A 72,089-nucleotide genomic window follows, 5' to 3' on the forward strand; every position below is an offset into this window, starting at 1 on the left:
AAATTTAAGCTGTTGATAGAGAACTAATATAATCAAAAAAATTTAAGAGCAGGTTCACATTTAAGGTTTTTATTATCGGTATTAGAGTTTTAATGAGACGATAAGTTTGAATGTTACTATTTATATTTTGAGATATAATATAAACATGTGATTGTTGTTTTATCTCGAATATAAAAATGTTACATACTTTCTTTTTTATCTCAGAAAAACTTTTAAAATAGTCTCCAACTATATAAGCAATTTCAATTTTTTCACCAAATAATTTCAATAGACACTCGTAATAATATCACTAACCTAATGTCAAGAGGTTTGTTTGAGATAAAATAACCTGAAATAAATTATGAAACTTAATTTAAAATCAGTCAATTATAAAAAAAAATTAGAAAAAGAAAATCAATAAAAATCTATTGTTGAAAGATGAAATTAAAAAAAAAAAAAAACTGACCTAAAAAAGGCCAAGTGCTATTGGGTTTATTGCCTATTTGGAAGTATGGTTTTTGTTCCTTTTCAAAGTGTTTTTTTACTTGGAAATGCATCAAAATGATATTTTTTTTAATTTTTAAAAATTAATTTTGATATCAGCGCATCGAAATAATTTAAAAACACCAAAAAATATTAATTTGAAGCAAAGAAATAACATTTAAATTTTCTCAAAAGCATTTTTGAAACGCAAAAATAAAGAGGGTTAACTCTTGTGTCTAGTTTTAATAAAAGAGCCAAGGCCTGTGTTAAGGTTTTTTCGTTGTGTTGTCTACTTATATTTTTTTCCCAATAGAAGATGACGGGTTGTTCGTTCCTAGGCTTTTTTTAAAAAATGGATGATAGGTCACTTGTAGTGGCAGTCCACCTATTACCTACTAGATCCCAACCCAAAATCCGGTCATTGTTGTGGTGGTCAAGAAATCAAAGTGAGGTATTTTTTTGGCATTAAATTATATTTTTCAAGTTATTTTCAGATAAAAACACCTTTAAAATATCATAAAAATTGTAATAAAAAACCTACAAACCTACAAACACTTCAAAATCACAAAAAAAAAAAAGAATAAAAAAACTCTAAACCGATCCTAATCTACCTTTTCAAGCAATATAAAGGTTCAAAACCACTAGTATCGAACTCCTTTTATCTAATTAAATTTTTTGACATAAAAAACGTTAAGATCGATCTAAATGAGAATTCTCATGAATTTGAGATTAACTATGTCTTTTCTCTTTGCTTTACACTCCAATTCTCTATCCTTTAATTTATTATGTGTAGCATAATTTTATCTAATTAGTCTATGAACGGATTCAATTAAAATAAAGGTTTTTTTTTAAAGGTACTTCACTATTATTGACAATAAAACACCAATTCTTTTATATATAGTAAAATAGTAAATTAATAGAGATGACTGTTTCTCGCACTTTCCGTGGGGTTTTAAGTTTCTCAAAATTTAAAATGTTCTTTGAAGTTTAATAATTTATTTTACAAAACTTTTGATTTTTTATACATAATGGCCCCTTTTGGATAAAAAAGAAAAACAAAATTTAATCCACAATTACAACTATTGTATATATTTTAAGTGCAAATAATTTTCCGTATGAGAAAATGAGATCAAGAGTAGATCCTTTTTAGTCATAAATTCAAAAATTATTAAGGGAGAAAGAAAGAAATAAGTCCTGAACATCTTATGTATTTAACTATTTGCAACTGTTTGCCTGCAAGCTTATATTTTAAGGTAAAAAAAAGGACTTATAAGTGAATGTGCATGGAAATTGCCGCTATTGACCGGTGAAAAATTATCCTATCTCACAACTCAAACTCTTTTTTTTTCCAAGACAAATTTAGGCAGCACAAACAACATCAAAGAAAAAAAAAACTAATTAAAAAGAGCTAAATTAAAAATATTATTTTAAAAAAATTAAAATTTAATTTTAATTATTTTATATAAAAAAAGGGCTGAGAAATTTTTTTTACAAGGGCGGGGCCCTTGTTAGCCCTCCTTGCCTCCACCACTGAGCACAAACATTTTTTTATTGGTAAATGAGTTGCGTGAAAATGATTATTTCTCTGTATAATTTATAATGTGTTGTTTTTAATTAACATAAATATATTCTTGATTCTGAACGCCTTTGACCTGCACAAAAACATAGATTTCATTTTTTGATAAAAAATAAAATCTTTCTTTCTTAAAATTTCTTTATTGTTTGAGTGATTTTGAAACCGTCTACCTTGTCCGTACGAGAATAAATTCTTGGACATATGTGGGGGTGATTTTTGTTGCATAGAGAATTGTATGCCTCAACTTTGCCGGTGGAGAATTTTCATCGTGGATTATTCTTCGAAGTATCCTGACGACCATGCAAACTTCGTCCTTGAAGTGTCATCGACATAACGTTGATCATTCGGAGACTGATTCAAACGAAGGTAAATTAGGAGACTGATTCCATATAAGAACGAGGAATAGTCGTCAGATTGATTTGAATCTGTACTACATGCCATGGAGTAGTCTATTTTTGATGAAAGATGAGACTCCTTGTTTAAATCCAGATTAATATTTTAGGAAGGAAATGGACTTGCGCGAGCTGAACCTGCAGGAAAATTGCCAGCGTTGAGTTTTGGTGGAAGAGAAGATAACGTCGAACCTTTTTTTCCTGTATTTGTTTTTCTTTAATTAACGTATGTGAGTATCCAGGCTAGCTTACATGCACCTCGACTAATCTCACGAGCCCTAAAGTTAACAACTATGTAAGCTTCCAGTGGCCTTAAAATTTATGAGACTCGAACTAGTGATCTTTAAATAATAAACCTGGAATCTGACTAATTGAATTTCACTCTTCATGGGTGTTTTTAGTTTCATAGATGGAAGATGAGAGAGCAATGCAGACTATTCCTCCTCTTTTCTTCCCCATGCAAATTTGGCACTGCGACTCTACAAGTACTGATTTTGATAGAGAAACGACATCCATCTTACCTGTTATTTTTTACTAAAATCTTCTTGGGGAAATGAATGACTATATATCTTTCCACTAGTTCCAAACCCCACCTAATTAAGGTGTGAGAAAACAGTGAATTAGTAATTAAGTTGCTATATTCAATTGTTCTGCAAGTGTCTAGAAAAAAAGCCGTCAAATTTCCCTGGTGGATACCCTTAATTAATTAGAAGATATTAGTTTATTGGCTTGCCTTATGGTGGGATAAAAAATTTGAATGTGAAAAAAATATTTATTCTATAAAAAACTATTTGGTATTCTTATTAAACTCGATCTAGGAGATTAACAATTGGGTTTAACATTTTGTTTTTTTTTAAAAAATATTTTTTACTTAATAATATGATAACAAAAATAAAAACTCATAAAATTAAGTATCAATCAAATTCGATGATATTTATTTGAAATTATGATAACTTCATAGAAAGTAAACAAAAAAATAATAATGAAAACCAACTCAAAATCAACCAAATATTGAAGGATATATTAAAAAAAAAAGATTCAATCGTTAAAAAAAAAAGAAAGGCCCAACCCAGAGTGTCAACTTTGAAACCGCTCGATACATCTTCTTGTCTAGCATGGATTTAAAATTAACTGGAATAGAAGTTGCCCCGACATGACTTGGTTAACCTGACCGGTTCAAATACAATCCGGACAATCAGTAAAAGTGTGATTTGACTTTAAAAAAATCTCAAGATGATAATTTTTTTAATATTAAGATATTGACATATTAGATTAACCTGAGCTATACCATTTCACCCACAAAACCTATTGTTTAGATCATAGACTTTATTAAGTTTAACAACTTTATTTTTTTAATTAATTTTTATTTAATGATATAATAATAAAAATAAATATTTATAAAATTAAAAATTAATCAAATATTATAATATTTGTCTAATACTATGATAAATTGAAAAAAAATGTTACAACCAATGTAAAGTTAATTAATGACCAATTACACTCATTTCCTCGTAGACGGGGCATCATTTAGGCCCACTCTCGCTAAAGAAGCCAATGATAAACTTAGTAGTAGCTAACACTTATCAAAAGAAAACAAATATTCTTCCATCTTACACACACTAACTTGACCTCCAACCTTGTTTTTATAAAAGAAAAGAAAAGGAATATATATATATATATATATGATTACCTCGTAGACGGGGCATCATTGAGGCCCACTCTCGCTTTAGTAGAAGCTAATACTTATCATAAGCTAGCATCACCTCATTATACAAATTGAGAAAACAAATATTCTTCCATCTTACATACACTAACTTGACCTCCAACCTTGTTTTTATAAAAGAAAAGAAAAGGAAAAAAAAATGGGGTAGCTCCTTCACCGTGCATAAAAATAGTGAAGGAGATGGGTTTGCTGTATTTTTTTTATTAACATGAGTATTTGGATCAGCTTGCACGCAACTCGACTAATCTCATGGATTCTAAAGTTAACGATCATGTAAACCTCCAGTAACCCTGAGGTTTGTGAAACTTGAATCGATGATCTTTAGAGAACAAACTTAAAGTCTGACCAGTTGAATTACATTCCTCATAGTTTTTCATTTGTTTAATTAGAGTAGGTAATAGTTAAGAAATAACGTCTTCATAAATGTACCACTACTTTATGCTTTTATGTCGCTATGAAAATAATGTTGTTATTATAAGGTCTTCGTCAAATTTCCCTTAAATCGATCATATTATTTTATAATAATGTCGTACTACTTATCACTTTTATTTACGGACTTGTTCCCTTAATTTTTCACTATAAATACCTTGCTTCAAACTATATTGATCACCATCGATTTGCCTCCCTTTCTTGATTACCTCAACCTCCTGACATAGCTAAGATACCATGGCTCGCTTCCAAGTGATCGCCGTGGCAATTTTTATAACAATCATGCTCCTCCTGTCCATTGGGATGTCCACCGCAATACCGAAACCTATACAAGGTTTGTGACTGCGATGCACTGACTTGGGCACGGTTGTTTTTCTGCCAATAAAATTACTGAACAAGTTTTCTATTCTTATTTACATTTCAACAGAGATTCTTCTTTCTCCAGCATTTTATGTTGTTTTGATCAATATCATGGCATTTTGGTGCAGGAAGGAAGCTTTTCCAGTATAATTTTAACAATGGTACGTATGCGCCGATGGACAACCCCGGTACACCCGGTACACCAAGTGGATATCCTTAGTTAATTAGCAGATATAGCTGGTTAAGAAATAAGGTCTTCATCAATGGAGCTCTACTTTATGCTTTTATATTACTATGGAAATGTTGTTTTTATTACAAGGAGAGAAACGAATGCAGTAGCAGACAGTTTAGCGAGGCAGGCTGTTCATGAAACAAGGACTACGTCGCTTGTCTTGGATAGCTTTTTATTTTAGGAAAGCTCTGTTTTTGGATCTTTTCTCCTTTATAGTCTTCTGTAACCATTACCTTGTTGGTCTTGCTATGACTTTCAATCTTTAGTAAATTTGATGGATGATTATTCCTTTTTCTGCCCAAAGAAACTTTGACATAAAGCACTCACATATAAGCATGGCCAGAGCCAGAATTTTTTTTTCGCCGTGTGCTACTAAGCAAATACACATAATTTTCTTTTAAAGATCTGTCATTACCTCATATATATATATATATAAATTTATAAAGTTAACCATAAAGTTTCAATCCAAATATAACATAAAATATATATATAAAAAATTAATTCAAAGTACATAAAATTAAAAAACAAAAGAAGTAAAAATAAACTACACTATCAAAGTTGCACCCTTCAATGTTTTGTGGAATAAAATTCATTTATAATCAAATACAAATTGATATCTTCACCAAGCTCTCATTCAATGTAAATCATTATAGAATCTGCTAAGAACTCTTTTTCTATTTTATTGCGAAACACATTTATAACATGTTTTATAGCTGAAAATGCTTGCTCTACGGTGGTAGTGAAAACATACAAAGTAAAAGCAAATTGAAACAACATGTCAATCAAATGATAGTACTACGACTTATTTGTTTCCACTAATCCTCAACATAATTCGAAAATGGTAGACATGTTTTGAAAGTTTTTATGATGAATCACATCAATTTGATAATGTTGTAGCTGAGTTTTCAAACAATACATCTCTTATTCATTGAAATCTTCAGGATAAAATTTCTCAAACTTGCAAATAACATAAACTTTAAATGACTTAAAGTTGCCCTTAGGTTCTAAAATAAAGCTAAGTACAAAGAGTTTCACTGTCCCATCACTGAATCTATAATTTAACTCTTCAAACTAAAAATCTATTGCTGAGTTAAATATATCATAATGATAGTGTTGGTAAACTGTCATCGATTCATGTTGTTGACATGAACAACATGTATGATTTTTATATGAAGCATTAATATGTGGTATGTTAAATCTTATATTATTTGCAAACATATTGCACATGTACAAGGAGAAGATCAAATATGACATCTCTCAAAGTTCAAAGCAATGTTTTAGTAGTTGACAATTGCATTTAAGATGTCAAGAGATTTTTGTTGCAAAGCTCAACAAAATAAATCAGTAATCCCTATTATTTTATATATCGAATGTAAGATGAATATAAATTTAAAAGATCTCATCACATTCAAACAACCACTAACCTTTTCACTCATAGAGTTAGAAAATCCTTCTTGAGCTATACTTTCAAGCACGATAATAATTGCACCATACATATCTATTAAGCTACAAATAGAATTAAAATGACAGCTCCAATGAGTAGTTTCACTTCGATGTAAATTACCAATTTGATTAACTCTTCTTTTAATCTTGCATTGTCCATTAGCTACCATATATGCAATTTCTATAACCTAAGCAGAATGTAACTCGATATGACGTTTGAGAGAAATGCTAATAAGATTGATAATGATTGTCATTTTTTTAAAAAGTAATCAAATAAAAATCTCATTTCCAGCCGGTGCAACTAACGCCAGTTATAGTCAGTGGGCAAAGCAATGTACATACTATACATAAGGGCAATATCTAAGAAATAGAACTTGTATTCTGTTTCATGCACCACATATATTGCTAGCACCATCATACTTATGATCTCACATAATGAGGATATGCAAATTATATTAAGCGAGTATATCATAAAAAAAAAAAATTTAGTGTTGAAAAAGTAGTATTTGAAACATGTACAATCTTTAAAAAGCGCTTTTGTAAGAAACTTGAATCATTGCTTCCATGTCTAGTCTTTTGTTTAAAAAACCTTTTTTTTTTTTTGGAAGAGGTGTTCTTTATAACCAATTAATCCTCGTTAATTCCCTTATGAATCTTCATTAGACAAAGTAGCAAATTAATTTTTATTAAGGCTATGTTTGTTTCCTCGAAAGTGATTTTCAGGAAACCACTTTCCAAACTTTCCTGTATTTGTTTGCCATTAGGAAAGTTGGTCAATGGAAAACATTTTCCAGTCAAAGGAAAATTTAGCTTGGTTTCCAGGAAAGTGTTTTCCTGGAACATTTGGGTGGAAAACACTTTCTGAAAGTTGTGAAAAATTTAGAAATGTCATATTATTTGCTGATTATATTAAATTTGGTCCTCAAACTTTTGATTGCTATATATATTTTGTTTTGAATATTTATTTTTCAATTTCATCTCTTAAAATTTAATTTTTATATTAACTTTAGTCCTTATTTTTATAATTGTTATTTGTTTTTCCCTTATCATTTTTTTATTGAAATTTTTTATCTATCAAATTTGATCCTCATTCTTTTGATTGTTACTTATTTTATTTGAAATAATTTATGAAATGTTAATTATTATTATTTTAATTTCTTCATCTTTCATTTTTTTTAGATTTGATCTCTATTATTTTGATTATTATTTATTTTATTTGAGATAATTTATGAAATTATATATTTTTTTCAATTTCATTCTCATTCAACTTTTTAATTTGTAAGATTTATTCCTCATTATTTTAATAAACTTGAGAAAAATAAAACATTAATAAGTTATTTTCCAGCTCATTTTCCATGACATAACCAAACACTGGAAAGCGTTTTCCAACTTATTTTTCATTACACTACCAAACATCAGAAAATAATTCACTTTCTCGGAATTCACTTTCCTGAAATTCACTTTCCAAAAGGAAACTACTTTTGGGTTGACTCAGGACTCGGCTGATCCGGTGACTAGACCGGTCCGGGTTTCATAACTAACCGGCCGGTGCAACAACCTGGCAAAACATGATTGACCAGACGGGTCGACCCATGACCTGGATGACCCGGGCGAACCCGGACAAAACCCGATTTTTTTCTTCAAATGTGATTTCTGTCCTTAGGCCTCCCTTCTTATTCCTTCATCTTCTCTACAATGAGCTGCTGTTAGCAGCGGAGAGGAAGAGAGAGCGAGGAACACTGCTGTCTTTGGCTGTTGCTAATAGCTGGTCGAAGGAGAGAGAGCTGGGTAAGGCCATCTGTGAATCACTAGTCATTCTGGAATACATTGAAGAGACAAGGAAGCAAACTCCTTTGTTGCCTGAAGATCCTTACCAGAAAGCCAATGCTCGTTTTTGGGCCAAATCTAGTGATGACAAGGTAATTATGTGGGTGCTATGCCGCTTCCAAAACAATCAGTGTTTTTTATACGGACCAATTCCTCACTAGTTTTTAACTTTTTATTTGGTTTACTTGTGGTTGCAGGTCTTCCAATCAATTAGGTGGGGTGTGCTCTTGAAGGAGGGGAAAGAGCAAGAAGAAGGGGGCGCTGGCTTGTTTTCACATTTGGTAGAGATAGGGAAAATTTTAGGGTTTTATGTGTGCTTTTTTTTAAAAAAAATTTAAATAATATAATATTTTTTAATATGAGAAAACAAATTTTAACATTTTTTTATAAATTTTATTATTTATAAAACGTAAGTCTATATTTACATATTTTTTAAAAAAAAAACTTTATATCAAATATTAAAATTTTAAATATTTTTTTAATTTTTACGGGTTGACCCATAAAACCCGGGACCCGGCTCTTTGGCCAGGTCAACCCCCGGGTCAGGTTTAATAACTATGCTCATAAGGATGGTTCTAAGCAATATTTATGGGCCTTAATATTTTATACAAATCCAATAAGTATTATTTTGAGTGGAATACAACTCAAAATACTATATTAATTTATATGAGTGAAATGACTCTTTAGCCCCTTTTTTCCATAAAAGAACAAGATTCATGGGCTATAAATACCCGATGAATTCTCCAAGCTCTAGGTTCGTATTCTTCTCCATTCTCTTTTGCATACATATTTTCGAGGTCCATCGTTCTAAAATATCATTACATAGTCTCTCTGTCTCACTACAAATACGCCCACACGAGGGGGTGCTAGGCACATGGCCAGTTAAAGTTCTAGGCTTGCATCTTTTATAGGCTTAAGTAAACACCTAAGCTCAATATTTATGGGTCTTAATATTTTATACTAATCTAATAAGTATTATTTTGAGTGGAATATAACTCAAATACTATATTAATTTATACGAGTGAAATGACTCTTTAGCCCCTCCTTTCCATAAAAGAACAAGATTCATGGGCTATAAATACCCGATGAATTCTCCAAGCTCTAGGTTCGTATTCTTCTCCATTCTCTTTTGCATACATATTTTCAAGGTTCATCTTTCTAAAATATCATTACATACTCTCTCTCTCTCACTACAAAGATACTTAAACATTTAAGAGTCCTCTATTAACGGAAAGGAACTTTTTACAAGTATCAGCCATATTTGCTTACTAGTCACCAACAACCTGCTATCAGCCACTTTAGTTTACTAAGTACCACCTACTTGCTACCATTCATCTTTGCTTACCAGGCACCAACTACATGCTACCACTCACCTCGGCTTACCTGACACCAACTACAAATCACCTTGGCTTATCAGCTAAGAGCCATCTGGACTTCCCACATCTCATTTAGAGAGAATGATTCAAATTGTTAGAACTAAGTGATTAATTGGTTATTTAACATATAAGCCTGGTTTCTAAGCTACTTGAACTTTTTTAGGACATAATGATTGATATTGTTTGTGGAAAACATATTAAAAAGTCATCAGTTTATTTCTAAACTTTGTTTTTGACATCTCCAAGTTATTATATGGCGCATAACCATGACGCACTTGGGCTAGAGCGCGTGATGGATTTACCCATTACCGTCATCACGAGCACTTCTACCTAATTAGAATTTCAACAACTTATCAACCAAGTGCAAGTCTTTACTTAAGCCATGTTGGCAACCCAAAGGCAAAATTAGACATTGCCACCCCAATAAGTCTTGGCACTTATGGTGACACACTTGACCCTAATATCATCGTTCTTAGTCGCTCCCAGCATTTGTAGGCAATTACATTACCCAGAGGAGCCTGGACAAAATGATCTTTAGGAGAGTATTTTGCCTCTACACTCGCCAAATCCCTCCAGGGGTCGCTTGCACCATTGTAATACTCGTGTATATAGTCGGTACTCTAAACACGCTTCCTCTAACTACTATGGGATGGAATTTAGTGACCAATCTCGTTGTCCCACGCCAAACTCCCCAAGCTCCTTAAGGCTAACATATCATCTTAGGATACACTATCCTTGATAGAAAGTAAGTTTAATTTTAAAATAAAATAATTTTATCTCTAACATACATTTTCTATCTACATATCTCCAGTGGGGCTTTTAAAATCTCCCAGGATTGATGTTGGATCTCCTACCTCTCCAGTGCAGTCTCAGACTGACACGACTCTTTAGTGGAGCTTTTGGGCTTTAAGAAATATCTAGGGATTGATCTTGGATCTCCCGCCTCTCTAGTGTAGTCTCAAATTGGCTCAACTCTCTAGTGAGGCTCCTAAGCCTTATGAAATCTATAGGGATTGATCTTGGATCTCCTACTCTCCAGATATGATCCTAGATCTCTCTCTTTCCATTGTAGTTTTGAACTAACATAACCCTTCATACGGGCTCCTAGGTCTTATATTATCTCCAGTTATGATCTAGTATCTCTCACTCTCTAGTGTAGTCTCAGACTGACATGACTCGTCAATAGAGCTCCTATGCCTTACGCTATCTCCAATGATGATATTGAATCTTCTACTCTCATGTACAATCTCTCTTTAATAAGGGTCTTTCATGCCCCCATGTCATCATCAAGGAGGCTACAAGCCTTCCATTCTAAAAAAATAACCATTATTTAAGAGGGGGCTCTCACGCCCCATGTAATTGCCAAGAAGGCCACATGCCTTCCACTCTAAAAAAATGACCACTCTCTAGTATAGGGCTTTTATGCCCCAAGAAAATGTTATAGAGGTCTGTGGCCTCCCACACTCTACTGACCACTCTTTAATGAGTGGCTTTCACATCTCATGCCATTACTAAGGAGGTCATATACCTCCTACTCTCCACTGACCACTTTTAGTTGGGAGTTTTCATGCCTTATGCCATCGCTATGGAGGTCATATACCTCCTACACTTCAACATGAACACTTTTTAGTGGGAGGATCTAACATTCTAATGTCATTGCTATGGAGTTCACATACCCCCCCACTTGAATGTGAACACATATCTCTAACTTCTTAATGAGATTTTTCTCTAGTAGTGAGCTTTTAAGCCCCACACCATCACCAAAAAGGCCATAAGCCTCCAACTATAGTGTGATCTTTTTAATAGAGGCTTTCAAGCTCCATACCATTGACTAGAAAGCCACAAGCCTCCTTTTCTTCAGTATGATCTCAAATCAGTATGGGGTTGTTGGGCCTTACGCTATTATAGAGAACAACCCTCTAGGAATTACCCCTAGCCTCTTAGAAATTTTTTATGTACGAGCTTTACCTTTAGGGGTTTCCTCGGCCATTTAGAAATTTTTCAAAGTATAAGTTTCTTCTCCTAGGATTCCTCAACCTCTTACAATTTTTTTTAAGTATAGGATCACCCCTTCTTAACCCTTAGAATGTTTTCTAAGTATAATAAGCTCACTTTTCTTGAATTCCTCCAACTACCTAGAATTGTTTCTAAGTACAAGCTTCACCTCCAAAGGTTCCTTTGGCCATTTAAATTTTTTTATAAGTATAGGCTTCACCTCTAGGGGTTTCTTTAGCCACTTAGAAAAATTTTTAAGTATGAGTTTTTTCTCCCTAGGTTCCCCTAACCAGTTAGAAATTTTTCTAAGTACAAACTCACCCTTTTATAGGTTCCTTCAACCTCTTATAATATTTTCTAAGTATAGGCTCGCCCTTCATAGGTTCCTCTTAAACTATTAGGAGTTTTCTAAGTATAGGTGTCATAACCTATTTTTGGGTTATTCCCCAAAATTTACCCTTTCTACTTTTAAAATAAAAAAATAAAAAATAAAGTAATAATAGTAAGAAGATTGACAATTTGACAAAAACAGGAGGAGGAGGATATCAAATATATAGAAAAATCAAGCTGTAATTTTGGATAAAATTTGGAGCTTAATCGTACCCCATTGTACCCAAAACTAGAGAGACAATGTACATTCAAGGTCAAATTAAATGATTATTTGATAAATCTGCAAAAACAATAAGCCTAGTGATATAATTAGATTTTTAATAGGCCAATTTGATTTAATCATGAGCCAAATTAAAAGTTTAATTATGTTTAAAAATTAATCTAGGTAAAATTAAAGGATTTAATTAAATGCAAGGACTTGATTATACTTTAAATGGGTCAAATTAATTTTATTAGGGATTTAATTGGTGAAAAATTAAGTTTGGGAGCCCAATTTAAGCTTAATTAAGAAGAATGGAATTTTAGAGGACCAAACTTAATTTTTATAAAGTTAATTGGTTGAAATCAGGGGTAAAATCATAAAAAAAAAAATCAAAGTTTAGGGTCAATTAGGGGTTAAATTAAAGAAATTTACAGCCAAAGACCTTTTTGAAAACGACGCCGAACTCTGGGGACTAAATTGATTGAAATCAGAGGTGAAATCGAAGAGAGTTGAAAGTTTAATGGTCAATTTGCATAAATCCAAGACCAATGATTAAAATAAAAAAGACGATAAAATTCAGGGCCGATGTTATAGTTTGGCAGGGGCAAAATGACATAAAATTAAAAAGTTATAGGCCAATTATAGATGCAATTGAAATAATCTAAAGACAAAAGACTAAATTGAACTTTGGTCAAATCCCTAAATTAAAATCCTAAAAGCCAAAACGACACCATTTTATTTAAATAAAGTAGTGCATTTTGACCAAAACGACACCATTTTGACCAAACAGTACCAAAAAAGGAATAGACTAGACGACTTGTTGTCTGGGTCATATTCATCTTCTTCTTTTTTGCTTGAAAAAGTTGCTCGGGTGGCTATTTTTTAGGGCCATTTAATACTTTCTCTTCATCAAATTTAAAAAAACATACGCCGCCATAATTGCTAGACATTTGATTACACCTTAGCATGGTTATTTCCGGCTAATTGACACCACAGCCACCGCAGCGCCACTCCAAAGAGGCCCATTCATGCAGCTTTTAACTGTCAAAATTTGACAATTCATGATAGCCACTTTGAGCCAACAGTTAAGATCCTTCCTGGAAGAATCAAGGGCCCAGATTTGTCCCTAATAAAAATAAAATGTCCTTCTTCCACCCCTATAAATAAGAGTGGATTCCATGCCTTTTGCCTAATTTTTGTCGTGTGTTAGGGGGGCACCTTGTCTTTGATTTGGTTCCTCTTCTAATCATTGTCAGCTAATTCTTTTAGCTTGTTAGTTTTTTTTTTTTTGCTATGATGTATATGTTTTATCAAGGAGTCTATCCCCTGTTTTGTAAATCCTGTATATGAACTTGTTGGTTCTCCAGCCTTGATCTGCTATATATACTTACATTTTGAAGAAAAAAAAGTGGATTCCATGCATTGAAGAGGAAGAAATTTGAGGCCAAAGTTGAGGAAAAATCAACCTCTCTCCCCAGCTTTATCTGCCAGTGTCACCCCTTCCTTTGTGCCACGATTAATTGTCGAGCCTTCACCGTTTTCGCCACCACTAGCCATACATCAGACTTCCCTACACCACTAGGAACGCTGCCAACAACTTTTTTTCTCTGTCCAAGCAAGCCTTTCTCTTCTTTTTCTTCTCCAAACACCCCCTAAGCCATTAGCATGTAGAATAAATTCTGCATGCAAATGGAAAAATGCCATTAACAACAATAGGCTAGACCCATTTCAGCCTAGCGTAAAAAAAAACAAAAAGAGAAAAGGATGTTGGGTCGATAGCTTGCCCACCCGACTGAGTCGAGCTGGACCCATTCTAATCCAGCTCAGATGGTTGGGACGGGTTCAACCTAATTTATATTTAATAATAAAATAATATTACAATATTAAAAGATTAAAAAAAAGAAAAGAAAAGAAAAGAAATTATATTTTCCAAAGGGCATTTTAAACATATTTATGGTCCCTCGCATGTTTTTTCAACAATTTTGCATAATATCGGGCTGTAAAGTTATACTGTAAGATACAAACACAATATTAAAAGTACCCGGTTTTCTCTGAAACTTTTCTTTTAATTTGTTTTTGAAAAATCAAAAACATTTTAAATTAATTTTCTCTTTCCAAAAACATAAAAAATTATATTTTATCTTTGTGCGTACAACCAAATCTTAAAGGTTTTTCATTCATGTTTTCTAAAAGATAAAATCATATTTTTGTCATGTTTTAAAAAAACATACAAAAATGAATATTGTAACCAGTTTATGATTATCCATTAGAGTTTTGTCAAAATACAAAAAACTTCATAACAATTATTTTGTTATTCGAAATGCTAGTACTTAGCTATATCCAAGAAATAAATAAGTTTGACGCTTAGAATGGTTAGGATTTAACCCGATAAGGTAGAGACTTCATTACGAAAAGAGATTTACCTTGAACCTTAGACAAGTCCAAAGGACAGAAATGCAACTTACCTTACATAGGGTGCACTAGGGGTGATGCATCTTACTTTGCACAACTAGTCTCTTACCTGGACTCTCATAGACCATTAGGTTTCCTAGTGACCATAACACTAGGTGACAACTCCTAAACCTTATAATCATAATTTTATGATTAAATTCAAAACCTCTTTTCACCACACTTATGAGGCAGACCCGCCATTCTCGACACCGCACATTTCATGACAGGATGGTGACTTTACTAGGGAATGCCTTATCTAGTTGGACTAAGCTTTACTTGTTTAATTGTTTGCTTGTTTGTTTGTTTTTTTTTTCCATTTAATTTTAGCACATTTAACATACATTAGTACATCGGGTATGGATTAATACCTTCATGCATTTTAATTTTTGTCAATAAACCCAATTCTAGGTTAGGTGAGGAGTAACGATCTGCCTCATGACTTTCAGTCGGGGTTCATACTCGTGAAACATCTAACTATGAGCTGAGCGTTTATTTGATAATGACTGTCACATTGTGCCCCAACCATTTCTTGTAAACCTCTATATTGCCTTCATGAAAGGTAGTCATTAAGCAGATCATGAACCCTTTTAATACTGGGTAAAAAGCTTACCCCTCATGTAATGACCTAGAACCTTCTCTTAAGGTATAGACTCCCTAATAATTTATTTTTCATCAAGATAAACCTGGTCAAAAACCCTGAACTCTGCCGGATTTTCTGAGCTAAGACCATATATATATATATATATATATATATATATATTGAATATGGGTAAGAATCTAGGATGATATAATTGCCCAAGGATCAAGGTTGAGAGATTATCGTGAATAAATTCTATATGTAAGGGAGATAAAGACTTAGGAAAGATTCTAAGCTAAGCAAAGAGTTGGATTGAAAAATTTTAAGTCGAGTCGTTGAGTCGAATTTAATAATAATATCAAATATTTTTTTATGAACTAAATATTTTTTATTATAAAAATAATAATTTAAACTATAACATAGCATGAAGATGTAAACTAATTGTAATTCTAAAGGGGCGTGATAGAGAAATACGAAGGAGAGAGATAAATCCATTACGTAAGAGATGGAGTGGGGATAAAAAATTATAGCAGCAAGAGTTAAATATAAATTAGAGGTGAACGTCCTGATGAAAACAACAACAATTACAGAAAAAACTAAAACTTAAGGTAACAAGCACTAAAGAAGTAATACACACAACCATTCCTATACATTTGTAAAATCAGAGTACAACACAATAAAATAAAGATATAAAGATAGAAAAAAAAAATAAAGATAGAGAGATTAAACACAATAACTTATTTAATTCCCAAATACAACTTAAGACTTCTCACTCCACCATGTACTTATTTAATTCCACTCTCTTATGGACATTGACCTTTATCATATTTCTAATATCAAGCAAATCATAAACTTAATAAATAAAACTTTCTTTTTGCCTTTTTTTTTCCACACTTCATGGCTTATTTTTGTTTTCAACATTATTCCCCATTTCCCATAGGCTATATATAATAAAAATACGACTAATTATATTTTTATAATTTAATATTCATGCTTTTTTTAAAATATTATATTCTAGCAAATAGTCCCGTTGAGACTTTCTTTCTTTGTCATTTTTACTTAGAACCAATGGGGCATGTTTTTAGTGTAGTTTATAACAAGATGTTTTACCCTCTATTAAGATTAATTTTTTTATATAAAAAAATATTCAAGTGTTGTTAATATATTTTTAGTAAAAATAAATAAATCATGTGGAGGTTAACTTGATGTATCTTGATTGACTTGGTGAGTACAAATATAACCTAGATGACTAATGAAAACATAATTTGACTAAAATCATTGCAAGAAGAAAAGTTTGTTTAATTTTTTTTAAATGAGATAGCAACATATTAAATCGACTCAGGTCAACCTAGGATAGTATGCCAAATCTATTACTAGGACCATGAAACCGTAATAACCTTATAGAAAGCAAATTTAAACAAATTATGAAACTTAATTTTCAACCCACAATATTAAAGGATGAAATTGAAAAAAAATCAATTTAAAAAATGATTCATAAATCAAAACAAATTATAAAGTCTATTTTTCAATCAATCCAATGTTGATTAATAAAAAAAATCAATTACACAAAAGGACACGAAAAAGTAACTCAAGTCAACCTCAGTTAACTGGTCAAACCTGCGATTCAGGTCATAAGATTCGAATAACCTCATAAAAAACAAATCAAGAAGCTCAATTCTCAATCAACCCAATGTTGGAGGATAAAATTTTAAAAAGTAATCAATTAAAAAAATGATAACAAAAGAACCAATTCAACTTGGGTTAACCCGCCAAACTCGTAACCATTGTCATGAGACTGAGATAATCTCATTAATAGAAAACCAAAATAAATTATGAATAATCAATTCTCAATCAGTTCAATGTTCAATGGTGAAATTGGAAAAAAAAAACCCAATTAAAAGTAGGATAAAAAACTCGAGTTGAGTTAACTCGTGAAAAACAAACTCTATAAAAAGTAAATCAAAATAAATAATGCAACACAATACTCAGTAAACCCAATGTTGAAGGGGAAAAAAAAAAAACAAACCATTATTCCAGTAAATAGTTGTTTAAAAGGAGGGGTACAATGAAAACATCTCTTTTAGTTTTTGTTATGAAGCCTGATTCTCAATTAGTCTAATGTTGAATGATAAATTAAAAAATAAAAGTCAGTTAAAAGGATAAAAAAACTCGAGCTAACCAAGTTAACTCATCAAACTTGTGACCTGGGCATGAGACTGAGATAATCTAATGGAAAACAAATTAAAATAAATTATAAAGCCTAATACCTAATAAACTCAAAGTTGAAGGAAAAAATTAAAAAAAAATAAAAAAAGCAAACCATTGTTCCAATGAACAATGGTTTGTGAGGAGGATTACAGTGAAAACCTTCTCTTTATTAGTTTTTTCTAACACCAATGTTAAAAGAAAAAATTGAAAAAATAATAATTAAAAAACTAAAAGCAAACTACTATTCACGGTAGATTTCATGCATTTGGCTCCTCTAACTTGCAGTTTTATTTAATTAAATCTACAACTTTAGCTCTATCTACCAGCAATATTGTTTCTAATTAAGCTTTTACATTATCTGTTTTTTTTTTTTTAAATACCCATCCATTCTTTATTTTATGTTTTGAGGATTATTAATAAACTCAATATTACTAACTTAAAGTTTTCTCTTTGCACAGGACAACTAACTTACAAATGATCAACTATCGCTTTTGGATATTGTAAGGCTGTCAACTAATTTGTGAATCACCTGTGCACTTTTGGAGTTTTTGTTATCTTTTGTTGGCATCATTGGCCTTTATATGTATTAGCCACCTAATCACATGCACTTTTATGAACAGCCTTCCTTTGGACATGCTGAGAGTTAATCTTCCTCTATGCATTCTCAATGATAATTCAATCAACATCACTATTTTCTTATAATGTTTTCTTATAATTCAATCAACATGACTTATTTTCTTATAATCTTATGCTGAATAGTGGTCTGTGAGGAGAGGTATAGTAAAACCTCCTTATTTTTTAGTTTTTGTTAATACAATATTGAAGAATAAAATTTAAAAAAAAATTAAAAACAAACAAACTGTTGTTGTAATGAAAAGTGATCTATGAGGAAGGGTTCAATGATAATCCCTTTTCTTTTAGTTTTATTATTGAAAAAAAAACAACTCAAAAAAAGCAAATTATTTTTCAGTGAACAATAGTTTGTGAGAAAGGTTACAGTGAAAAGCCTCATCTTTTAGTTTTATTAATGATTTAATTTATAAATTATGATTATATTTTTTGTTGATTCATGATACATATAATTTTATATATATTTAATGTTCTTTAGTTTAATATCACAAAATGTTATTTGTTGTGTTATTAAAAAATATGATAAGATTCATACATGATTCATTGATAGCTATGCAAATACTTGGTGTGATTCTATAAACTTTAAGCATTTTTCTCTTGGTAAATTAATTTTACTTTTACCTTTTTTAGCTGTGCAATTATTTTAAAAGTTTGCATCATTAGAACATTTTAAACATCTTTAGAATATCTTTAATGAAATTTGCTTTTGCATACTTTTCTTATCTTTGTTCATTAGATAATTTATTTTATGATTTTTTCTTAATATTCATTTCATGCGATAATAATTGCAAACCATAGATTAATGTGATCCAAACTTAATTCAATTGTTAAACGAACCCTTACTCACAACTAATCCTTCCTCATAAACATCATTAACCTCATTAATATGCTTATCAATTTTTCATTAGACGATAAAGCAACTTAATTCCTCAACTAAATAATAAAATTTTCTAAGATGTTTATATGAGGCTAGTAAATAACACAATAACATAAAGGATTCATCCTTTTCTTCAATCATAACATCAATAGACTTTTTGCCATATGTAGCATGAAGGAACAACGCTTCAAATACAGCTTATTAGCGAAGAATTTTGTCATGTACAAAGGCTCCAACTTAAGCCATAAATCCATATCAATTTTCACTATATCTGTCTTTTTTTTTTTGTTATTAACATGGGTGTCTGGGCCAACTTGTGCGCATCTCGACTAATCCCGCAAGCCCTAAAGTTAACGACCATATAAACCTCTAGTGACCTTGATGTTTGTGAAACTCGTCTTTTGATCATCCATCAAAGTTGCCAACATCTTCTCCTTGCCTAAAAGTATTTTTTGCAATCTTTGTTGTATCAGAATGACTTGAATGTTTACTTATGATAATCCAAAAGACAATCAAATCTTTCAATCTCAAATTCCGTAGACATCTTGAAAACACTAACAAGTATAATTCAAAATGTTTGCCACCAGTTTGTTAGTGTAGACTGGGTTATGATTTGTTATGGGTTTTTCTAGGATATGAAAAGAATATTCTTGTAAAATATAAATCAAAAGGTAATAAAAATATTATTAATTATAGAGAGATAACAACACGTAAATTTATTTGACAATCCCTGCTCTATGGACAAATACAAATCAACTATTTCACTATAAATAGATGGAGTACAAAGTCAATGGAAGGAATACTTAAAACCCCAATGTCTAATTACACTAAAAAAGAATTTACAAAGCTAGCATCAAATTCTATGTTGTGGTGGCTTCCAAAACATAATAACCCTTGAGACGACTCTTCCTAGACAGGTTGAGAGGTTTTTATTGGATAAGAAATCGCTACCTAGTATTATGGTTACTAGTAACCCTAACTAATCTTTAGAGATTCTAGGCAAGGGATTGATTGCGTAAAGAAAATATATTAGCACCTAGAACGCTTTACCTGAGGTAAGTTGCATCGTTTTTCTTTGTTTGTGGTTGCTATGGTCTGATAGTGTTTCTATATCCAACAACCTACTATGGAGGATTTGCTACGATGAGAAAATCCTAGTTTTCTAGATCAAGAACTTGGTCTAAAAGATCCCGACTTAAAAAGATATCAGAATAAAGCAAGCTCATTCACAATTTATGTGCTGCGAATGAGCTAAAGTTAGAAATCCAAATAGATTTAATGATTATTGAATTTTAACTTTTCCCTTTGGTATTTCAAATGTCCATAACTTTTGTACCTTGGGACATAGGTTGAAATATCCCTAATTATTATTGAGACTTTTACGAACAAACTTGAATTTTGGATACCCTTCTGTCATCCTAAATAATATTTTAGATATAAAAAAACTTCTTTTAAGTTTTTTATCTTTATATAAAAAATGAATGAGTCATATTACTCCTAAATATTGGATATTAATCTCATACAAGGTTTTATACTTTTATTAAAAGTGAGTAATAGATTTTACCAAAAATAAATTTTTTATATTTTTTGAAATATGAGCCAAAATCCTTTGGAATTTTACAAACTGGTTGTAAAATCCATGTAATACTTTTTGTATTTTTAAACATGCAAATTATTTTTTGATTTTTTTTTTAATTTTAAGACATGCTCCAATAATTGTTTTTAAGGATTTTTGGTCATATGCAAGGAAACCTTTTATTTATTTATTTTTTAATATATTTATTTTATTTTTTAAGACTTTGTTTGGAAAAAAATCTTTTAAAAAAAAACATAAAACTACCAAAATAGACCTAAAAGTGTGTTTGTCAAACACGCCCTTAAGCAAAAAATTTCTTTATAAGAAAAGGTTGAAAACCAAACAAGGCCACACTGAACTTGACCCAATCAAGTTGACCTAAAATCTTTGGTTCAACCATAAACCAAACCAAAAACACTAGTTTAACCTGAAAAACAAGCCAAAACCAAAACCAAAACTTAAAACAGATCAAACATGCAAAAAAAAAAAAAAAAACATAAAAACATAATTTTTTTTTACCAAAGCAGATCAAATGTAGAAAACTCAAGAACACAAAAAACATTAAAAGCAAACCCGACCTTATGACTCTCAAATTTGACTAGATACAACGAAATCAAAGGCATATGCATGTTGTAAATCATTCATGGAATAATAATCAATCAGAAAAAAACATAGATTATCAACCAATAATCACTATTTTATCAGAATAAGCTTTGGTTTGAAAAAAGAAAACTTCTTATTATAATAACCAAACTATTGTTTTTTATTCAAATAAAATGCAGATTATCAATGCACAAGGTCCTAAGAAGTTGCAAGAATAAGGATTATGGTAAATGAAGGCCTAAAATATTCATGAAAGACAAAATTCTTCTCAAGAACACAAAAAACAAAAACCCAAAAACCTAGAAAATGCCTAGCTACTGCCCACCCTTAAAAAATGCATTTTTGACCTCTAAACCCACTGTTTTCGGTCCTAACTAACCATATACTAATACTAAGCATATCTGAATCAAAATAACTAACAAACAACATCACATCATCAAAATCATGCATGAGGTTCCACTTTTCAAAATCATCAAATTAAAACAGCAAGCATATTCAACAATTTAAGGTTCAAAACGAACATTTTAACATTCCATAGGACTCAACCAAAACTCAGGAGCCAAAAACATGCATTTAACAAACAAACAAAAAAACTACTGCCATATTCAGCAGATTCCAAACCTATTTAATTTCATAAAAAACAATCATCCAAACATTTTCTAAACATCGAGCAATATAAACAACCAACTCAAAGCAAGATTAAATAAGTAAAAAACAACATTTTTATACATTAATCAAAATAAAAACTTAAAAACATTATAGCACTAAAACAAGTTCAAAAACATCATTAAACATGTAAAAAGCTAGAAGTGTGCCTCATGGACATCACCTACCAAGTTATTAGAGGATTATACCTTCCCAAACCTCAGAATAGTTACTTCCTTTCTTAATTCAAAAATCTAATATTTTGCTTAATCTTTAACTTATTTTTTTAGCTCTTAGATGCTAAGTAATAAACTTGGTTACTAATGAACTCAAAGAATAAGCTTTTTTCTCCCATCTCCTTTTTTTATGGATTTTCATTGATCGAAATGAGAGGCTTTTGGGCAGGTTTTAATAGCTAGAAGCTTTGTAATTTGCTGGTTTTGCAATGGTGGCTTTCCAACAAACTTGGTTTTGGAGATTTTGGTGGTTTTGCTAAACTTGGAGGTCAAAGAGTTGGTTTTTAGCCTTCTGAATTTGAGAGAAAGGTGTTCAACCCTTGATAAAAATCCACTAAAAAGATTTGAGGTGTGAACATACAAAAAATCTAGTGGTTTTGCAAAATGAATGTCATAGTTTTGGCTGACTGAGTTGACCACTTTCGAGACCTCGTCGTAGCAAATCCGATGTCAACATTGTCGGAGACCATCTGAACTTGGTAAAGAGAAAGCATACCTTTCGTTTGGATCTAACTTTATTCAATTTGGAGGTTTGTAGCTTCACAGTCATTCGTTTAAAAATACTTACTCGATCAGTTAAAACTAATAAAAGAAGAAGATAAATAGTGAGTAGGCAACATGTCATTTTCTAACTTTTTCGAGACGATGCGTTTTGATTATATCTTTAATTACCCTCCAACTTTCAATCTTGTGTCATTTTGTCCTTTTCAAATTCAATTACCAACCCCAAAGTTTAGCGTTTTTTTTTCATTTTAGTCCTTAGTTTCTGATTTATACAAATTGATCCTCGATTGATCATGATCTTTTATTTTTTTCAATTTGCCCCCTGATTTTGTTGATTTCAGTCCTTGAAGTCGTGTGCCTTTTACAAATCGGTCCTTGATTTTGAATTTTTTTCAATCAAGCTCCTAATTGACCATCAACCTTAATATTCATGCAATTAAGCCCTTGATTTGACTAAATTAGCTTTTCAAAAATTAAATTTAAGCCTCATACTTCAATTTCTTCTAATTAAAATCTAAATCGAACTTAAAAATTGATTTTTTTTTATGCAAGTAAACCCTTAATAAATTTAATTAACCCTAAAAAATATTCTTTTGAGTCTTTAATCATTTAATTTTGAACTTTTCTTCCTAAATTAAATTTTTTCTTATCAGCAGAGCCTTCATTAGTCAAAGTTGGACTATTAATTTGCCAAATTTGTCCAAACTGGTCCTCGAGCTTCCTCATCATGTAGCTTAGTCCAAAACTCTCACTTGTCGATTTTGTATAATCCCATGTAGATATTTTTTTTGAGCTCTAAGATGTCAGGTCAAATTCTTCTGTATTTATTTATTTATTGTGTGTGTGGGGCTCGATAATAAATAACAACACAAATCATGGTGATGGTGATGGTGATGATGATGGTGATGAGAGATGAATAATTCTTCTTTTCAAAGCTCTCAATAATTACAAAGGCTAGTAAACACGCAAATAATTATGATTACGTAAAGAAAAACCACCTCTCTTATTTTTCATGTTTGAACTTGCATATTAAATTTAGTGTCTGTTTACTAAAAGGGGAGGGGATAAAAGATGAGAGATGAATAGCATCTTAATTTGATAGATGGATGGAGATCCAAAACAGAAAAGTAACCATTGTTAGATCTATCATTCTTCTTTTTATTCTATTTGTAACTTGATCCTTTTTACCCATTCCATGTTCTTTTTCAATTTATTTTGCTTTTATTTTTTTTAAATAGAAAAAAAAATAGATAATATGGAAAGATTGATGAGAAAAAAAGATATTTAGAGGGACAATTTAATTCATTTTGAAAAACTAAAGGGACTAATTTATAATTTACTCACAACTAAATAGTTAACAAAAAAACATAAAAACTAATCCTCCATCTCTTACACTACATTTACGTAAGTATCTTACACTTCATTTACATAAGTATATTTTGATTAAGAAATTCATGATCTTACTATCCTTTTTAAAAATATTCTCATCATCTCATGCTTTGACAAAAAAAAAAAAAAAAACTTCTTTGTATTCTTGTACTCTTAATTTTGTATTAGTTTGCCGTCTCTATTTTCATATATTTTATTTAGAGGTGATTATTTTCAGTTCGGTTTGGTTTTTATAAAAAAAATAACTAAATCGATTTAAAAAAAAACCAAAACCGGTTCAAACCGACCAGTTTCGGTTTGGTTTTTTGGACAAAAACCGGTTTGGCTCGGTTTTTTTTCCGGTTTTTTTGGGTTCGGTTCGGTTTTTTTTGTTTCAGGCTTATAAAATCGAAACCAAACCGATCAGCTTGGTTTTTTCAAAATTTTAATCGATTTAATCGATTTTTTTCACGATTCGGTTTTCTCGGTTATTTTTTTTCAGTTTTCTCGGTTTAATTGGTGTTTTGGTTTTTTTGCTCACCCCTAATACTGTCAATCCTCTATTTTAAAATCATCTTCATTTTATATTTATCTTATTATAAATTCATATTACTCTTGAATCATCATATTATATCCCAATATATCATGGATTTGAAAACACATATCAAGATATGCTTTTTTTAAAAATAAAAAATAAAAAACTTTCTGCCATGACAAGGAGGTTTATTCATATAACAAATGATCTCTGATTACATCACCCGTCAAAAAGTCAACGACTAATAGTAAATGATATCTAATTTGGTTATTGTAATTTAATCATGTAATAATAATAATTAAAAAAAAACATGAAAACCATTTGTCCACTCCACTCACCATGTACACTCCACAAGCCATTCACAAATTTCCACCCTTTTAATGCAAAACCGTTTGGACCAAACGCCGCACGTGGGAAACCGTAAAAGTAAAACCGTGCTTGCCAATAGCAAAATAACCTTAATAGCGTCACACTAACACTTGCTCTTTTTTTTTTGTTCTTCTTTTTTTTTGGGGGGTGGGGGGGTCTCTGTCTCGCTACATGTGTTGTCTTTGAGTCGTCCTTCCTTCCTCCCGTCCCACGTCCCTCTTTCATGATCTCACTGGACAGCAATCTCTACAATTCTTAAAAAGTTTAATAAATAAATAAAATTTCCGTTATTTTAGATCTTTGTAATTAACTGTCTATGGAAATGGCTTCAAGCGCACGAACTGTAGAGGAGATCTTCAAAGATTTCAGTGCTAGAAGAGCTGCTGTTGTGCGTGCTTTAACTCATGGTAATTAAAATTTAATTTAATTCTTAGTTCTTTCTTTTTTTTTGGTTAAAAATTTTGAATCTTTCATGCAAATATGATCATGGGTTTCTTTGTGTTTTCTTTTGTTGTTTTCAGATGTGGATGCTTTTTATGGACTCTGTGATCCAGGTAACGTGTAATGGGGGAGCTGTTTATTTGAATTATTGTGGATTTTTTTTTCTTTTTTCTGGGTTCTATTTTAGGGTGAAATTGGGAGAATTTGTTTGTTTCTTGAGAAACCATGAGGGGAAACAAAGGAAAGTGGAGTGATTTGAAGTTATGCATGTGATCTCTGCTGTTGTATCTTTTAGGATAACTGGTGATTTTTTAAAAAAATTTGTAGTAGTATATCAAAGTTTAGATCTTTCACAGTGGAAATTGAGTGCGTCGCTTTTTTGATTTCAATGTTCTGTTCACTCCGTAAGCAGAACATTGAAATTAAATACAGGAAGAAGAGAATTTGAAATGGCTAGAACTTGTAAATCGATCAGCTAATGTTTTTATTAATGAAGAAACAAGCAATGTAAGATCTGCATTGCAGTTACTCTGGTTTCTCAAGGCATCTCTGCCTTATGTTTTTGCGTTGTTTGCACTTAGTGATATAACTTTACTCTTATGTTTTTGGGTTAGACAAGGAGAATTTGTGTCTGTACGGACATCCAAGTGAGACATGGGAAGTAGCCCTGCCAGCAGAAGAAGTTCCACCAGAGCTCCCTGAACCTGCCCTTGGAATTAATTTTGCTAGAGATGGGATGAACAGAAAAGACTGGCTTTCTCTTGTTGCTGTGCACAGTGATTCATGGTTGCTTTCGGTGGCTTTCTATCTCGGTGCTCGTCTTAATCGGAATGAGAGGTAATTTACTGCACAATTGTGAGGACCATTTGGTATTCTTATTACATCATAATGTTCTTTTGTTAATCATTTCTCCAATTCTGATGGGATTAAAATGTTGATGAAATTTGGAAAGTTAACGTTGAGAAAAAATCCATCAGATTTGTTGGATGTCTAAAGACATGGTACCAATCAATGTCCTAATCATCTTTGTAATTGCCTTCCAGTTGGTGAATTTAGAATCGCTGTAGCATGATCGAAAAAAATATTAGATATATTGCATCTGCTTGATTATATCCTTATTTCTTAGCAGTTATTTGCTTCACAAAGGACAGTTTATTAATTTCTTATATTGATTTATTTATTTTTAAGCACCTTATTAAATCTTGTTACTAAGGATTCCAGAAATCTTAAAAAATTCTCGACAGAAAGTTATGTCACAGATGTGTTTTCAATTGAATACATGGCAGCATGCACTTGTAATCTATTCTGCTTGGCAAATTGTGATTCGCTTGAATTGGTCAGGACTGCATAGGCCACCACAGATAATATTAAAACTTTAGTAGCTCAACTATCAATTTTGGCATGTAATGTTTGTCTTGCAGACCTGAGACTTGATTATTAGCCATTTGCTTAGTGGGATGTTTTGAGGTTTATTTATTTTTTATTTTTATTATTTCAGTGTGATGTTATGTTTAGTTTGGCTTTTCTCCATAGAAACTGAAGTTCATTTTTATGGACAGGAAACGACTATTCAGCTTGATCAATGATCTGCCTACTGTCTTTGAAGTTGTAACAGAAAGGAAGCCTGTGAAAGAAAAGCCTAGTGTAGATAGTGGAAGCAAATCTCGAGGCAGCATAAAGGTGATTAATCGAAACTTGATTTGGATCATCTCAATTTTCTGATAATCTCAAACTTAATTGATAGCTTTTCATTCTTAATTTTCTTTCGTTGCAACCAAAATATAAATCTGGTGTAGAACTCTATCATGCTTCACCGTAGTGACTGAGGATGCCATAAATTTTGGTATTCTGTTGTTATGATGCTTTAGTGATGCATAGATGCATTGATTCAGTAACAAAAAGCAAGCCTAATTTCCAATTGTTTGACGCTTTTTAACTTGTCCTTAACTTTACTGGGTTCCTCCTCTCTGTAGAGATCAAGTGATGGACAAATGAAAAGCAACCCTAAGCTTATGGAAGATAGTTACGAGGATGAAGAAGACCACACTGAAACGCTATGTGGGAGCTGTGGTGGAAATTACAATGCTGACGAATTCTGGATTGGCTGCGATGTCTGCGAGAGGTGGTACCATGGAAAGTGCGTGAAGATAACACCCGCTAAGGCTGACAGTATTAAGCAATACAAGTGTCCATCTTGTATGAAGAGGAGCCGGTCATAGTCAGTGTCGTTGCAGTGGCAGACAAAGTAGTGTATTAACATCACCTCTTATGCAATGTGAAAGTTAAAAATGCTTGTTTATAACAGATGCCCCCAACGGTTTAGTTTGCCTTCTTCCCAACTGAACCATTTGCTTAAATAGCAGGTTATGTAATCTGATCTCTTATTTTATGTTAAATGCACGAATAACATTACACCAGAGATGACTTGCTTTGCAGGAGTCTACTTGTCTGCATGGTGATCTAAACTTATTATGCTATCCCAATGGGTGGCAACCATATTTCTATTATTAATTAGTTATGCTAATTGTAGCCAAGAACTCTTTGGCAGGGAGCTGCGGATCATATTGCTGCCCTCATCTGTCTTTGGCAGGGAGGTGCAGATCATATTGCTGCGAGCCTGAGACCAGCTCATGCAAGTGTGGTCGCTTGACATGCTCTGCTATTGGTCCCATGACGAGTTGAAACATCTTGAAAGGCCTTCTTCCATGGTCCTGCTCAGTAATAGGCTTGCTAGGATCCTAGAAGTCCTATATGGTACTGAACTGGGTCCAATCTGAACCTGAAAACAGTAGCCAGCCCAAGACACTGGATGATCTTTTTAGATTGACATGGCAAGACTGGATTACAAAGTCCATTTAACTTCGCCTTCACTGCCCAACGCCCCTTTTCCCAGTTGATAACTGAGGGTTAACTGAGGTCGGACAGCGCAGAAAAAACAACAGGGACAGACAGAACAGTTGCTTATCATGAGCTGTACAGTTTTGGACTTAAGGAACCAATACCCGTGAATTTCCTTAACACGGTTGACAGAGAAGTTAAGACAATCTTTTGAGTTTGAAGTTATCCAAACTCCTATTCATACAAGCTTGGTTTATCCCCGACAACTAGACATCATTTAGCATCTTCTTTAATCAAATTATATCTTAGTTCTCATCGACCCAATCATCTTCTTCCTGTCTACATCACAGTCTTTTTCTTGCTCTCTTGTTTTAATAACCCTCCTTACAAGCGAGAAGACGTAGTCCATGCATTATTGTTACTCATAAGCTGCCATTGACACTCTATAATCATCTGATTCCAACAATGGGTCGAAGTCGCTCCGACAGATCTAACAAAGACAGATTGCGTTGGACACAAGAACTACATGATCGGTTCGAAGAGGCTGTTAATCAACTTGGTGGTCCTGATAGTATGTTCTTGGATCAATCCGTTTACATGCACTAATGATATTTGATCTACCACTGTTCAACACCACGAACCTTCCTTTTGAAAGATTTTCATTGATCAAAGCTAAATAGAAGCCAACCATGCTAATTAAAGCTTGATCGAATTAATTAATTTCTTTTCATCAATACACTGCAACTCCAGTGATGATACTCTTGTTCATTGAGGTTTGTAAGTTGTCTAGTTATTCTTACGATCACTCATGTTCATACTTGGAATGATTTGCAGGAGCAACACCGAAAGGTATCTTGAGGGCTATGGGCATCCCTGGATTGACTATCTACCATGTCAAGAGCCATTTGCAGGTAATTATTTATTTTCCCCTGTAGCTTGCCCTCCTGCATGGAACTATACAACCCATTGAATTAACTTTCATGTCATCATGCTGGATTCTTACAATCGTCTCAGATTTTGGCTACAAGATGCATACCTGGACTCTTGTGTTTTCTTGTGACAGTTTAAAGATTCAATACTGATTAAAATACACTCATGATCATTAACACTTTGACCTAGTATTCTGTTGATTTAGCTCTCTGCAAAACATAAATATATTATTGAGTTTCGCTTTCCTCTAATTTTATATAATATATTTCTTCATTTTTCACAAACTGCAATCTGTGTCCAAGTGGTAGTACAACGTGTGATTAACATATCACAGGGCCCCTGTTAAACAGTTTATACTAATATTTTCTGATCCATCTTTATTGTTTTCAGAAATACAGAATCTCGAAGTTTATCCCAGAAACCAACAGTATGTGGAGTGCTTTCATTTTATTTTTATTGCCTATAAATTTGTAGTCCTTGTATACTGATCTTTTGTGTGTGTTAATTTCTTGGCATCTTCCAACAGGAGGCAAGTTTGAAAGGAGAAATATTTCAGAAATGTTACCGAATTTCAGTGCAACATCGTAAGTTAATTATTAATCAGTTGCACCTCCTTCAACTTGTTCATGAACTAATTGGATCTAAGTTTTGGTTGCATAATTTTTGCAGAGGTGCTCAACTAAATGAAGCGTTACTGATGCAAATGGAGGTCCATAGGCGACTGAGTGATCAACTTGTGGTAGCAACATAATTTTTCATGCAGATTTATCTACTAATGAACAAAACACGAAACTTTGTTTTGCTTTATTTATAAATAAACACCATGCATATGTTTGTTGATTTCCTATGTGGTTGGTTAATTTTTAAGGTTCAAAAGAGCTTGAAGCTTAAAATTGAAGCCCAAGGGAGATTCCTTGAGAGAATTGTGGAGGAAAATCAAAATGGAAATCCAAAACACACCAAGTCTTTCTCTCCGGTATCAATGCCATCTCTCTGCGATTCAGAATCAAATGCTAAGGAATTTGAAACTGATACGGAGGGTGAGAAAGTTGAAATACAGTCTGAAGAAGACTTTCAAGCTCTTAAGAGATTAAGGACCGAACACCATGTTTTGCCTTCACGGTATCAACTGGAACCTCTCAATCCAGATCCTTACAATCAAAACATGGTTCTTCAAAGAGATGCAAAATTTTCACATCCATCTCATGACGTCAACTTCCCATGGGACATTTTGGCCACCTGTTCATCACCTCTAGAGCCTAGTTTTTTCTAGGTTAAATATCACAACATGTAATATTATTATGGTTGCATGGAATACAAGTAGTGGAAGCACCATTGGTCACTGGAAATATTTAGATAATTTCACGGTTATTCAGAGAATTTGGGTGGATGACTTTGAGGACCATGAAGGCAACCAAAACATTTCTGGTGAAGGTATCTGTGTAGAAATAGCATCATATATAGCATTAAGTTGATTTAATCCTGTGTGATTATGAAGGGTGATCTAGCTTGGCTATTTTTGTTTACTGTGTACAAATCAGAACATAGCATTTAGTGGATGCCTGGTTGATTATGGAACGCAATCATTCTTTGCTCCATTTTTTTGTCTTGGTTTGTTGAGAGATTACATTTGCTTAGCACTCTGTGTTCTTACGTTATATTCATAGGCACGAATCCAAGTTGCAAGAAAATTTACCTCTTGTGTTGGTGAAATATGAACTGCTAATTTTCCCCTGGATTGTTTGGATTTTATCACTAGACGAAAGACTGGCTGTTGCCAATAATCCAGTAATCCCATTCATATATTGTTGTCAAGAAAAAAGATGGGAAATTAAATGCACCGAATTGGGCTTTAATACCTAGGCTGCTAAATAGACAATTTGGGCTAGAATGAATTTATAACCCGTAGTTGAGTTTATATATATATATATATATATATATAAGTTGGAATAAAAAATGGACTATTTAGAGAAACTTTGGTATTATGATAATTTTTTTTTCAGTCATTGAAAAAATCATTTGGTTAACTAAATAATTTTTATTTTTTATTTTTGCACTAAATCCTATATGTAATTGTATTTTAAATTTTAGTTTTGTAAAAACTAAAATAATCCGTTTTTTATTTATAAAGATTTTTTATTTATTTATTTTACATGTAAAAATCCATCTCATAACAATTTTAACAAAATATATATTTTTTAAAATTTTTTTTCTTAAAACCAGAAGCAAAAATGTTTTTTAACTTAATTTAAAAAAATATAATTATAAAAATACTACAATACCAAACACACGCTTAACATAACATGAAATATCTCCTCTCGTGCAATCATGATTGCTATTGAATCTCAAGCTCTATAATTATAGGTTAGGTTATGGATCTAGTCAACAATGTGTATAGTCAATTCATCAATATATTGGTTAGATTATTGACTGGACAATTGGATATGAAGGTAAGATTTCTTATTGACAAATATCTAAACTGTAAGAAGAAAAGATTAAAAATTAAAAAAAATAATAATAATAAAAAAAAGAAACGGGAGTGATGGCTCCATGATTGTCTTCTTTTGATGAATTGATGGATGTACGGTCATGCCTACTTTTTCTAAATTACAAATTCGACATCAAAATAATTAAATCAAGACTTTGAAAGTTGCACCTTAAACAAAGGTTGTTTAGGTAAGATTTAAAACATAAAAAAAAATTTCCAAATTACACCTACAATCAATTAAATGCTAAACAATTCTTCTTATATATATATTTTTTTTAAAAGAGCAATCTCTTGAAACCCAAATCCATGCTCAAGCTAGGGTCAAGTGAACTTCTTGAAGCAATTTCAGTATTTGTTACTGTATTTTTATTTAGAAATATATTAAAATAATATATATATTTTTATTTTTAAAATTTATTTTTGATGTCAATATATTTAAACGATATAAAAACATTAAAAAATAAAAAAAATTAATAAGTTAATAAGTTATTTTTCATCTCATTTTCCATGACATAACTAAACACTGGAAAATGTTTTTCAATTTATTTTTCATTACACTACCAAATATTAAAAAATAATTCACTTTTCTGGAATTCACTTTAAGAAAAAAAACTATTTTCTAGCAAACAAACAGGTTTAAACAAAAAAATTTAAAATTTTTAAAAACAACGTTTAAACCACACGAAAATAAACAATTTCTGAATTCTTTGCCTGCCGATGGCACTGTAGTGTCAAAAAGTTGGGAAATCAAGATTTTCGAGCAATTATTTACCTATTTACCTTCAAACTTCAAATAAACGTGTGCCTATTCATTTGTTACGACTTACATAATGCAGCTTTCGAGCAATTATTTACCTATTGACTACAATAATTAATTAATCTCATACAAATGTGAGCTACAAAACATTGAATCAAGCAAATCAATTATACTTTCTCCACTAAACAATGATGGTATCAACTACAAAATATTATTTAATTTTTTTTATTGTATGGTGCATATTTGATTTTGAAAAGTAAGTCAGATGGCTTGGTATTACAGCAGTATTGACGCACCGATTGTTACATTTTTTATAACAATGGAAGCTTATTGTCCACGAATAAATTGACTTCTTCTCAATTTATTGGTATTCAAATAAATTCTTTTACTATTCAGAAACATGGAAAGAGTTGCACCATGCCAAATTACAAGAAAAACCACATGAGAGAGGGATCTATTAATTTTTTATTTTAGTCACTGATTTTTTTTAATTTTATTTTTTTACATAGTATTATTTTGAGAATTCAGTCTATTAATTTGTCTAAGTTTTTACACTATTAAGACAAGCTTCGATAACATCACATATTTTCGACTGCAATCAATGGCATGAGGAGAGGTTTTAAAATTTCAGTCCTCAAATGTTTTTTTTTGTTTTAGTTCCTTTAGTTTTAGCATTTTAAATTTTAATACAAAACTTTATTTTTTTTATATTTTAGTCGCTGAGTTTAAAAGAAGATAGAGAATTTCACCACAAATGGTAGAGGGGAGAAAAAATAGTTAGTTGCCTAAAATTCAATAGTAAAAAGAAATTGATCTTGGTGTTAAAGAGTTTAAAATCCAATAATAAAAAGAAATTGATCTTGGTGTTAAAGAGTTTTATTTTATAAAAAGCATTTCATTGAGGTGTTTTAACCCTTTACATTGCCAAGAAAATTATAGATCCAAGCATGATATTTTTTTCTTGATTGGGGTGATTTTTTTTATATTATCTAACCAATTAAAGGTTTGTTTGAGGTTATATAAGAGTTTATTGAGGTTTGTGTGAGATGTTTATTTCATGTTTTCTAGTGAAAAAAAGCTTGAAATTGAGTTTTTTGAATATAAAGAAGAAGCTCAATTTTAGTTACTTGGGATGAGGAAAATAATACTAGCAAATGACGCATTGTTTTTTTTTTTTTTTTTAGAAGTTATTTGACATTTAAGACAAGAAAAGAGCAAGCACGTGGGTCTTGCCTTGCGGGCCGATGTGCTTGGCCTTTTTTGTAATGTGCTAAGCATGCTAGATAACTTATGCCTAACCGCCTTGCATCTTTTAGCCTTTGTGGGTTTTTTTTTTTTAATTATAATTCATTAAAATAAACTAAAAGTTAGGGTATTTTTTCATTAAATACTATTTAATTTTTTATTTATTTTTAAATGAGATTATATAATTATTTTTATAATGTTAGTCAATGCTTTATTTGTACAACCTTTTATGATTTTTTTTGTTTCTTAAATTTTGTTTGATGGCTTTTCTGTACGTGTCTATTTTTACTATCATATCTCATTGAAAAATAAATTCTAGAAAATAAAGTTTTTAAACCCAAATGGGTCAATGATTCTGATCGTGGGTTTGCCGAGTTAACCCGAGTTGATTCAAGATATTGACATTTCAATATTTAAAAAAATTCAAACGATATCATCTTGAATTTTTTTAAGTTAAACTGGGTTTTGATCGGGTCGTGTTTATATTTTTCAAGTTGACCAGGTCACTTCAGGACAACTCTTATTAGATTTAATTTTAAATTCAGACGAGACAAGATATCGAATCAAGATTTATCTATCAGCCAACTCGAGTTTAAAAACATTGTCAAAAAGTTTATTTTGCTTTAATTAAAGTTAAAATCTCTTTTTAATACTTTTTTCTGTATATGATTCACTATTTTTATTTTATTAAACACACAGCTAACAATTAATTTCTTTCTTGATACTGGAAAAAAACATTAACAATCCCTTCATGTTTTTTTTTTTTTTTTTCATTTAAATTTTTTTCAATCCATCATCCCCACGTGAAATGTGAGTCAACTATATAATAAATACTAATAAAAACGAAAGCCATTGATAGCAGTCCAAAACATGTGATTTGTGCCAAAAGGGATGTAAAGTTTGCTGTACAGTAGTGAACAATAAGTGGTACGAATGGAGAAAGTATTGGTAATTACTGTGGGAAAATTATAACCTCCATTTTTAAAAGATTTTGAGCTTATTTGTATCTGTGTTATTTTTTAAAATATTTTATTTTTTTTCAAGATCACTTTGGCGAGGATAACGTTATCGAATGATTCACTTTTGTTTCGTGAAGTGACCATCGAAAGAGCTTAGTCGACTGCACATGCCAACAAGAGAAGGGCTCCATCATCACTCAAATAATGGGTTTTCGTTTCTTGAATTGGCACAGACAAATAGACAATAACTTAATTCCAACTTCTTGTACAGCATAGAAAAGGAACTCCACTATATGTGATTGAGATTTTAATTATCCTAAACAGACGTAGGCAACTTGGAAGCAAAAGTAAGTGGTAAAATGCAGCACCATGTGATTCAAATTGCCCTGGTCTTCTTGTTTCCTGCAACTTGCGAATGAATTAATTGGGACCAACGTCGTCGCACACTGTCATCAATTCAACATTCATTACATGGACTAGGAGATTTTAGGGATTCAACTTGTTTCTTGCCGCAGGGACCCTTTGTCCTAATGTAAAGTCTGTATTCATCGAATGTCATCGGTGGGTAGAGGGCCGGCCGGTCGACGGTGACGAGTTCCTTGGATGGTTCAATGAGCAAGTCACTCTTGGGGTTATAGAAGAAGGCAAGAGAGACTCTATCTTTATTAGAATTCACAATCACCCTGTGCTCCACGCTCTGGTAGATGGCATTGCTCAGTACCTGTACAAATCAATACTTTTTTATCAGTACCGATATGATTATGAAAATAAAGTGAAGTTAATTAAGCAATATATATCCAAAATGGAAAAGAGCTATCTTAATTAGAGTTACCTGGATTTGATCCCCTATGTTTATAATAAAGGCGTTTGGTGCTGGCTTAACGGTGACCCAACTGTCCTTTCTACGGACTTGCAGTCCAGCCACGTTTTCATCAGGCAGGAGAATGGTCATTCCACCAGGGTCGGAGTGCGGCGAGAGGCCTAGTGTGAGGTCTGGCTGTGGACACTTTGGATAGTAATTAACCCTTAAACATGCACCGACATTTTCCTCTCCGCCAAAAGCATCAAGGAGGAAGTCCTCTTCCAGGCCAAGGTTCATAGAGAATGCCTTCATCAGCTTTCCACCAAGTTTAACCACCTCGCGGCCGTACTCAGCTACCAATTCCCTGCAAAAAAGGTTGTAAAATAGTTAATTTACGTCTTAACTAGCAGCTGTTAAATTAATTAGAACCATCACATCTGTGACTAATCATTTCTGCAAGACTTCATGAAATAATTGCAGTATCAGAGATTAATCGAACTCTATCTCTCCCTTGCCCTTTTCACGCCTTTTCTTTTCTTTTCTTTTTCAATAGAGAACCTTTACCCACCAGCAATCAAAAGGGAATTATCAGCTGGAGTCTGTAGGTAAATTAAATTACCTCAAACAAATAACCAAATTCTATAAAATAAAGGCGCCCATCCAACATATATTCTTGGACGGTCAAACTAGATAATTATATATTCATCATATTATCTCCTCGTGTAAAGGATGGTACTATTGGCTGTACTTGTAAAGCAATTCTATGATAAAGATCCAGCTGCCAAACCTCCTTTTCTTCTACAGTTCTGCAACTAATTGGATATATTTTACCGTGCCAACTTTGGTAGACGACTAATAAGTAGGAAAGTAGCAAGAAAGACAATTTCCAATGGCCATTTGAAGAAAATAAGAAAGTTCAGTGTTAATTAAATGGAAGAAAAGTACTCGTATATAGTATAACAGACAAAGGAGAAACAGTCAAACACACGAAGGAATACTATAACATAGGGCTGCTAAGAGAATTGAAGATGCATGCATACCGGCAAGAAGCTGGGGTTGCAGGCCACTTGTTTTGGTTTCTGAGAGAAACAGGCATGTAATGAAGGAAGAAATAATCACTCCAATCAAGAGTTGCTCCTTTCTCCACGCCCAACCGGCTACCATACCCCTCATACGTAGCAGGACTGTTAGCATACTCTTGCTTCACTTCTACTGGCAGGTTAAAGAACTCGCGCCAAATCTCACGAACCCCCTTCATCAGTTCGTGGCTCACACCATGGTTCACTACTTGAAAGAAGCCCCATTCACTACAGGCTCTGTAGATACAACGGAGGGCCTCTTCGCGGAGGCGTTGGTCGTTAGAGAAAACGTTTTGGAAATCAATAACAGGAATGTTGACCTCCTGAGGTAGTGAGAAATCACTGTTTGATAACGGTCTGTGAGAAGGTGGCTTAACATAACGCTCTGGGATTGCCTGGATACCACTTGCGGCTAAAGATTGGACTCGAACCACAGGTTCTGGCCAACTCTGCAAGCAGTTCATCATTTTCTTTTTTTCTTTTTTGGGTAAGGAGAGGATAAGAGAGGTAAAAAGATGGGAATTTTATTTCTAGTGTTAGTCCTGTTGGTGTTGGTAGTGGGTGAAGGTGACGCTAATTAATTTGATTGATGTATATCAATAAAAAGAACGTGTATATTATGGGGATATGAGAGACAAATTGTGAGATAGAAGATGTTGTGTGGTTGTAGTGTGTGAAGAGAGAAGTGGGATTTCTTTGAGGTATTTATAGAAGGAGTGGACTAATTTCGGCGCCGTGATGAACTTGATTTGCTCATTGCCATATTAATAATGTAGTGGGGGTATAGACAAATTGGGTTTGAGCTCAAGAAAAATGATAAAACGAAAGAATTTCTTCATTGCAAGGCAGGCTTAATTATGTGTTAATGCCATGGTCTAAAGAAGGTATAATGCATACATATAGATTAATCACCAATAAGTGGGTTTTGTGCTACGCATGGAAAAGTTAATTTTGACTAAATATTATAGACAATTCAAAGAGGTTTTCTATCCACGTGTCTTGTGAGGGCTATATAATGTTAGTGGCAGCTGATCTTCCTGGCATCTTGTCATCTGGCATCAGCAAAGTAGCCTTGATAGCACTAGTTAGCTACCGGTATTTACCATAGACTGACCTTGTCGCCATTGCTATATGGCTTGAGTTGTTGTATTGCTGGGCAAGCTAATCCACGAAGAATAAGGACTAGTGGGGATTCAGATTCTCCCAAAACTTTCATGTATTGTGTTCTCATTCTAAAAGAAGATAGAGATGTGTTAATTTTATCCAAAAATGGGAAAAAAGGCAGCTCCAAGTGATATATAGCAAGGCCGTGTTAGCAGGCATGCACCGGTTAGTTTCAGATCCTTGTCTCCAGGAAACTAGTCAAGTGCCCGACTCATCTCTTTGGGGGGCAGCATTAATAGCTTTTTTGGTATTTTATGTAAGGGACAGGCTAAACGAACAGAGACATTAAAGCTTCTTATTCATGGGGCTAGCACCTAGGATGGCAACTTGCGTGTCCTAACTCATTTCTTTATTTGGTTTTGGTTTTGGTTTTGGTTTGGACAGTTGATGATCCTCTGAGTGTTTAGTTTGTTTAGTTAGTAAAAGTGGTCTTGTCATGATACATTTAATTAACAACATCAAACTATCGACAACCTCTCGATGGCAGCCAACAAAAATTAAGGAAAAGAAGAAGAAGAAGCCTCATTTGTTGTTTCCATGCTTCCATATAACACCCAGAATTATAAGGGATTCTTTGCCAACACAAATAAAATAACTTTAGGTTTTTAATCAAATCCTATTACTTGTTTTCTATTTGGTAAGTTAATACATAACTATGTTATATATTATGTTAGAGAAAAATATAAATCATATCTTAAAATCTTAATTAATCGTTTAAACTATTGGATTGAAATGATTCTTTTGATATGATATCAAAACCTTAATAACCAAGCAGTCACGAGTTCGAATTTTACTATTCACGTTTATTTGATAAAAATTAAATTTAAGGTAGTGTAAGTCTGTGTAAATTTCTAGCCCAAAAAAAGAGCCTTTACTTGAAGAGGTGTGTTAGAGAATAATATTTATCATATCTTGAGGCCTTATCTAATATATTAAGTTATTAGATTGAGATAGTTCTATAATATATTAATATATAACGATGATTAGTTATTAATAATAAAAAGAAAAAAAATTGGACTTAATTAATATCCATCATGAAAAAGAATTAATTAATTTGACAATATTAACAATAAATATATATAAGGGTTTACTTTAACACCTCTTAACATAAGATGTAAATAAATTCAAATTTCTGTTTTTGCGAAGAACTTAACCCATGATCTCTTGATAAAGTACCAATGAGTCAAAGGAACCCATTGGTACATATTCTCTTTTTTTTTTAACATTCGATATATTGTCATGGATGTTGATTAAGGAATTTAATTAAAAAAAAATTTGGATAAGTTATAATAATATAAACTCATTTTATAACCAAATTAAATCCCTTTACTTACTAAGTTACTATTAAGAAAATTGTTGAATTAAATGCTTGGAATATTAGCGAAAGGATATTATTGGGGGAAAAAAGAACATGATTATTGTTTAATTTAAATATTGATGAACAGTATTAAACATTTACAGATACACATTCTAGATCAATCAACATTTACAGAATTCGTTTTGAAATGGGAGGTGTAATTTGAACACAAAATTGTTTGTTTAGTCACAATCATTTTCAACGAAAAACAAAATCAACCTATATTTTTTCTCTTTAACGAAAAAAAATATTGACCAAGTAAAGAGAGGATTTTTATTCCTTTGACCAATACTCATTTTTTTTTTAAAAAAAAAATGAGTATTGGTCCTATCTATAATGTTAGGAAATTACCAAATAAAGAATATTTAATCTAACACTCTTTATTTTTAGGGATGATCATTTTCGGTTCGGCTCGATTTTTATCAAAAAAAAGCATTCAAACCGAAATTTTTTTAAAAAAATCAAAACCGGTTCAAACCGACCGGTTTCGGTTCGGTCCGGTTCGGTTTTTTAGAACAAAAACCGGTTCAAACCGGTTTGACTCGATTTTTTCGGTTTTGGCTCGGTTTTTTCCGGTATGGCTCGGTTTTGGCTCAGTTTTTTTTCAGTTTGGGTTTGATTCGGTTTTTTCGGTTTCAAGCTTATAAAACCGAAACCGAACCGGTCCATTTTTTCAAAATTCTAATCGGTTTAATCAGTTTTTTTCACGGTTCGGTTTTTTTCGGTTATTTTTTTTACGGTTTTCTCGGTTTAATCGGTTTTCAAGTTTTTTTTCTTACCCCTACTGTTTTTTATTAAGAAAATGGAATTTTTTGTTCGTTTAATATCATAAGTTATATTAAAATTAAAACGATACTAGATTCCTCAACTCATTTTAATTTTACAACGAAAAAAGAAAAAGAAAAAAACCCAAATCAGGACCACACGATCATGAATAGACTCACACATGCCATGTAACATGGTTAGGCTTTGCAATGAGGAATCAAAAAACTCATTGGACAATATTTAATTTTTGGCAACTGTGAGGTGCCGAACGAATATGACATGACGAGCACCTCGCGCGCCTATATGACCTGCATATGTTCACAATTTTTGCTTTTATCTATTGAAAGACCAAAATAACCCTTCCTCAACTCCAAATGAAAAAAAAAAAAAAAAATTATGCACAAAATTCGTTTTTTGAAATGGGAGGTGTAATTTGAACACAAAATTGTTTAGTCACAATCATTTATTTTTTCTTTAACGAAAAAAATACTGTCTAAGTAAAGAGAGGATTTTTATTCTTTTCACTTAAGATATTAAAAAAGAAGAAGAAAAGAGAAAATCAAAATAGGACCACTAAGAGGAATCGAAAAATATCTTGGTCGGCATTTTCTGGCAACTGTGAGATGCCAAACAAATAAATATGACGAGGCATGTCGCGCGTCTATATATGATTTGCATATGTTTATATCTTTTGTTTTTTTTATCTATTAAAAGACCAAAATAACCCCTTCTAAACCTCGTATGAACAAAAAAAAAAGTCTGAAAAGCTAAAAATACCCCTAAGAACCCCCAAGAACATATGATAATAACAGAAAAACATGTGCAAACAAAAAAAAAACTCCTAAAGCAAAAGTTTAAAAAATCTAAGTCTAAGGTTAATTTACTAATTACACTATGCAAAAATTGAAAAATCTCATTACACCAGGCATTTTTTTCAAGGGCAATGTAGTATTTATAAGTCCCATTTTTTTATGAAAAACCGTTTACACCCCCCAACAATCATACATTGACATTTATATATCGTAAAATAACCATTTGACACCTATTTTTGTAAGGCACAAATAGAAGTGCTTTTTCCAAGGGCAAAATGGAAAAAATATCATGAATTTCCACAATATTTCCCACCACACGGTTTAGAGTATAGGTAATTGTTTTTTAAATAGCTAAGAGAACATATAGTTGAGAGGGACTATTATGCATAATGAAGGTATGGTCTACATTGAAAACAACAACCTCTACTCTATAGTTAATAGTGGTCTCCAACTTGAACTCTGATTGGTTAAGAAAAAAAAGGTATCATACCTTTACTGAATGAAACATCAACCTCCACTCTGGAGGCAGTAATGGCCTCCAAATTGAACTATGATTGCTTAAGAAAATTGAAATATCACCGTCCACTGACTACAATTCAGGTATTGACATGAGTTTTAATAGCCTGGATTTGTTTTTTTGACCTTGTACTTATCACGATTTTCATGTGTGTGTTTAAAAATAAACTCTATCTCATAGAGAGAAATCCCATCCTCACACTCATATGATGGATGAATTGTGGCAATAAAAATTTATCAAGAATTTGTTTGATAACGTGGTTGAAACCGTGTTTTTTTAAAAAATAATTTTACTAAAAATTATATTTTTTATGTTTTTAAATCGTTTTGATATGCTGATTTTAAAAATAATTTTTAAAAAATAAAAAAAATATTATTTTGATACATTTTTAAATAAAAAATACTTTAAACCGCAACCGTTACCACAATCTCAAATAGAACATAAATCTTAAAAAAATTCCAACATTTATATGGATAAATGCACCCGCATAAGAAGGATTATTAAATGGAAAAATTACGTTGAACCTTTATATATATATATATATATATATATATGTAAAATGTGATTTTAAATAAATGATCTCATACTTTTTGTTATTAAATGGGAAAAATTACGTTGAACTTTTTTTATTTTGTCTTTGTATTTAAAAAAAATTATATTTTACATCTCATAATTTATAAATGATAAAACACTTTATATCCAGAAAAAAATAGTCAACAAAAACTTTGGAATTATTTATAAAATTGCCATTTTATTTTAATTAATAACTAAAAAATCCATGCTATGTTAAAATAATGAAATTATCATTCTCCTTCTCTTTACTAAACATGAAATCTTAACCACCAGATTCCACCGTACTTACCCGAATCTAGCCACCCAAACTCAACAAAAATTTGGAGTATAAACATCGATTTTTTAGATCTATCTGCTTGTTAATCATAAAAATCTGAACAAAAACAACTACGAATTTACCTAATTTTGAATCCATCTTCTCTCAAGAACCTCCAACTTTCACCACCACAATAACCCACTCTTCCAACTCACTCTCAGCGTTCGGCTCTGTCGCCTGAAGAACCTCAGTCCAAAAACAGGAGCAACCTAAGCATCTTAAGCATACCGCAGTAACCCACTCTTTCTTGCTCGTTGTGATTTCTGAGAATGTGGAAAGTCTTTTCACGGCAAGATTGGTAGTATAATGCAGTTGAATCCAACGCAGCAACAATCTATAAACTGATTGTGGTACACTTGTTGTTGATGGTGACAACAACAGCATTGGCATCCTTAGGCACAACATAATCATTACACATTAGATGGCTAGTCATGCATTTTCTATGGCGATTATAACACCCGATCATCACTTAAATTAAAAAGTGTTCAACAGCTGATAGGCTATCTTAGCAGAGATGAAGGATGCATAAAAGCAACAAATGGGTTTTGTTGTGCAAAGTCCCAAGTTGGTCCGGGACATAGTAACGCATCCATGATCCATCCGCACTCAGAGCACCATCACGTCAAACCTTAGAAGAGGAAATGACCTGAAAGTCACAGAATTAATTACATAACCAGTGTGGATGCAAATAATCTTTACTATTTTGACCACCATTAAAATTAATGACTAGATTAACTTATTTAATCCATATAAACTCAGTGAACTACCCAACCCAAGTCATACTATAAAAGCACTTGAGTAGATGTATAATTATATGTATCTGTGAGACAATCCCGTTAACGATGTTTTCGTACGTCCTGAATTTAAAGGCTTGGAAACCTGAGGCTAACAATTCTGTGGTTGGAAGGCCATATTATCTAGTTTCGCAGCAATTTCAGGGCATTAAGCAAAGGTTTTATAATGGGGTTTCAGTGCCAAATTCTCAAGTTTCTCAATAATTTCAAAAAACCCATCAGATAGCAGCTTAGTTCCAGCTTAAACAGACAGATTCTTCTGAGTAATCAAAATCCCAGAATTCATCCCGGGAACAACCGTCTTTTACAAACAAGAGAGTTGGAAACATAGTGTGAAATTGGGACTTGTTGACTCATCAATGAGATGGGAGGTGTGATCGGGATACTAAGAGAACTAATTTAAACAATGCTTTTGGATGTGCGATTTCTTCACTTCTATGTAGAGAGAGAATGCGACGGGGAGAGAGAGAGAAATGATGCACACACTGAGAGTGACTGTTCTGTTGCTTCTTTCAATTTAAAATATATTATAAATGAAGATTGAAATATTATTTCATAGGATTTAAAATTTTAGTTTGACTGAGTAAATAAAATATAATTCTTCAAAATCATGAAGATAAATTAAAATAAAAATATATAAGCAATCAGAATCACTTAAACCTACCTTTGGATTTTAATATATATATATATATATATATATATATATATATATATATATATATATATATATATATATATTAACTTCTGTTATATTAAAATTCATATTAAAGAGATAATTCTTGGCAACGAGTAAATATTTAATCACCTTCCAATGACAATGTTATTTACTTAGTTTAGGATATTTGAGAATGTGGTGGTAATTGATTTTTAAAGTATTTTTTTTATTTGGATATATATTAAAATAATATTTTTTATTTATTTTTTAAAATTAATTTTTTATATTAGTATATCAAAACGATTCAAAAACAATGAAAATTTAATTTTAAAAATAATTATTTTTTTATAAAAAAATATGTTGAACCATAACCCCGAATACTAAACTTGCTAAGTACTCCAAGTACATAAGCTACAATAAGAAACTCATGAGGATTTGATAGATAAAAGTTGTTATCCCAAGAAGATTAATAAACACATTAGAGAAGATGAAATTAGATTGAGAGATACAAATCAAGTAATTTATAATTATATCTTTATAGCCTCTCAAGCTCTATACAAACCCTTAGAGTTGATTAAAGATCTTGAAAAGTAATCTTGAAGTAAAAAAGTTAAGTGGATATCAGGATGAGCATAACTGAATTCAACTGGACTTAAATGAAATTAATTGGACTGAATTGATTGGAATGAGACAAATAGGATTGAAACGAAGTTATATAAATAGTCAATTGGTCCTTGGAATATTTTATCATTTTCATTACAATCCTTGTTTCTCAAATTCCTGCAATTTCAATCGAATGTATCCTAAATCTTCTAAATTAATTTAGACCTCTAGATCCAATCACTTATTGCAAATTCTTTCTTAGTTTCTAAAATTGTGCAATTTTGACCCAACTAGCTTCTAATTTTGAATTCTTTTCTTTAGTTAAACCCTCAATTAATTTCCAACTTTAGCTATTTGTTTCAAATTATCTCTTGAACTTTCAATTCTTTTCAATCTTAGCCAAATTAAACTAATTTAAGACATTTCTTTAATTGTTTCTTTAATTGTTTCTTTAATTTAACTCTCAATTATGACCCAAATCATTCCAACTCAATTATTACCATGACAATCGATTGTCGCTCCAATTTCAACCAAATATTTTTACTCATCTTGTTCATATTCTTTCACCTATCAGAGTAGTGGGGGTGTCAATCTTTTTCGAGATCTTTTCAGGATGAAATGGCAACTTTGAGAAAGTTGAGGTAGACCACCACATTTCTTTTCCACCACTTGAAAGATTTACACTCGAATTGAAAATGATTGTTAAGATCTCTGGAACTAATTTGAACAGAATTAATTCTCAAAATGCTCCATTGGCTATCCTTTAAAATCGATGGTGCTGGTGTAATAAAATTTTATATAAGAAATATTATTTATATATTCTTTATTACACGATGATGTAGTTAATTAGATCAATGCATATTGGATATCTTGATTTCTCAAAGGAGATTCAAGTTTCATTTTTTAATAGTTATATGATTTTGATTTTTTCAGAGTTATTGAAAATTTATATGATTATTAATTTTAAAACCCGTAAAATTAATCGAGATAGATACAAACAAATCCAAATGCCATCATTAATTAAAAAGAAATCAGGTAACAAGCCGACATATAAACATCGAAACCACAGTGCCATTATTGAGAAGTTAACAATAGTTATCATGACATAAGAACAGGCAAGACAGCCGACATAGAAACATGCTATATATTTATATTAGTTGAATGGTTTAAACCACAACAATTTTTCCGGTGATATTAAGTTTTTTTTTTTTAGGTTGAATATATTTTTTAAAGTGTTTTTTTAATTTTTTTTTCTTAAAAAACATTAAATTGATTTTTTAAATATATTTTGATTTTTTAAATATATTTTGATGATTTTAATACGCTAACTGATATTAAAAATAAAGATATAATCTGAAAAAAATATTATTTTAATATATTTTTAATTAAAAAGTATTGGAAACTTGATAGTTTAAAATTTAAAATTAATCAAGTTTAAAATCAAACTAAATAAAAGTAGTAGACTATGGGTTAATTTAATTAATATAATATAATATAATTTAAATTAGGTTGAATTGAACTCATTGTTTATTAAAAAATAATATAAAATGATGTCTCGTGACTTCAACTATTTATTAGAAAAATAATAATAAAATAGATTAATTCTATGACTCCAAGATTACCCTACTGAATCCTTTATCTAATAATAATGATTCACTAAAAGAAAAAAAATGCAATAATATCATCATTCATTGACTGATGATTTACTCAAAGAAAAAAAAAAGTTTAATTTGTGCTACAATTTTGAAAGGGAATATAATATTTTTACTAGTTTATACATAATTTAACATGCCCATTCAAGATCCCGGTGCAAAAAAGTGTTAAATTAATCAAAAATGGGATACATAAATAAATAAATAAATAAATAAAAAGTAATATAGAAAAGTGATGGCAAGTCATAAGAAATGATAAACAAAGCGAATGGAGTACGAGGGAGATCAGTTTTGGGTGGTAAAAGTCCAACACTACGAGTGTGGCCGACATGATTGGAGCATTACCGAACTTAAAGTTTGAACCCTTTTACATCACGTGGCCAACGTTGCCAAAAATTCATGACCACAAAGTACACGTGAATCGACATGAAGAATTACTTTTGGTTTGGAAATTTTAATTTTAATTTTAATTTTCAATTTCCACGGCAGCTAAGCTAATCACCATACAAAAAATTGGATGGCATCATCTATCTATAACTATATAGTCATAGTCATAGTCATGTTGTTGAGTTTTATTATGGACTTCGCACGGATTTAATATAGTTGGGTGGTGACTAATTTTTCAAAGATTTTTAGACACTTTTACAAATTAATTTTTTTTTTAGAAGAACCTATCTATAACCATATAGTCATAGTCATAGTCATGTTGTTGAGTTTTATTATGGACTTCGCACGGATTTAATATAGTTGGGTGGTGACTAATTTTTCAAAGATTTTTAGACACTTTTACAAATTTAATTTTTTTTTTAGAAGAACCATCAAGATTGCCCATGTGTTTTACTTAGATTAGACAAACTAGTATTGTTATGAGACCCGATTTCAAGATTAACGATTGAAATGAATCAATTTAATTATTTTTTTTTAAAATTATAAGTTTAAAATAACATTATTCTGGTTTAAAGAAAAAAATTTCAAGTTTTTATATTGATCCGGTCATTTCTAGGGTCGAATCAATAAATCATGACTTGTCCAGCCAAATCAAATTAATTTCAACATAGAAATTAAGAAAAAGTTTTGTTTGAAATTTTTGTCCATTCACACTTGAACTAGATTGCATTAAATTGAAAGATGAATATCAATTATTTTTTAAAAAAATTTAAGAAATAAAAAAAAATATTAAAAATAAAATTTTAAAATTTTTAAGGAATAAAAAATATAAAATTCTTTAAAATAATTTTTTTTCAGAAATTCTTAGAAAATAAAATATTTTAAAATTTTCAATAAATAAGAAGATAATAAAAAATATTTCTTTAAAAAATAAATCAACTTATGAAAATATTTGAGATACAAAGAAATCTAAAACCGTAATAAACACATGATTTTATAAATTCTCTTCTAATAAGAATTTAGCATTTTTTAAAAAAATCTCAATATAATTTTGAAAATTCTATTTCTTAACATTTTTAAAGTTTTAATGTTGAGAAATTTTAATTTTCTAATTTCTCATTTTTTTTTTAACAATGATGATTTTTTTGAATTGCTAAAATTTCGTAGACATACTAAGGTTTTTAATAGCTGAGTTTTTTTAAAAAAATTCTCCGAAATTGATGGATTTTATATGACAATTGAACACAATTTTAGATACACGAGAGGAATTATAATTAAGAGAAGGTAGTAAGGATGACAAACTTTTTGATGTTTTAGTTTCTCATTATAAGAAATGAGAAGTATCTAGTTTTGGTACTTAATTTAGATAAAAAAAAATAATCTTTTTAATAAAAAAATTCCCCTTAATCTAGACATTAATTATTTTAAATGTAAAAAAAATATAATTTTGGTACCTCCACAGTGTCGTGCGGTGAAGTATCCAGTGTTTTCTCTAATTTAAAGGAGCTAGCTAAGTTTTCCCAATTAAAACTACGTTTGAGTCCATAATTATGAAGTTCTCAATTATTAAATATGAAAACTTGGGTATTATTTTATACTCAAACCATTAAAAATATTTTTAAACCCATAAAACTTTAGATTAATTTTTTATATACAACCGGACGCTTTCAACACTCTTATAGTAATTACGTGTACATGGACTCACAGGTGCGATCATACTCATAAATAGATTAATTAAAAATGTTAAGTGAGAGTTTGATAAAACCTACTCACAAAATCTTCATTATTGGGCTCCACAACCACTAATGAAACACACACAAACAAATATCTTGTTATCCAAAACCTGATCACACCAAAGAAAACTCTCACAAGAAAATATCAGTCTATTTCTTTTATTCGTGGCCTAGACAAAAACAACACGATGGTTGATCTTCACAAATAATGTTTTGAAAAAATGAGAAAAAAACCAGACCACTCAATGACTTGCAAGTTAGAATAGACACCTTGCGGGATATTAGGTCTCGCATTAATTTTGATAACTATGCGTTGAATTACACCTTCATGCATGTGGTTAATTCGTTGCTTCTTTCAGAGAGAAATGATTTGAATCGGAACCCTAATCAATATTATAAGATATTTATTCTCGATAAATCAATATTCTATAGTCTGATGATTTTATTTTCGAGGGACCATGCACTCCTTCTTCACCTATATAGTGCAGCAGTGGGGCTGGTGGTCCAAGGAGATTCTCTTTCGCACTATATTTGGCCATCATCCCACGCCTAGTATGTGGCGGAGGGATGGAGTAAAACTGAAGAGCACCGATTGGAATATGGGGTCGTATGTTGTTACACAGCTGATGAAGACTCCGACAGACAGTCAGAGGAATATTATCCGACTATATTGTTTGGTGAGTTATATTTGAATGGTAACCTAGCTAGATATATTCTTTACAGATTTGGGACTTGTATATATAATTGCAGATAACAACAATAAAATCAACGAAAATACTAAGCTATATATTTTCTCTGACCTTAGAACTTTGTCTTTATACGATCTGGCCACACATTTAGTGAACTAGTATACGTATATGTGTGAACCATTTCTTAAATCCATTATGAAAGGAAAAAAAATAAAATCAAAGAGTTCCTTTTTTATTCTTTCAAACTAATATTGACAAAGATTAAGAGAAATTCATAGTGTGCTCGCATGTACGATATATAATTATTTATTTTTTCAATCATGTATATCTTTTTAATATATATATATATATATATATATACACGTAAAGTTATGTAATATTCGATAAAATTGGACTCTTATAAAAAAAATACAGATATATAATCGATATTACACATAAAATTAAGGTATTTTCCAGCTTTGGAAACCGAGCATGTGGCTGGAAACCCAGCTTTGGAAACCGATCATGTGGCTGGAAACCCAGAGCCATGTCCATGTCCGGCAATGTTTGCCCTGTTTTATCTGCAACTTTTCAACGTATATATGTCCTTTTTTTCTCCTATACTGGCCTAGCACATGAAACAACGTGTATATGACATCCAATCATTCATAAAATATTTTCACTTTACTTATGTTTACTGGTCGATACCCCGACCAATCAAAACATTGTTTTTTAGAATCAATAGAGCAGGAGATTTTCTATCAGATGAATTACTTGAACATAAAGCTAAAACTGACAGTAAAATTTACAATGTGGAGCAATACTAGCAGTGCCACCCTATGATAACAGGCTATGCCCCTTTGTCTTCCCAGATAAGTCATGATGAAGTATTTTTATACCCCACAGGTCAAAGGGATCCAACTCTCTGTTGGAAAGACTGCGGAAACAGAGAAGAAAAAGAACGGGATTGATAAATCGTAGAGTTGCAGTGCAATATCATAAATGTTTTTTCTTTTTTTTTTTTCAATTTAATTACTTACAAAAACAGAATAGAGAGGCCCTATATAACAATAACTAAATTAATGAAATCTAGGATCACATAAACTTTTATAATCTAGGAAAAACCAAGAGAACATGTAGCCATAAAAGCTAATAATAAATGATATTGAGAATTACAAATTATACTTTAACACTCCTTAATTTGTAATCTTCAAAACTCCTTGAATTGCTGAAACTTCTTAATTGAAACAATGTTTTTGAGAATGTCTGCAAATTGATCATTTGTATTGATAAACTCTAGTTGTGTGTCTCCTTCTTATTTACCATATCTTTGATGAAATGATGCCTTAACTTTATATGTTTTGATCTTGCATGAAAAATTGGATTCTTTAACTCACCAAGTTGAAAAACTGGATTCTTGGTCATTGCAATTGCTGACATATGATAACATAATATAATAGTAGGATCAAGGGCATTTTGCTGCAAATCAAAAAGAATTCTCCTCAACCATACTGACTGACAAACGACTTCATTTGCAGCAATATATTCTGCCTCTGTAGAAGACAAAGCTGTAGAATTCTGCTTCCTTGAACACCGTGAGATTATATATGTTCCTAAATAGAATACATATCCAAATATACTTTTCCTATCATCACAACTTCCAGCCTAATCATTGTCAGAATAATCAATCAACTTGTTATCATCTTGTTCCTTATACAGGATTCCATAATCCTTGGTTCCTTGAAGATATCGCAGGATCTTTTTTGTTGCTGCAAAATAAAATCTGCTAGGATTCTCCATAAATCTGGAGATAATACTAACTGAGAATAGTATATCAGGTCTTGAATTTGTGAGGTAGATTAAAGATCCAACAAGATTTCTAAAAATCTTTAAATCCATTTTAACTGCATTATCATTCTGTTATAATTTCTCATTTGCTGCCATTGGAGATGCTATCGGTTTACATTCTAACATGTTGAATTTCTTTAAAAGATCTGCAACATACTTTTCTTGTGAAATAAAGATTTTCCTTAGAGATTGCTTCACTTGAATGCCAAGAAAATATCTCATCAAACCAAGATCTTTCATTTTGAATTCTTTCACCATAACATCCTTGAATTCCGCAACCATATCTTTACTTATTCCTACATATATTAAATCATCAACATAGAGACAGACCATTAGAAAGTCTTCTCCTTTCTTCTTTACATAAAGTGATGGTTCCGATTGACTTCTTTCAAATCCATTCTGATGAAAATAGATATCATTTTTGTTGTTCCACGCTCTTGGAGCTTGTTTTAATCTATAAAGAGCTTTGTAAGTCAGTATACCTTTTCTTCTATTCCTCTTAATTCATATCTTGGGGGTTTCTGAATATAGACTTCTTCTCACAATTCTCCATTAAGAAATGTTGATTTAACATCAAGTTGAAAAACCTGTAATTGAAGTTGTGCAAATAAGGCAAGAACTATTCTAATAGTTTCCATTCTTGTAACATGCGCAAAGGTTTCTGTAAAATCAACTCCAAGCTACTGGCTTTTGGCAACAATTCTAGCCTTATACTTCTGAATATTGCCATCTTCATTATATTTGATCTTGAACACCCATTTTAATCCTACTGCCTTCTTTTCTTTTGGTAGATCAACTAATTTCCATGTTTGATTCTTTTCGATACTTGTCATCTCTTCATTCATAGCTTTCCTTCATTTTTTTTTCTTTCTTACTACTTCTTCAAAATTCTGAGGTTCACCTGAAAGGAAAACAACATGACAAGAGTTATAAATGTCAATTAATGGACGAGCCCTCGTTGGATGAGATTCTGAGTCTAATTCATCATTAGAACTTGAAGAGCTTCCTTCATTTTGAGAATTGAAAACATCAGGTTGCTTTGGAGTTTGAAATAACTCCAGTATTGCTGATTCTGGATTGACTGAATCTTCTCATTTCCAAGTAGCAGATTCATAAAAAAAAATAACATCTTTGGAAATAAGTAATTGATCCTTTTTAGGATTGAAAAGTCGAAAGGCTTTTGATTCATCATTATAGCCAATGAAGATAAGTTTCTCCCCTTTCTCATCAAACTTGTCTCTGCTTTGAGAAGGAATAAGAGCATAAGCAATACTACCGAATACTTTAAGATGATTAACATCAGGCTTTTGTTTATGCCATGCTTCAAATGGAGTTTGATTTCGGACTGCCTTTGTTGGAGATCTATTGAGAATGTAAGCTACAGTGTTAACAACTTTAACCCAAAATTTATTAGGAAGTCATGCTTTTTGCCATTTATTCAATAGTTTTATTCTTCCTTTCTGCAACTCCATTTTATTGAGGAGTATGTCGAATAATAAGTTGCCTTTAAATATCATTCTCTTTGCAATAATCAAGAAAAGGCTTGTAAATAAACTCTCCTCCATGATTTGTCCTTAGGGTCTTCATTTGGCACCTACTTTGCTTTTCTACAAAAGCTTTAAATTGCAGAAAAACAGGGAAAACTTTTGATTTTTTTATCAAGAAATTATATCCAAATCATTGTAGAATAATCATCAATAAAGAGTAAGAAATATCTCTTATTACTCATAGATGGAGTTCGAGTAGGGCCACAAATATTTGCATAAACTAATTCAAGAGGTGCAATGGCTCTCCAGCCAGTCTTTGGAAAAGGAAAATGATGCATTTTTTCATACACACATCCTTCACATATCCCAGCTTGGTTGTGGATAGAAGGAAGACCAGACACCAGATTCTTATGCTTTAACAGTTGCAAGCCATTGTAATTCAGATGCCCATATCTTAAATGTCAAAGATGAGATTTATCAACATGTTCATTTCTCATAACAACATTATGAAGTGATTTCATGTTAAAAGAAAAAATATTATTAGAACTCATCTTGACAACAACTATTCTCTTATTTGTCTTCATATTATAAATCTCACATTGTTCTTCATAAAAAAAATAGCTTAGAACCTCTTCTCATGATTTGTTCTACACTCAACAGATTCTGACCAATGCTAAGAAAGTAAAACACATCATGAATATGTTTTTTATTACCTTCATTTGAGTGGATTTTAACATCACCTCTCCCTTTGATTTGCACCCTTTTGTTGCCACCAAGTTAAACATGAGAAGAAAATGTTTCTTCAAGAGTTTCAAAGTTTAAGCGATCACCAATGATATGATGACTACAACCACTATCAAATATTACCAATGAAATTAATCCATCAGAGAATTACATTTATATGTATGTTACCAACGGAATAAACCAATGGTAAATTCATCAATAATTATATGCATATTACCAATATAATTAATTTTTCGGATAATTACATTTTACATTTAACAGAATACAACCACTTGTGATTTTTTTTCAACTCTCTGGAACTCTTCGAGGGACTAAGCCAGTTGGTAATTCCATTGGTATTTCACATTCTGTCAATATTATATGTAATTATGTTTTTTTTAAGTTAAAATAAATAATACAATTAAGAAAATTTAAACAGAAGTAAAAATCGCGAGGGGAAGGGGGATTAGGAAGAAAGAGATGAAGAAGACTCACTTGACCAGAGAAGAAGAGGTATCGGTGGTGTTTCTGGCAATGCTGGGTGGCCCGGTGTGTGGTTGGTGGTGACAACGATGACTAAGGTGCAACGAAAGGAGAGGCAGAAAGCTAGTGGGGAGAGAAAATAATAGAAACATGGGGAATGGTTGGTTTTTTTTAGACTTTGGCTTCAAATTTTTCCATGCTCGGGGCATGGAATCCGCCCCTATTTATAGGGGGTGGAAGAAGGACATTTTGTTTCTTTTGGGACAAATATTGGCCCTTGATTTGAACCGGAAGAATCTCAACCATTGGTTTAAGGTCACCATCATGAACTGTCAAATTTGGCAATCAAAAGCTGTCTAAGTTGGCCTCTTTAGGTTGGCATCATGACCGTTATGATGTCAAGCGACCAAAAAGAATCATATCAAGGTATGGTCAAGTGTCAAGTCATCATGTTGGTGTATGGTTTGTCTAGTTTGATTGAGAGATGAAGCATTAAATGCTCTAAAAACATAGCCTGAGTAGTTTTTAAGGGTTGAAAAGGAAGAAGATGATGAATAGTAGAAAATACAAGAAGTTGTCTGGTCTGTCTATTTTTTTTTAACTGTTTGGTCAAAACAGCCCTGTTTTGGTCAAAACATGTTGTTTCATTTAAATACAACGACGTTGTTTTGGCTTTTACGGTTTTAATTCAGAGATTTGGCCAAAGTTCAATTTGGTCCTTCATCTTTTAATTTCTTTCAATTACACCTCTAATTGACCATAAACTTTCAATTTTATGCAATTTTCCACCTACTGAATTCAATATCAGCCCTGGATTTCAACATCTTTTTCACTTTAGTCCTTGGTCTTGGATTTATGCAAATTGACCATTAAACTTTCGATTCTCTTCAATTTCACCCCTGATTTCAATCAATTTTGTCCCCAGAGTTCGACGCTTTTTTCAAAATAGTCCTTGGTTGTGAATTTCTTCAATTTAACCCCTAATTAACTATTTAACTTTCAAATCTCTTCAATTTCACCCCTGATTTCATTTAATTTTATCCCTAGAGTTCAACGTCTTTTTTAAAATGGTCCTTGACTATATATGTCTTCAATTTAGCCCTTAATTGACCCCAAAGCTTTAATTTTCTTGTGATTTTACTCCTAATTTGAATCAATTAACTTGATAAAATTATATTTGGTCTCCTAAAATTCTAATATCCTAAATGAAGCCTAAATTGAGCTCCCAAACTTAAGTTTTTACCAATTAAGCCCCTAATAAAATTAGTTTGACCCATTTAAAGTATAATTAAGTCATAGTATCTAATTAAATCATTTAATTGGACCAAATTAATTCTTAAACATAATTAAATTCTCAATTTGGCCCATGATTAAATCAAATTAGCTTATTAAAAATCTAATTATATCCTTGGGCTTAATTTTTATATAGATTTATCCAAAAATCATTTAACTTGAACTTGAATGGTCATTATTTCTCCAGTTTTGGTACAAAGAGGTACACTTAGACTTCTAACTTTTCAAAAATTTCAGCTTGATTTTTCTGTATATTTGGAATCCTTCTCAGCTTGTTTTTGACAAAATGTCAGTCTTCTTGTTATTATTATTTTTTATTTTAAAAGAAAAAAGAGTAAAATTTTAAGGAATAGCCCAAAAATGGGTTATGACAATGAAAATCAAAATAAAGCCTTAAGATTGTAAAATCAAACTTTGTGTATATATATATACACACACACAAGGTTATTAAAATCACGATTTGACTTATAAAATCGTACGATTGTACGAGTCAATATATGCTTAACGTGTAGAATTGCCTTAAAAACTCGAAAATTGATAAAATCGGGTTAAAATCGAGTGAAATCGATAAAATCAAATAAAATCGCCAAAAATCATGATTTTGGTACTGGTTTTACGATTTCAACAAAAAACATATACTACACTACAATAGTGCAATATATGTTTCCTCTAGGCCAATAGCCACATGCCAGTTGTCCACAGTCCACATCACTCATCCATGTTTTACCCTAAATTCCTAATCTCTGAAGAGAGAATCTTTAAGATTGACGGCTCACGACTTCCTCTTCAATCTTCATCAACAGCGGCAGTCGGCAACGATCTTGTTTTTTCCCCATAATCAACACTCAACAGTTTTCTCTTCAAACTTCAGAGTTCAGTCTTCGACTCTTCATCAACAACTATCTGCCTCTCTCTGTTTTTTTTCCATCATCAACGGCATCCTCTTCAGTCTTCACTCTTTATCAACAGCGGCAACGATCTCCTTTTTTCCCCAGCATCAACAGTTTTTTCCTCAGACTTCAGAGTTCAGTCTTCGACTCTTCATCAACAGTTCTTTGCCTCTCTCTCTTTTTTTCCATCATCAACGGGATCCTCTATAGTCTTCACTCTTCATCAACAACTTCCTCTTCAATCTTCATCAACAACACTCTCCTTTTTTTTCCATCATCAAGACATCAATGGCTCGTCGACTTCCTCTTTAGTCTTCACCGTAAGTTGTTCTATTTATAATGTGATATTCCCCAATCCCCTGTATTTTCCCGGTTCTAATTGCCCATGATTTTGAATAAAAATTATTCCCTTTATAGTGTTTTGCTTGATGGAATGATTAGTATGATGATTTTGAAGTGATTGGGTAATGAATATGTAGTAGAAATTTTGAAGTGCTTTGGTAATGAATTTTTATTCAAAAATTCATACTCTCATTTTATGCTCTCTGCCTCTCTCTCGTTTGTTTTATTGAGGGAAAATTCAGTAAAGGGAATATATTTAATTGTTCATAATATTTTGTTAATAGTGGAGACTGGAGAGAATAAAAAATAATTGAGATGTCAATTATTATTGAATCGGAGAAATAATTACTCCATTTATGCTCTCTGTCATTTGAATTGGAGAAATAAGATTTTGGTCTTCCCTTTTGATTTTTATCATTGCAGATTTTAATCTAGATAGTAGTATATTTTGGGGACTATCATGCATGGATTTTAATTGTTTAGTTGCTGAATGAGAATATTATAGTGAGTTTTGTTATCATTGCAGATTTTAACACATGTATTATGGTACTTCTTTTTTAACAAAAAATTAATTAGAATCATATTATGTTTGGATTGATTACATGGTTGATTTGAGTTGATTCTTGAATTGTTGAACTTATGGCATCTAGAAAAAATTCTTCTGGTAATAGACTTGATGTGGGATGGGAACATGGTATATGTATTGATAAGAATTCTAGAATAGTTCAGTGCAAGTATTGTCAAAAAATTATCAGTGGAGATATTTTTCGTTTCAAACATCATTTGGCTTACACTCGTAAAGATGTTGAGTCATACTAGCAAGTACCAGAAAATGTAAAGCAGATGATTTTGGGTGTTTTGGTGAAAAATCTAGAAGCAACTGAAAAGAAAAGAAAGGCTCATCAATATATTGGAAAAGATGATGATGATGAAATAAAAGAAATTAGCTCCAAGGACAAAGGAAAGAGAGCAACTAGTGGGAGTGGAAGTACACAAACAACCCTGAATCAATTGCTAAAAAGGGATATTAGAGAAGAAGCATGTCGACAAATTGCAAGGTTTTTCTATACTAGTACAATTCCATTTAATTGTGTAAAAAACCCTGAATTTCTTAAGGCACTTGAATTGTTGAAAAGCATGGGTCAGGTTTTAAGCCTCCATCTTACCATGATATTAGAAAGAAATATTTGAAGCAAGAAGTGGATCAAACAATGAACTTGCTTGAGGAGTACAATCTAGAATGGAAAAAAACAGGTTGTTCAATAATGTCTAATGGATTGACAGATAAAAAAAAGACATTGTATTTGTAACTTTTTGGTTAATATTCCTAAAGGGATAGTTTTTTTTTTCATCGGTGGATACTTCTAATATGTCCAAGACTGCTGATAAGGTATTTGAGATGTTAGATGCCATTGTGGAGAGGATTAGGGAGGAAAATATTGTTCAAGTAGTCACCGATAATGGTGCAAATTATGAAGCAACAAGACAATTATTGATAGAAAAAAGAAAGAGTTTGTTTTGGAGACCATGTGCTGCCCATTGTATTGACTTGATATTGGAAGATTTTGAGAAAAAGTTAGAGGTTCATCAAGTAACTATTGCTAAGGGGAGGAGAATCACTTCATATATTTATTTAAGAACTATTCTTATTTCCATGCTTACGAAAGGAAGGAATTTGATTAGGCCTGCTGTCACTCGGTTTGCTACTGCATATTTGACTCTAAGACGTTTGAATGATCATAAAATACAGGTAATGACTATGTTTACTTCCAAACAATGGAGTTCATGTAGGTTTGCAAGAATAGAAGAAGGGAAACGAATTCAAAATTGTGTTTTGGACAACAGGTTTTGGCATGATGTCACTATATGTATTAAGGCAGCATATCCTCTAATTAAAGTTCTTCAATTAGTTGATTCAGATGAGAAACCAGCTATTGGTTTTATATATAAAGCAATGGATCAAGCAAAAGAGAAGATACAAATGAATTTTGGTTTTGTGAAAAAAAAAAGTATATATCTTGCTAATTGTTTATTTCAAATGTTGTCATCTATTAATATGAATGTTTTTAGAGATACTTTCAATTGAGATATTCCTAGATTGTAATGATATTTTTAATTTTTTTTATATAGTTATATACTTATATGGAATATTGTTGATGCAAGATGAGAACTTCAACTCCATAGACCTTTACAAGCAGCAACTTATTATTTGAATCTTCATTATCATTATAATCACAATTTTAAGGTTAATGTCAACATTAAAATTAGATTATATCAATGCTTAGAAAGGATGGTGTTTGATACAATTGAAAGGTGTAAAATTGACTTACAACTTAAATCGTTTTTACGATCCAAGTTTATTTTGTATTTTTTGTGCCGTGTCAAAAATGCGTTTTTGACAACTTTGTATATATCTTTGCTCCCTAGACTAATATATATATATATATATATATTAGTCTAGGGAGCAAAGATATTTAGTTTTTCATCATAAAGACATGCTAAACAAAAAATATCCAACAAAAGCTTAGAGTTTATACATGTTTAGAAATATAAGCATGTAAAAGCATAACTAAAGAAAAACATGCTTTCAACACAAAAATAATAATAGAACTCTAGCAAGCATATTAAACATATATTTAAACTTGCAATATAGATAAGATCAATTTTTTAGCATGCATACTAATAATAAAAATAGTAATGCTTAAATTAAAATAAATAAGGATACTTACTTGTTAAAGCACTTTAAAAGAATGAAATTTTTGTTATTGTCAATTATGAATCATTTGTCTTTAAGATTTTATTGTTCATCACTTGTACAACTATGATATTTGCAATATGTCTTACAAGATTCCAACATAATCACATTGGTTTAAATTCACTTCTAAACAAGGTCTTTGAACCAAATATCATGTAACTCAAATATCTTTCACCAAGATGAATCTAAACTCTAGATTTGAAAAGACAATCAAAGTATAAAAAGAAGAAGAAAAACATTAAAATTAAATTAGATGAGGAAGGGTGTGTAAAATATGAAAAATTATTAGATGAAACTATTCTTTCACCTCCTTTTTTTGTAGTGAATTTTGGAAGTTAAAAAAGTTAAAGAATTAATTCACATTATTATCAACATTTAATTAGCCACCATAAACCAAGAATTAAATCTAAAAAAACCAAGAATTTTTTAAATAAAATAAATCAATAATTATTTAAAATTAAGTTTTCATTCATCTATAATTTAATTATTTAATCAAAACAAATTTACAACAGTTGTAGAGCCGGCCAGTCATGTTTTCATTCACTGTTGACAGGTTTGGTTGTTATAGACTTGTTTTCTGCGTTGGATTCGACTGGCCATGAATGGCCTTTTCCAAGCACGGTAGATGAGCTTTTTCAGTTTTGGAGTTCCTGAGTTCATGGAAATTTCCAGAGACAGCTCTGGATTCTTTTTCTATATCCAATACTTTGGTCAGCTTGACTTGCACGGAATGATTTAGAGTTAAATGTGTAGCTCCAGATTGGGACAGTATCTATATCTTGATTTTTCATAGAGCAGCTTCTTGGCCAAAAAATATAGACGAACGATTTGCTTAGAAGTTCAGAACTAGGTCTTCTTATGCGGAATAACCCGGTATGGTTTCGGCCTCCTTTGAGTTGGGAAGCACCACAAGCAGGTTTTTTAAACTGGAATACTGATGGCTCATCTCTAGGAAAGGTTTTTTAAACTGGAAAGCCAAGTAAATCAGAAATAGGTGGGGTTTTGAGAGACTGTACTGGTGAATTTATTTGTTTTTTCTCCTCCTATTGGCAAGAAAGAGTCATATGAGACAGATTTCAGCTATAAAAGGACTTCGGAGCTTAGCTCCGTCTATGAAAATTCATCTCAAGTTGATAGGATGTTTTAGTCGAATTCAGCAAACGCAGTTTGCTGGCTTCAGATGATCAACCGTAGAGGCTTCAGAATAAGTTCAATTCAATTTTTTGCCCGTGTAAGGAGCTTGAATCAGTCACCTTTACTCATGTATGTAGACAAAATCGTGGCAGATAATTTAGCAAAGAAGAGTTTTGATAGAGAAACTAAATTAGTAGCTTGGTAGTAATTTTATCTTTCTTATGAACTCTTTGTATTTTTCGGTCACTCCCTTGTGGCATCTTTTTTAATTTATATAATGGTTATTTTTTAAAATATATTTTATTTAAAAATATATTAAAATAAAATTTTATTATTTATTAATAATTATTTTTAACATTAGCACATCAAAATAACAAAAATAATTAAAAATATTAATTTTAAATAAAAAATCAGACTTTTAATAAATGACATTCAAAACACGATGCAAAAACGCATTCTGCATCTATTTTCATAAAAAAAAAAGTATTACATATGTTAAAATTTTTAAGATATAACTATAAAAAGATGTAGGATTCCGTACAAAAGATGTATAGTATCGATCATAAAATACTAATGAAAGTAATAATAATAATAGCCAACCCTACTTGAAGATGTAGGATTTTCCACAAAGGATGTCAAGTCTTGATCAGTGGCTCAAGCTGGGAAAGCCTTAATGGACCCGTGCCCTTAATTTCTGAATTTTCGATTTATGGCCCCACGAAAGGAATTGACACATGAACAAATGAGATATTGATCATTGACCTCTCAGCCACGGTTTCGAAAGTGAGGTTCTGATAACAATTCATTTTACGCACATTTTAGACAAGGAGGAGTGAGAGGAAAGATCTCATGCAGGAGTAATTATTCATTAAAGTGGAATGAACTTTCAACAAGTTAAAAAAAGAAAAGAAAAACAATTCAACAAGCACCTTTTAGTGAAAGTCTTTCGCCTGTCAAATCAAGAACATGGAGAAGGGAGTTGTAGAGATTAGCTCGTGTAGAAATTTAGCCAAAAGCTGGGCTCGTTGGATGTTGAATAAATTAATAAACAAGGTCGAAGGGCACCGTCAGCTAGTTTCCAAACATAACTTTCGCATTATCTTTCGAAGATAATGGAGCAAATGTATACTTTTCACTTATTAAAACAGCAAATTTGGGCACGTTGGGACAATGATGTAAGTGATGAAATTGATCTATTTTGGCTTTTCTTAGTGTGCACCCATGACTATTGTCTAACATTGCAAGCTTAAGCTGCGCCTAACAAGACGATAAGCTCATGAAAAGCCAAGTTAGTGTATTCGTCACTAGTTTCCAACTATTATTGTTGAAGATTCAAAAACCAAGAATGGAAATGCGTGATTACAAATTCTAAGTGTGAAATATTTAAATTTACTAAATATTGTCTATAACTATGGTTAATTTAGCAGAACGTGATGATAAGACAAGAAGTTCTTATGGTGTTCAAGTTATTATTAGATATTTTACAATATAAAAGGCATGGATATAAAAAAGAAGAGAAACACGATATAAAGAGTAAAAATAAATAAATTTTAATAGATATGATCATTTTTATCATTTTTTATCATATGTTATTTCTCTCTTTTTTATTTATGTCTATCTCTACCTAATTATTAACAATTAATATTCATTTCCTGACTATTTAACTATTGATTATGAACTCTATTATCATATCTAAGAAAAAAACAAATGAAAGGAAAGGAAAAGCCGCCGGTTCATGCTATATATGCATGCGAAAGTGGTCGACAAAAAGGCAACGTGTGATGCCTATCTATCGAAGACTGTTGATTGTTATGTTACCTTATAGTCATGGACTAGTGTCCAAAAGACCACTCTAGTCTAGATACCATATAGGTCCAATATATATCATGAAATCCCAGAGAGGCAAAGGCATGGACGTAAAGCATGACTAAAATGAGAGGAATCTAGAGATGTGAGAGCATTTTCAGTGAAGTCGGTATGTAACATCAAAAGATGCCATGTTTCCACAGTTTATTCCTTGTTCAAATATTTGGTTCAAGGGTTAGCTAGGTGAATATAATGAGTTGATATATATATATATATATATATATATCCTACAACAATTTCAAATTCCCCATATCCATGATTGTATATATATTCCTACAACAATTTCAAATTCCCCATATCCATGATTGTTTATCCCATGCTGTAAAAGAGAGAGTAAAGACACACCAAATAGGTTCAACATATCATGGCATGGAACGCGTGGTGCACCAATACTCGTGAATCACAAGAACCAATGTAATGCATCTGCCGCTTCCAAAATTCAGGATAGAATAACTTGCCAAATGCAAATGACATGATTAGGTTTAATAATACTATAGAGATCTCTTCAGTTACAATTTAATTAGAACAAATACAACTATTTGGTTCCGAGATATATAAACACTATTGTCCTTCACATTTTAGTTTTAAGCAATGTAACTCTTTTCTTCCAAAATCAGTTTCAATCATCATGAAATTAATTTGACAAATGGTGGTTTTCAATTGGAAATGAATTCAATTATTAACCAATCATAAAACATCGTGTACCTTTCAACTTTAGCTATGGACAACATGAGCGGACTATAAGCGGTAAAACTAGCATTGCTATCACATTGAAATATCAAAGACACAATTCCTCACTTTGAAACCACCAAATGTGCTTGTCATAAATCAATGCCTAAAGAGATAAGCCTAGATTTAACGGGCCTAAAAAGCCCGAAGGCCCAAAACACATGGTCTCGGATAATATACCTACACAAAACCACTTATGAGCTTAGCCTAGAGGAAGAGTTCAACCCTCATGAGCTCAACCTAGATGAATAGCCTAGCTCTCATAGGCTCAACTTGGAAAAAGAGCTTAAACTCTATAGGCTCAGCTTCATTTTGGATCCTACTCTCCCCTCATTAAGTGTATAAAAATCTTATAAGAGCCTATCATATTTACATCAATACTAGAGAGGCAATATACTTCTCTCACTCCAATGCAACCACTCTCTAGTGAGGGCTTGGGAAGCCCATACACCATCACCGGGAAGGCCACAGTTGATCTCATGGAACAGGTACATAGTCATATTCAACTTTGTTGGTCTAATGAGGTTCTATAAGACTACAGTTGTTGGATTATGGACAAAGTTTGAAACTCTTTACATGACCAAATCCCTAACGAATTAATTGTATCTAAAGCATCGATTGTATACTTTATAGATGAAAGAAGGTATACACATTAAAGGCAATCTTGATGAATTTAATAGAGTAATTTTTTATTTTCAAAATAATGATGTTAAGTTTGAAGACGAGGACTATGTTTTTATTTTATTGTGTTACTTACCTTAATTTTATAATCATTTTGTTGATATTTTATTGTATGGAAGAGATAGTCTTAGTTTAAAAGATGTCAAAGCTTCCTTAAATTCCAAGGAGTTGAGAAAATAAATGTTAGAGCGTCATAATGATGATCATAAAAAAAGCTTGATTATGAGGGGTAAATTAAATAATAAGGGTGGTTCAAGTAATAGAGGCAAGTCTAGATCAAAATAAAAGTCTAAAAAAATAAATGTTGTGATTGTTATGAAGTATGGCATTTTAGGAAGAACTATCATAAGTGAAAAGATAGGGGAAAGAAAGGGAAAGCCTCTGATGTTAAAAATATTACTAGTGAAGGGGAAATTTCTAATGACGTTGAAAGTGTTATGGCTATGTCTGTTGGTAGGTTAGGTGATGGGTGGATTCTTGATTCGGCTTGCACATTTCATATTTGCTCTAATAAAATCTAGTTTAATACTTATTGTTAATGGTATTGTTTTATTAAGAGACAATAAAGGACTTTCTGTTATTGGTGGGGGCACAACTCGAATTTGGATGTATGATGGCATTGTTAGAAAACTGGAGGTTCAACATGTTCTAAAGATGAAAAAGAATTTAATTTATTTGAGTCTTCTTGATTTCCAAGGTTATAATTATTTTGCTAAAGATAGAATTTTGATGATTTGTAAGAGTGCTTTTATCATGATGAAAAGAAAGTTGGTTAATGACCTCTACCATCTTCAAGGTTTAACAATTATTGATTCAATTAGTGTATCATATGTAGTTAATTCATATAGTGCTTTTACTCATTTATGACACATGTTACTAGGACATATAAATGAGAGGGGGTGGTAGAGCTAAACAAATGAGATTTGTTATGTGGTTATAAAAGAGGTAAATTGGATTTCTGTGAGTATCGTGTTTATGATAAACAGTGCAGGGTGAAATTCAGTATGACTATTCAATGTACTAAAGATATTGTGGATTATTTTTATTTTGACCTTTGAGGTCCTTCTTTGATTATGTTAAAAGGTGGAGCACAATATCTATTGACATTTGTTAATGACTACTTTAGAAAGGTCTGGGTATATTTTTTGAAGAAAAGGAGTAATGTGTTTGTTACCTTCAAGCAATGGAAAGCCATGATTAAGAAGCGAACTAGTAAGAAGATCAAGCGTTTAAGAACTGATAATGGTTTGGAATTTTGCTCATATGAGTTTCATGAGTTCTGCAAGAATGAAGGAATTTCTAGACATCGCACTATTATGAATACATCACAACAAAATAGGGTTCTAAAATGTATGAACAGAACACTTTTGGAAAAAAAACACATTGTATGTTTTTATAAGCCGAAATGACAAAAGACTTTTAGGTTGAAACAATTAACATGCTTGTTATCTGATGAATAGATCTTCATCAATAGTTTTAGAGTTAAAAGACTCTATATAAGGTATGGTTTGGTTCTACTACTAAAAAGTCTAAACTTAGAGTATATGATTATCTTAATTATACTCATGTTAAGGAAGATAAACTTAGATGGAGAGAGAGGAAATGCATATTCCTAGGCTATGCATAAAGGGTGAAGGGGTATCAGTTGTAGTGTGTTAATCCTGAGTTACTTAAGTTTATTACTAGTAGGTATGTAACCATTGATGAGTTTGTTATGTTTCGCAACGAAAAGGAGTTCACTGATGTTGATGTTGATATTGAGATAGACTAGGGTACTAACAAGTAGTTAGGACTTAAGGCAGATAAAAGCACTAGTTAAGTATGGTTATGTTAATTTAGTTGATTTTGACTTAAGGTCCCGTTTGTTTGCTGGAAAGTAGTTTCTTTTTGAAAAGTAAATTCCAGGGAAAGTGAATTCCGGGAAAGTATTTTCCGATGTTTGGTAGTATAATGGAAAATAAGTTGGAAAACACTTTCCAGTGTTTGGTTATGTCATGGAAAATGAGCTGGAAAATAACTTATTAATGTTTTATTTTTCTCAAGTTTATTAAAATAATGAGGAACAAATCTTACAAATTAAAAAGTTGAATGAGAATGAAATTGAAAAAATATATAATTTCATAAATTATCTCAAATAAAATAAATAATAATCAAAATAATAGAGATCAAATCTAAAAAATTAAAAAAAAATAAAGATGAAGAAATTAAAATAATAATAATTAACATTTCATAAATTATTTCAAATAAAATAAGTAACAATCAAAAGAATGAGGATCAAATTTGATAGATAAAAAATTTTAATAAAAAAATGATAAGGAAAAAGCAAATAGCAATTATAAAAATAAGGATCAAAGTTAATATAAAAATTAAATTTTAAGAGATGAAATTGAAAAATAAATATTCAAAACAAATTATATATAGCAATTAAAAGTTTGAGGATCAAATTTGATATAATCAGCAAATAATGACATTTCTAAATTTTTCACAACTTCCGGAAAGTGTTTTCCGCTCAAATTTTTCAAGAAAACACTTTCCTGAAAACCAAGCCAAATTTTTCTTTGACTGAAAAGTGTTTTCCGTTGACCAACTTTTCTAATGGCAAACAAACACAGGAAAGTTTGGGAAGTGATTTCCCGGAAACCACTTTCTGGAAAACAAACACAGCCTAAAGGGAAAACACTTTCCTGGAAACCAAACCAAATTTTTCTTTGACTGGAAAGTGTTTTCCGTTGACCGGAAAGTGTTTCTGTTGACCGGAAAGTGTTTTCCGTTGACCAACTTTCCTAATGGCAAACAAACAAAGGAAAGTTTGGAAAGTAGTTTTCTGGAAACTACTTTCCGAAAAACAAATATGGTCTAAATGTGACATAAAATCCTGATTATTATGATCCTTGTTCTTATAAAGAGAAAATTTCTTGCAAATAATCTTCTTAGTGGATGTTTACTATAAATGAAAAGATTGAGTCTCTTTATAAGAACCAAATATAAGAGCTTGTTAAACCACCACAGAGCCAAATGATTGTTGGGTGTAAATTGGTTTACAAGAGGAAGATGGAACCCTAGGGGTTGAGAATACAAAGTATAAAACAAGTCTAGTTGTTAAAGGCTTTACACAAAGAGAATGTATAACTTCAATGAAATATTCTCTCTAGTTGTGATGCATAATTTCATTCGGGTATTGCTTGCTATTATTTGTTTTTGTTTGAATTAAAACTTGAGCAAGTAGATGTTAAAATAATTTTTTTACATGGTAAGCTAGAAGAGAGGATCTATATGCATTAACTAACTAGAGGGTCTCATTATTCAAGGTAATGAAGACTATGTATGTTATTTGAGAAATCATTGCAAGGCTTGAAGTAGTCACTTAAACAGTGATAGAAAAGTTTGATACTTTTATGTTCGGACATAGTTATGTGTATTTTAAAAAGTTCTCATATGGTTAAAAAATTCAACAACAAAAAAAGTTTTGTTTATTTATTTTCTGCTGAAAGCAATTTTTAAGTCAATTTTTTTATTTAGGTTAGCAAAAACAAATTACTTTATTTAAAAATACTAAAAAATATAAAATGATTAAAAAAACTCTATTAAAGCTTATTATTTATTTATAGGTAATGAAGACTATGTATGTTATTTGAGAAATCATTGTAAGGCTTGAAGTAGTCACTTAAACAGTGATAGAAAAGTTTGATACTTTTATGTTCAGATATAGTTATGTGTATTTTAAGAAGTTCTCATATGGTTAAAAAATTCAACAACAAAAAAAAGTTTTGTTTATTTATTTTCTACTGAAAGCAATTTTTAAGTCAATTTTTTTATTTAGGTTGGCAAAAACAAATTACTTTATTTAAAAATACTAAAAAATATAAAATGATTAAAAAAACTCTATTAAAGCTTATTATTTATTTATATTGGATTTTAAAAAAATGCTATTTTTTTTCTAGTTCACTTTTTATTATGTTTGCAAGAATTTTTCAATTTAACTTAAGAATTCATAAAAAGTTAAAAATTCTTAGAAAATACTTTGTATTTATTTTTCTTGATAATTTTTCACTTATTTATCGTTGGAAGATGTTTTTTATTTTTTAAATAATCTTTTTAATTGGAAAAAATGTTTTTGACTTGACTTCAAAAGAGTCAAAAAATTAAAAACAAATTATAAAATTATATGTTATTTTTTGTTTATTTATGCTACTATTTTATTATTATTTTTTCTAACTAATGTTTTGTTTTAATTTAAAATGAACAAAAACTCATAGAATATTAATATGTAAAAAAAAAAACAAAATTGAACTCATGAAAACAAGACTTTTATGACAAGCTATATTGAAAAACCCGGCCTATGAAAGATTATACATTTGCCACCACCATTCCAACCAAAATCGATACCCTAGTATAGTATCATTAAACTATACATAAAATATTGTCTCAAGCTATATAATATATTTTAGGCAATCGAAGTATTCCATTTAACATATAGATTTTTTTAATTATTTTCTTTATAAATCCACTCAACCAGATACTTTGTAGCTATAGGTATAGACACTATCACAGTCACATACTCACATATACCATTAAAATTAATTAAAAAAAAAGAAAAAGAAAAAGAAAAAACATAAAAATCATCAATCATTCACCATGCATCAAAACATAGTTCTTTCCATATTAAAATAGGGAAATGACTTTTTTGTCTTTTTAAAAAAACCAACAACCTTGCTATTTTCTGCATTACTCACTAGTTATTTCCGAATATATTTGGACAAATTTATCTTATTATTTTTTTATCACAATAAAATAATATAATTATCTTTAAAAACAAAAAAAAAGAATATTAAACTTGGGTGAAGGGACTTTATTATCTTTTTAATTTTTTAAACAGAAATGACTAAATTACTTTTAAAGTCAAAACAAATCTTAAACTAGCGTCCAAGAACATTTTTGTTTTTTTATTATAGTTTTTTTTTGTTACAATTAGGTTCACTTATAAGTTATTTGATAATTTAACAAAAATAAATATTATTAAAAAAATATTGATGAATGCGTATGTGTGTGGGCAGCCCCTGTTCTCTTCGAGGGGCACAAGCGACGCTGTTTGGTAACCAAACATCGACTTCCACGACAGCATTTGAATTGTCTCAGTAGCCCTTCTATGATGTGGTGACACATGTGATCAACAAGCATATGGTTTGGTATCAATGGTCTTTTTCTTTATTTTTTTCTCTTCTTTTTTCTCTTCTCCTCGATTTTTATGTCTAACCCTTTAGAGTTTCAAAGCAAGCCTTCAATTTGTTTTTCCTTCAAGTTTAGTCCCTATTATTTTAATTACTATTTATTTTATATGAAATAATTTATAAAATTAGGATTTTTTTTATTTTATCCTCTAATGTTTTTTATATGTCAGATTTGATCAGTATTCTTTTAGTTATTATTTGAGATCATTTTTAAATTTTAATTTTTTTATGATTTCATCCTTGTTTGGTTTTTTTTTCCTATTCGATTTTATCTTCATTTTTTTTATTGATATTTTGTTTACTTTGGCAAATTCTTAAATTGATATTTTGTTTTTTACTTTTCATCATTTAACATTAAATTGGTTAGAAATTGAGCTTCTTGATTGAGTTTATATCTAGGATTTCATGGGAAACAAATTTATAAGATTAATCAAGGTTTAAGAGATTTGTTCAGGTTTATTTATTTATTCTCTTTTTTTTAGCTTATATTTTTCATTTTCATCCTTCAATATTTATTTAATTGAAGATTTAGCTTGGTTATTTATTTATTTTTTATTTTCTTTCTAATAGGATTGTTGTTGATTTTGAAAATAACTTGAGTTATCTCGCTCTTCAATATTGGGTATTTGTATTTTTTTTTATAAGATTATTTCAATCTTATACTTATAATGACAAGATTAATAGATTAATCTAGGTTAACTTAAATTTTTTATTGTTTTTTTAAATAATTGTTTTCTAATTGTTTTTTAAAAAAGCAGCCTCTGTCGTACACCACGCCACTAAGAAGAAATAAACTTTCCAAAAGGTGACTTATGTTACACTCAGCAAGGATGGTTTAAATTCCAGAACAGCACCAAAAAGATAAGGTGTGAATCGAATCAAAGCAAGCTGTCCACAATACAGACAACAGCAAAAATACAAGGTACAAGAGTGTCGATTCACCACCACAACCTCATTCTATTGTTTTTTAATATGATAGGCCACGTGGTCATAGCTTTTGTTAAATCTTCTTTTCTCTTTTTTCAACAATAGCAATTTATGATATTTTAAAAAAAATACATAAAAGAAAGCAATTTACCACTTCTTTTAACGTTTTTACTTTTTATCTTTCTTTTTTGACTAGGCACCCATAGGCAATCGTGGGCTCAATAATTACAGTACAGATCCTAAATGATAGGTGGAATGATGAGTAAAGCGATTTGTTAGCTGCAGATTTGTCCTGTTTTTCTTATTTATAACTTTTATTAAAATAATTTTTTTATTTTATTATATCAAAATAATAAAAAAATATTAACTTAAAACTAAAAACATACTTAAATTCTTTTTAAAAAAAATACGATGAGACCATAATACCAGACAAAGATATCTCAAACTATATATATTTTTCGGACCCTTGAGGGTTAAAATTAAGTGTGTTTTACTGTGAGATTTTAATATACTTGGTACATTGCAAGTAGAAAATGTTTTATCAAGTGTTTTTATCAATGTAATGTAGCATTGCGTCTTTGTAAGACAAGGTTTTATTCAATAACAATTCTATTTTAATTAATGATTTTATGAGTAAAAACAATTATTGATAAAATCGTGATAAATGGATTAGAAAAAAAATTCAACAATTTTTTTTTAAATGAAAAAATTTCACTGGCCGACCCTGAATTCATAACACATGGAGAGTTGTTAATAAATTGAAAAAAAAAAAAAGTTACGTGGAGAGACACCATACAACATTATTAGAAGGGCCTAATAAAACATTTGCTATCAATAAAAGGATAGTTTTTATAAAAAATTTATTTTTTATATTTTCATATCATTTTGAAGTAATGATGTTAAAAATAATTTTAAAAAATAAAAAAATATATTATTTTAATGCATTTCCAAACAAAAAATACTTATCATAACTGCTACTATACTTTCAACCACCCTTTTTATCCTCCACAATTCATAACGATGCTTCTAATCTTAGATTTGAATGAGAAATGCATGAACAGATATGAACCCAAGATGATGCTTTCGTTTTTCGATCGGAGCAAATGTTTTTCAGAAAAACAATGTGTGTACTTCCATGTGTTAATTTTAGAAAGCACATGGGACTCTCTAGGTACTTGAAAAAGCATTGTGCTCAGTGCTGTTGTCTTTTTTTCTGAAAAGCAATGGCCTTATTTTCCTTTGAAAGGGTAGAAGTTGGGTATGTTTCACGTGCTCAAGTTTTGCAAGTGATGTCGGCATAATTGCTTCACCATTCTAGTTCAGTGATCATCACTTGCTAGAATTTTAAAATTCTTTTGAAAGTCTGGGTTCTTAAGAAAACAAGTTTTGGACTCCTTACTATTGTTTTATAATCATCGTAAACAAAAAGATGATGGGAGTCCGGTTGTCTCGTGTGTGTTTACAGGGAAGCAAATAAATAAATTATTAAAATAACAAGGTGCAAAAGAAAAATAACATAGTTTAGAGAGTCGTAGATAAAATATGCACGGGTCGTAAATGTAACTTGCAACTCTCTTAAATTATAAAATTATTAAACACAAGATTCAATAAAAATAAAAAAAGAGAGAAAATCAAAAGAATACTGAAACTTCAATAGTGACATCATTGTTATCGTTATAAAAATATTAATGAGGCAAATCCAACTATTCAAGGTAAGGTCACTAACGATTATAAAAGTAAATCATATATATAACTCAAAAACAAATGAGTTTTGATATCTTTAAACAACAGTGTGGCCTTTTTTATGCATAATTTATGATTTTTTTTTCTGTGTCTATCCTCTTTGTTTATTGAATTTTATATTCAATAATTTTACAATTTTAAAAAATCTACAAATCTCTAAAATATACTATTTATCTCAATATTTTTTAGATGTAATTTTGTAATACCTAAGGTTAAACTGCTCTCCATTGGATCCTGAAAAAAAAATTTAGGAAGAGTGTCTAGTCTCGATCCGTAGCTACAGCTAGTAATGGACCCACTTCATAAATATGGCCTGTTACTGAATTTTCAACGCCACATGAACATTGAGACATTGATCATGACAGCTCTGCCATGATTTTTAAGTTCAGAAATTTTAGGTGGCATTAGGTGTACGGTTAAAAATTGGTGGATTATAATAATAATAATAATAATAACTGAATCTATCTCATATGAATAACTGCATCGATGAAAAATAATATAAAAGTTTGAGAAAAACCCATTTGTCTTAGTAAATCTTTAACTATTTTTGATGAAATTCAAAACTAAACTATCAAATTCAATTGTAAAAGAGAATAAATAATTAAATTGTTAATTATGAGTAATGAGAAGAAATAAAAGGTTGGTTTGTTTTTTTGAGGAATATAAAAAAAAAAATATAGTGTTAAGAGATGGAAGGCAAATGATCTAAACATAAACCAAATAACCTTCAAATTTAGAACGGTAAAACTATTTGGTATCAAATTTACACGTATAAACCAAATAACCTTAGACAAGAATCACGAAGAGTGAGTTTGTTTTGTGAAAAAAATTTCTATGAAAATTTTATTATATGTTAAGTAAAACAATAGCTTCAAATTTTAGCTTCAAATTTAAATCACTTACAGTAATTATTTTTTAAATGATGATAATAATTTGAAAAAAAGTTATTCTGATAGTAAAAGAAACAGTGATTATGACAATTATAATGATAGTATTTATGATAGTAATAATGGTGGTTATTATTATGGTTGAATGATAGTTGTTATAATAAATAATGATGATAAAAATAATTTTTATAATTATAGTTATTTTAATAATAAAATGGTGGTGATGACTTCAATGACAACTATGGCTAATGGTGGTGGTTGTTGATATTGTTATGAAGGTGTTAAATAGTCAATGTAGTGATGGTAATTGTAAAAATATTGATGAAGTGGTAGTTGTTGTGGTGATTATATTGATGGTGGTTATAATAGTTGTAGTGGTAATAAATGTGATAGTGATTGTGTTTGTGATAATATTGATAGTGATTGTGAGATAGTGGTGGTTGTAATAATAATAATGATAACAATTATGGTTATTTTAGTAATAAAATAATAGCGGTGGTAGGGATGACTTAGTGATGGTGGTTGTCATGGTAATGGTGGTGTTGAATAGTC

The 72,089-nt window shown here is 31.0% G+C and overlaps 3 protein-coding genes and 1 long non-coding RNA gene across 4 annotated transcripts; 3 read left to right on the forward strand and 1 right to left on the reverse strand.

Annotated features, from left to right (window-relative positions):
• Positions 1–4,683: 4,683 nt before the first annotated feature.
• Positions 4,684–5,463, forward strand: LOC18106312 (uncharacterized). The gene is made up of 2 exons (XR_002978272.2): positions 4,684–4,916; positions 5,071–5,463. It is a non-coding gene; the product is annotated as an uncharacterized LOC18106312 (long non-coding RNA).
• A 19,648-nt stretch (positions 5,464–25,111) lies between these two features.
• Positions 25,112–27,844, forward strand: LOC7466074 (PHD finger protein ALFIN-LIKE 1). Its single transcript, XM_002322947.4, has 5 exons — positions 25,112–25,393; positions 25,508–25,540; positions 26,042–26,264; positions 26,987–27,107; positions 27,401–27,844. The coding sequence occupies exons 1-5, from the start codon at positions 25,303–25,305 to the stop codon at positions 27,644–27,646; spliced, it is 714 nt and encodes a 237-aa protein (XP_002322983.2). The 5' UTR covers positions 25,112–25,302; the 3' UTR covers positions 27,647–27,844.
• A 150-nt stretch (positions 27,845–27,994) lies between these two features.
• On the forward strand, positions 27,995–30,793 carry LOC7460356 (myb family transcription factor PHL7). Its single transcript, XM_002322948.4, has 6 exons — positions 27,995–28,836; positions 29,100–29,176; positions 29,586–29,622; positions 29,722–29,779; positions 29,865–29,934; positions 30,064–30,793. Exons 1-6 carry the CDS (start codon positions 28,731–28,733, stop codon positions 30,466–30,468), a joined length of 753 nt encoding a protein of 250 aa, XP_002322984.3. The 5' UTR covers positions 27,995–28,730; the 3' UTR covers positions 30,469–30,793.
• A 4,044-nt stretch (positions 30,794–34,837) lies between these two features.
• On the reverse strand, positions 34,838–37,366 carry LOC7460357 (jasmonate-induced oxygenase 2). The gene is made up of 3 exons (XM_002323546.4): positions 36,487–37,366; positions 35,477–35,810; positions 34,838–35,365 (listed from the first exon to the last, which is right to left on the reverse strand). Exons 1-3 carry the CDS (start codon positions 36,990–36,992, stop codon positions 35,102–35,104), a joined length of 1,104 nt encoding a protein of 367 aa, XP_002323582.1. The 5' UTR covers positions 36,993–37,366; the 3' UTR covers positions 34,838–35,101.
• Positions 37,367–72,089: the final 34,723 nt, after the last annotated feature.

Source organism: Populus trichocarpa, chromosome 16 (genome assembly GCF_000002775.5).
Source record: "Populus trichocarpa isolate Nisqually-1 chromosome 16, P.trichocarpa_v4.1, whole genome shotgun sequence".
NCBI lineage: Eukaryota > Viridiplantae > Streptophyta > Magnoliopsida > Malpighiales > Salicaceae > Populus > Populus trichocarpa.

What these genes read in the sequence shown, in the direction of transcription:
- LOC7466074 (XM_002322947.4), top strand. Translation starts at nt 25,303, where the DNA reads ATGGAAATGGCTTCAAGCGCACGAACTGTAGAGGAGATCTTCAAAGAT. An exon ending in TGTGCGTGCTTTAACTCATG is followed by an intron (nt 25,394 to 25,507) that starts GTAATTAAAATT and finishes TGTTGTTTTCAG; the next exon opens with ATGTGGATGCTTTTTATGGA. An exon ending in TTATGGACTCTGTGATCCAG is followed by an intron (nt 25,541 to 26,041) that starts GTAACGTGTAAT and finishes TTTTTGGGTTAG; the next exon opens with ACAAGGAGAATTTGTGTCTG.
- LOC7460356 (XM_002322948.4), top strand. Translation starts at nt 28,731, where the DNA reads ATGGGTCGAAGTCGCTCCGACAGATCTAACAAAGACAGATTGCGTTGG. An exon ending in TCAACTTGGTGGTCCTGATA is followed by an intron (nt 28,837 to 29,099) that starts GTATGTTCTTGG and finishes AATGATTTGCAG; the next exon opens with GAGCAACACCGAAAGGTATC. An exon ending in GTTTATCCCAGAAACCAACA is followed by an intron (nt 29,623 to 29,721) that starts GTATGTGGAGTG and finishes ATCTTCCAACAG; the next exon opens with GAGGCAAGTTTGAAAGGAGA.
- LOC7460357 (XM_002323546.4), bottom strand. Translation starts at nt 36,992, where the DNA reads ATGATGAACTGCTTGCAGAGTTGGCCAGAACCTGTGGTTCGAGTCCAA. An exon ending in GCAACCCCAGCTTCTTGCCG is followed by an intron (nt 35,811 to 36,486) that starts GTATGCATGCAT and finishes CCTTTTTTGCAG; the next exon opens with GGAATTGGTAGCTGAGTACG. An exon ending in ACATAGGGGATCAAATCCAG is followed by an intron (nt 35,366 to 35,476) that starts GTAACTCTAATT and finishes TGATTTGTACAG; the next exon opens with GTACTGAGCAATGCCATCTA.